General features: G+C 35.6%; 2 protein-coding genes and 2 long non-coding RNA genes across 9 annotated transcripts; 2 read left to right on the forward strand and 2 right to left on the reverse strand.

Annotated features, from left to right (window-relative positions):
* Window positions 1-16,836: 16,836 nt before the first annotated feature.
* On the forward strand, window positions 16,837-26,212 carry LOC145214721 (uncharacterized). 3 transcript variants are annotated; one of them, XM_080083309.1, is made up of 7 exons: window positions 16,837-16,991; window positions 17,935-18,119; window positions 23,200-23,385; window positions 23,620-23,750; window positions 24,049-24,138; window positions 24,469-24,691; window positions 24,830-25,504. In XM_080083309.1, exons 2-6 carry the CDS (start codon window positions 17,975-17,977, stop codon window positions 24,502-24,504), a joined length of 588 nt encoding a protein of 195 aa, XP_079939435.1. In that variant the 5' UTR covers window positions 16,837-16,991; window positions 17,935-17,974; the 3' UTR covers window positions 24,505-24,691; window positions 24,830-25,504. The 3 variants fall into 3 exon arrangements, with proteins under 3 accessions (XP_079939435.1, XP_079939433.1, XP_079939434.1); XM_080083307.1 differs by lacking the exons at window positions 16,837-16,991; window positions 17,935-18,119 and adding an exon at window positions 21,730-22,102 and having other exon boundaries at window positions 24,830-26,212; XM_080083308.1 differs by lacking the exons at window positions 16,837-16,991; window positions 17,935-18,119 and adding an exon at window positions 21,730-22,102 and having other exon boundaries at window positions 24,469-24,570; window positions 24,830-26,212.
* A 445-nt stretch (window positions 26,213-26,657) lies between these two features.
* LOC145214723 (uncharacterized) lies at window positions 26,658-27,502 on the reverse strand. Its single transcript, XR_013857105.1, has 2 exons — window positions 27,187-27,502; window positions 26,658-27,035 (listed from the first exon to the last, which is right to left on the reverse strand). It is a non-coding gene; the product is annotated as an uncharacterized LOC145214723 (long non-coding RNA).
* Window positions 27,503-29,790: 2,288 nt separating this feature from the next.
* On the reverse strand, window positions 29,791-36,331 carry LOC145213943 (uncharacterized). The gene is made up of 10 exons (XM_080082355.1): window positions 35,275-36,331; window positions 34,854-35,009; window positions 32,947-33,066; window positions 32,447-32,602; window positions 32,153-32,257; window positions 31,747-31,863; window positions 31,183-31,268; window positions 30,980-31,079; window positions 30,293-30,389; window positions 29,791-29,945 (listed from the first exon to the last, which is right to left on the reverse strand). Exons 1-10 carry the CDS (start codon window positions 35,339-35,341, stop codon window positions 29,834-29,836), a joined length of 1,116 nt encoding a protein of 371 aa, XP_079938481.1. The 5' UTR covers window positions 35,342-36,331; the 3' UTR covers window positions 29,791-29,833.
* A 24,907-nt stretch (window positions 36,332-61,238) lies between these two features.
* On the forward strand, window positions 61,239-68,942 carry LOC145213820 (uncharacterized). 4 transcript variants are annotated; one of them, XR_013856893.1, is made up of 7 exons: window positions 61,239-61,680; window positions 63,720-63,853; window positions 64,358-64,437; window positions 65,527-65,660; window positions 65,907-66,071; window positions 67,034-67,081; window positions 67,424-68,942. It is a non-coding gene; the product is annotated as an uncharacterized LOC145213820 (long non-coding RNA). The 4 variants fall into 4 exon arrangements; XR_013856894.1 differs by lacking the exon at window positions 63,720-63,853; XR_013856895.1 differs by lacking the exons at window positions 63,720-63,853; window positions 64,358-64,437.
* Window positions 68,943-72,089: the final 3,147 nt, after the last annotated feature.

Here is a 72,089-nt window from a genome sequence, read left to right on the forward strand (position 1 = left end):
CATCTCATCAGGTGAACTTCTTTGTCCTTTGTTTCAATGTTTGAAAACTTTTCCTTAGCATGGCACCACCGCGCTCGAAATTAGCAAATGCAAATTTAGCCTTTAATTGACGTGACAAATTTAGAGTTTGGTTAGGTCGCCAATTGTGTACCTATCAGGAGCAGGTTGAATAAACCTTTCTTTTTGTGTCATTTAGCCCCACCTAAACTAGCCTACACCTGCTTTACATTGGACAAATTGCGAATTAGTTTTGGTTTAAAAGTTTAAATCAATGACTTTTAGCCTAAGATACGTGTTTGATACAGAGAAACATTGTGTCGCGCTTGTAACACTTAACACATTAATCACTATAGTGCTATACTGCGAGACTTCGCTCGAAACCAGAGGTGCACTGCAAATCTATAATTCATATTGCATAAATAGCCACATATTCATTTTTTTGGAATCATAGTTTACAAACTGTTTGCAGTAATTACAAAATCCCGAAAGCGTTCTTTGCTAGATTGTTAAACGACGTAATGACATAGCGAACTACAACATTTAAAAACTTATACCAAGTACCACAGAAACACATCTGCCATCTTCTTGTACTGTACTTCTATTACCACTTAGTCCCATTTCTTGGCTTTCATTTCCTTCAACAGGCATCATTCTTACGAACGACTTCATTACAAACGAAATGTAATATCACGTACGGTATGCTACACGCTTCAATATTTAAGTTATTGTTAGAAAACAATACATAACAATTTCATGTTTAAATTGAGGAAAGTGTGATTTATTACACGAATAAATTATTTGTTGATTTGACTTAACTAGAGCGGGTGACCAAGTAAGCGTTAAACCCCCGTAACCTTCACGAAGTGGTGTATGTTATACATGCTGACCTTAACTACTGATGTAGGGCTTACCGCTTTCGTCACAATAGGTTTAAGTCGGTTCTGAACAATTTTAGCCCAATCTGGCCAAACCGAAAAACAACTAAACTTAAGGAATTTGTGACAAGAATTGTATGTTTTAATTAAATTGATTATGATACAACAAAACGCGTTTTATTCCACTTTTGGCGGCTCATGACGCAAAATATTTTGTGAATTTGTGCGTGCTCGCGTTCCACGTTTCAGTAAACTCAATTTACACACATTTTCACGGACAACCTGAATTAAACCCCTATATGTTGCAAGTTCCCACCTAATGTAGCCTAACGTTGACAAAGAAAGGTACAAAGATCTGTAGATTCGTAAACATGTCCGTGTCCATGTTGCAATTTAAGTTTGTATTTTCTGTTGATTAATAATTGTTTTGATTGGTGTTGAGTTATGATTGTTCAGTAAAACTGACCGAACAGGCATATTTTACTGCATTATTGATGATTTTGTTATCCAGCATTTTTACGAGCCTCATTTTTTACGATTTTTCTCACGTGAGTGTCACGTACGCAGGGTTGTCGCTTGTTTAATGTTAAACATGCCCAGGTTGTTACGACGGTTTTATCGTCCTACCTTAAACATTGCGCCAGGCCAACATGATTCACTTGGTAAAAATGTCCAAGTACAGTCATGTCGTTTTCGTTTGTTTGTAATAATAATGCGTTTGTTGTTTGAAACAAAATTTTGTTACGTTTTCAGCAAACAAAGCGGTACACTTTGGTGAGGTATAGATTTGTAAAGTGGGCGAGAACGTTTTAAATATTGTGTTTAAAAGTTTGTCATAATGTACAGAATAGAGCATTGTGGTAAAATATTGCTTAGTATATGACAAAATTTGGGCAAGAGTAATATGTTTACAGAAAAGATCAGAAAAAAACGCATACTATAACTAACGCAGTCCAAAATGCAAAAAAAGTTTTGCATGGTAGTTGTTTTGAGTTGAGTTTATGTCGCTTCGTGATAGACACAACTGCACAATACTTTTTTTTTAAATCGAAACCATGTTTTAGAACAATCAGGATTTTTTTACGTTAAAGCAGTGTTATCAAAGTTTGTTAACGTTTTCAAGATCTGTTCGTGGTAAAACTTGTTTGTTACCCGTCTCGTGTTTCTACCATTGTTCACCTTAAGCCAATAGCGTCCGGTTTTATAATCACGTGACAGTTTGTTAGGATAAAAGCAGGCACGTGATATCGCCAGACCGATGAAATCGCTATTTTTTATTACGCGATATCTTTAGATAAATGACGCTCTTTTTGAATTGTTCACTTTATGCTTTGTGTAATTGTGTTTATGGCCGTTGCATGGTGACACGTCATTATATTGCATTTTTAGGCTGTTTGTAGCTCTTCCGTGACTAACATAAACTATTTTGCAGGTATTCCATCCTCAACAGACATGCCCTTTAGCGTTTGATTCAGAGAGGAGTTTGCTCTTACTAAATGTGCAAAGCGTTTTCAATCAGACTGATTCTGACTCGAAAGCCGTTTTATTTGAAAGCTTTCACCCGACCAAGACTAAAGGATATAATCACTCTTTATCAATCTAAATGCAATAAAGCGCCACAACACAGAAAGTTTCGCATTTCTCGAGTTTCGATTGGAGCAAACAAATTAATTTTAAAAAAAAAAACGCTTATAATGTTGCGAATTTTAAGTGTTATTATTTGATACTGCTGGTGATTATAATACTTCAAAAAGTTGTTGTTAAAGGTTAGTGAAGTTTTACTCAATTTAAAACTATTTCACTTTAGACTCAATATAGGGAACCGATCGTGTTTCAATCCAGTACCTGAGTTCATTTTGAAATATTTTAGTAAACCTTCATTTAGATTTCTAATATATTTCATGCAATGTCGCACGTTGTACGCTAATTACAAAAATACGGCTAAGTCACAAGTCAAAAGTTATGGATAATAAAATGAGATAAAGCTCTGCAGGATTTTTCGTGCTGAGAAATCTATAAAAAAAAGTTTTCTATTTTTTTACAAAATGGCATCCAAATGCTACATACTCGGATTTTCAACGTACCTAAATATAAGAAAATTCAAAACATTTTAATGTACTCATGACCATTTTGTTTCAGGGATTGACGTCCAGTTTTCAGTTTACCCCGAAACAAACCAAGCCAGTGGATCGTCTTGAACAGTTACTGCTAAGATTTCAAACGTTCCAGCAGGTTTATATATTGCAACAGCGTACCTAAACAACATCACGTTTCATAATGTAAATAAAAACACACTTCCAAAACTTCCATCGGTGTTAAACTAGCATATCACCCTCAAACAATCAACAAGTAATAACATTTCAGGCACTTTCAATATGGTTCAAGCTTTCTTTCTATTTCACTACATTGTTCACGTACCTGATTTTTAGGCCCTCGGGTTTGCTGAACTACAAAGTGGTTTTGCGAAGTGTTACAACGAATCAGTACCTGGCATGTATATAGGGTAAGCAAAATCTGCTTCATTTAGAAACCTTGTGCATTTTTGGCATCCCATAGAAATGAAGCAAACAACGGATATTGTGTTTATTTTTAAAAGCAATAAATCATATAGGTTACTCTGGTTTGAAATTAAAAATGAAGCAATTAAAGTTGAATCAGAAATGATTTGGAACAAAAAATTAACTAATAATAGATTAAAAAATTTTTATTTTCCAACTGTCATGAAATTCGAAAACATTTTGTTGGGTGCAGATGTTCTTTAAATGGCGCAGACACAACAACATTGCAGATTATTGAAATTTCTATTTCACATTTCAAACCTGAATATCGATCTGTAAAGTGGGAAATTGACACAAATGTCTATATCACCGAGCTGAATGTTTCTGGTAAATATTTCTGAAAACAAGGCCATTGAAAGCTTTGGTCTGTGTTACTTTATTGTGACAAACAAAATGATCTTTGTGAATTTGGATATTGGTTTAAACTGTTTTTCTTTCTCGTTTTCCTTTTATATTATTTTAAAAGATTTCACACATCAATTTAGCCGCCCAACTAACCATGTTTGAACAATTTTAATCAAAACAAACCGCTTAATTGGCCGACTTAAATACCACCTTTTTATTAAGAACTACAAACTCAAAATAGATTTATGAATTTTTTAGTTATTTATGCGACGCTTTGTGCTTACTGTAACTAAAGACCTCTCTTCTTATATCCGAAAAATGACGTATGGCTAAAAATGCTGAATGCGTTAGATCGCACAAATTATAGTCAACTGGCCAAAACTTGCCTACATTTGCGTCGCATAATTCTTACATGGTTAAAAGCCTCGCTTCTCCACATTTGTTCACTTTTGGTTAACACAAATGTTTGTTTTTGCCAGATTGTGGCAACTTGGACATTTCTGGGGTTAAACAAGACGTTCCATCGAACAAGGGTTATCTATCTAAGCACGAATTTACATGCAAACCACGTTATTACGGAATACCTCAGATGTCTGTTTGTCTACAGAATGCTACGTGGGATACAAAACCTTTCTGCCTCAACACAATTCAAACCACAGGTAACATACTCCAGACAATAACAAAACCCTTTTCAGTTTTGGTTCGCGTTTTTTTTTCAGGACATTAAACTTTTTAGTCAGCATTGATTCTTTTATTGCAGTAAATTACGATATTACGATAAATTACGATTTTATTACGATAAATTACGATTATTACGGTATTGATGTGCATCAAATAACCAACAAATGGGCGTCCATTCACATGGAAAATCGGTATCTATACCAAGTCGTGCGAAAAAGCACCCTATTATATATTGTCCTGATTGTCCTTTATTATTATCCGCAGATTATACCCCATACGATTTCGTTTTTACGGCAAGCATCCTCATTTTATTCATCCTGGGTCTAACATATGTAATTAATTTGCCTCGTGTATTGCAAAACGATTTTACAATCATTTATTTTTAAACCAAAATAGTACAATATTAGTACAAAATTGTTTTGTTGCATCTTTTGTTTCCAAACAACAGAACATCAAAAGCACTAATAAAAACGATAATCATATAAAAGGTGATTCTGCCAAAACTTTAAACAATAGATGCTTCGCTTCCCGAAGTGCATACATCTCCGAATACACCTGTTGCACTCGATTCGGAGACGCACACTGCCAAGTTTACTGAAACAAAACCTGGTACTGAGACATTGCGTAAGTTGTTGTGGATGTCACAACAAATTGTTTATTGAACCGACAAAGCCCAACTAACTAATATCACGTACGGTATGCTACACGCTTCAATATTTAAGTTATTGTTAGAAAACAATACATAACAATTTTATGTTTAAATTGAGGAAAGTGTGATTTATTACAATTATTTGTTGATTTGACTTAACTAGAGCGGGTGACCAAGTAAGCGTTAAACCCCCGTAACCTTCACGAAGTGGTGTATGTTATACATGCTGACCTTAACTACTGATGTAGGGCTTACCGCTTTCGTCATAATAGGTTTAAGTCGGTTCTGAACAATTTTAGCCCAATCTGGCCAAACCGAAAAACAACTAAACTTAAGGAATTTGTGACAAGAATTGTATGTTTTAATTAAATTGATTATGATACAACAAAACGCGTTTTATTCCACTTTTGGCGGCTCATGACGCAAAATATTTTGTGAATTTGTGCGTGCTCGCGTTCCACGTTTAAGTAAACTCAATTTACACATATTTTCACGCACAACCTCAATTAAACCCCTATAAGTTGCAAGTGCCCACCTAATGTAGCCTAACGTTGACAAAGAAAGGTACAAAGATCTGTAGATTCGTAAACATGTCCGTGTCCATGTTGCAATTTAAGTTTGTATTTTCTGTTGATTAATAATTGTTTTGATTGGTGTTGAGTTATGATTGTTCAGTAAAACTGACGTAACAAGCATATTTTACTGTATTGTTGATGATTTTGTTATCCAACATTTTCACGAGCCTCATCTTTTACGATTTTTTCACGCATAAACGCATCTTTCATGCCAATTTTGTTACCAACAGTTTATTTCACTTTCCTGTGGCGGCCGGGTTTGTCATAATGTACAGAATAGAGCATTGTGGTAAAATATTGCTTAGTATATGACAAAATTTGGGCAAGAGTAATATGTTTACAGAAAAGATCAGAAAAAAACGCATACTATAACTAACGCAGTCCAAAATGCAAAAAAAGTTTTGCATGGTAGTTGTTTTGAGTTGAGTTTATGTCGCTTCGTGATAGACACAACTGCACAATACTTTTTTTTAAAATCGAAACCATGTTTTAGAACAGTGGTTCTCAAAGTATGGGTCGCGACCCAAACATGGGTCGCGCAGGGTCAAAAAATGGGTCGCGCTATGGTGGTTCAATTCTGTCCAAACGAACTATTACTGCATTAAGTAAACACAAACGAATTTACTTAATGTTGTAGTAGTAAAGCCCCTCACTCGACCACGTTGCACAGTAAAATGAACTAATCATTGCAACATACTGACAATAGCGTTCTGATTTTTGCTGTTACGCACATGGCGATTGTTACGTCATAGAACGGGAAATAAAAGTTAATCATGCAAAACTGAACGCGGAGATGTACCAGTTAGCGTTTGAGGATGAGTAAGTATTCGTACACAGAAACATTTTTAGATTTGGGGTTCACTTCTATCAATGATCATGGTGCTGCAAAGCCACAATTTGTGTTGTGTTATGTAGTATTGTCGAATCGAACTCGTTAAACCTGCAGCCATTTTTAAATGGGCAGACTCATATGCGGCGAAAACGTGGCCTCGAAATTGTTACATTTTTTGATGTTTGAGGCTTGGGTCGTGAGATGTTCATAAAACTCAGATTTGGGTCGCGGTCAAAAAAGTTTGAGAACCACTGTTTTAGAACAATCAGGATTTTTTTACGTTAAAGCAGTGTTATCAAAGTTTGTTAACGTTTTCAAGATCTGTTCGTGGTAAAACTTGTTTGTTACCCGTCTCGTGTCTCTACCATTGTTCACCTTAAGCCAATAGCGTCCGGTTTTATAATCACGTGACAGTTTGTTAGGATAAAAGCAGGCACGTAATATCGCCAGACCGATGAAATCGCTATTTTTTATTACGCGATATCTTTAGATAAATGACGCTCTTTTTGAATTGTTCACTTTATGCTTTGTGTAATTGTGTTTATGGCCGTTGCATGGTGACACGTCATTATATTGCATTTTTAGGCTGTTTGTAGCTCTTCCGTGACTAACATAAACTATTTTGCAGGTATTCCATCCTCAACAGACATGCCCTTTAGCGTTTGATTCAGAGAGGAGTTTGCTCTTACTAAATGTGCAAAGCGTTTTCAATCAAACTGATTCTGACTCGAAAGCCGTTTTATTTGAAAGCTTTCACCCGACCAAGACTAAAGGATATAATCACTCTTTATCAATCTAAATGCAATAAAGTGCCACAACACAGAAAGTTTCGTATTTCTCGAGTTTACATTGGAGCAAACAAATTACGCTTATAATGTTCGCTTATAACGAATTTTTAAAAAGTGTTATTATTTGATACTGCTGGTGATTATAATACTTCAAAAAGTTGTTGTTAAAGGTTAGTGAAGTTTTACTCAATTTAAAACTATTTCACTTTAGACTCAATATAGGGAACCGATCGTGTTTCAATCCAGTACCTGAGTTCATTTTGAAATATTTTAGTAAACCTTCATTTAGATTTCTAATATATTTCATGCAATGTCGCACGTTGTACGCTAATTACAAAAATACGGCTAAGTCACAAGTCAAAAGTTATGGCTAATAAAATGAGATAAAGCTCTGCAGGATTTTTCGTGCTGAGAAATCTATAAAACAAAAGTTTTCTATTTTTTTACAAAATGGCATCCAAATGCTACATACTCGGATTTTCAACGTACCTAAATATAAGAAAATTTAAAACATTTTAATGTACTCATGACCATTTTGTTTCAGGGATTGACGTCCAGTTTTCAGTTTACCCCGAAACAAACCAAGCCAGTGGATCGTCTTGAACAGTTACTGCTAAGATTTCAAACGTTCCAGCAGGTTTATATATTGCAACAGCGTACCTAAACAACATCACGTTTCATAATGTAAGTAAAACACACTTCCAAAACTTCCATCGGTGTTAAACTAGCATATCACCCTCAAACAATCAACAAGTGATAACATTTCAGGCACTTTCAATATGGTTCAAGCTTTCTTTCTATTTCACTACATTGTTCACGTACCTGATTTTTAGGCCCTCGGGTTTGCTGAACTACAAAGTGGTTTTGCGAAGTGTTACAACGAATCTGTACCTGGCATGTATATAGGGTAAGCAAAATCTGCTTCATTTAGAAACCTTGTGCATTTTTGGCATCCCATAGAAATGAAGCAAACAACGGATATTGTGTTTATTTTTAAAAGCAATAAATCATATAGGTTACTCTGGTTTGAAATTAAAAATGAAGCAATTAAAGTTGAATCAGAAATGATTTGGAACAAAAAATTAACTAATAATAGATTAAAATTTTTTTATTTTCCAACTGTCATGAAATTCGAAAACATTTTGTTGGGTGCAGATGTTCTTTAAATGGCGCAGACACAACAACATTGCAGATTATTGAAATTTCTATTTCACATTTTAAACCTGAATATCGATCTGTAAAGTGGGAAATTGACACAAATGTCTATATCACCGACCTGAATGTTTCTGGTAAATATTTCTGAAAACAAGGCCATTGAAAGCTTTGGATTGTGTTACTTTATTGTGACAAACAAAATGATCTTTGTGAATTTGGATATTGGTTTAAACTGTTTTTCTTTCTCGTTTTCCTTTTATATTATTTTAAAAGATTTTACACATCAATTTAGCCGCCCAACTAACCATGTTTGAACAATTTTAATCAAAACAAACCGCTTAATTGGCCGGCTTAAATACCACCTTTTTATTAAGAACTACAAACTCAAAATAGATTTATGAATTTTTTAGTTATTTATGCGACGCTTTGTGCTTACTGTAACTAAAGACCTCTCTTCTTATATCCGAAAAATGACGTATGGCTAAAAATGATGAATGCGTTAGATCGCACAAATTATAGTCAACTGGCCAAAACTTGCCTACATTTGCGTCGCATAATTCTTACATGGTTAAAAGCCTCGCTTCTCCACATTTGTTCACTTTTGGTTAACACAAATGTTTGTTTTTGCCAGATTGTGGCAACTTGGACATTTCTGGGGTTAAACAAGACGTTCCATCGAACAAGGGTTATCTATCTAAGCACGAATTTACATGCAAACCACGTTATTACGGAATACCTCAGATGTCTGTTTGTCTACAGAATGCTACGTGGGATACAAAACCTTTCTGCCTCAACACAATTCAAACCACAGGTAACATACTCCAGACAATAACAAAACCCTTTTCAGTTTTGGTTCGCGTTTTTTTTTCAGGACATTAAACTTTTTAGTCAGCATTGATTCTTTTATTGCAGTAAATTACGATATTACGATAAATTACGATTTTATTACGATAAATTACAATTATTACGGTATTGATGTGCATCAAATAACCAAAAAATGGGCGTCCATTCACATGGAAAATCGTTATCTATACCAAGTCGTGCGAAAAAGCACCCTATTATATATTGTCCTGATTGTCGTTTATTATTATCCGCAGATTATACCCCCTACGATTTCGTTTTTACGGCAAGCATCCTCATTTTATTCATCCTGCGTCTAACATGTGTAATTAATTTGCCTCGTTTATTGCAAAACGATTTTACAATCATTTATTTTTAAACCAAAATAGTACAATATTAGTACAAAATTGTTTTGTTGCATCTTTTGTTTCCAAACAACAGAACATCAAAAGCACTAATAAAAACGATAATCATATAAAAGGTGATTCTGCCAAAACTTTAAACAATATGTTGCAGATGCTTCGCTTCCCGAAGTGCATACATCTCCGAATACACCTGTTGCACTCGATTCGGAGACGCACACTGCCAAGTTTACTGAAACAAAACCTGGTACTGAGACATTGCGTAAGTTGTTGTGGATGTCACAACAAATTGTTTATTGAACCGCCAAAGCCCAACTAACTAGAAAATGAAACTAAAAACCAAAGTATTTTTAACAGTTATACTAACAAACAAACAAACAGTACCTATCTCCAAATTGTGTGCAAAACAGTATTGTGATTTAGTTAGTAAAATTAATGTAACATTTGGCATATAATCTACTTTAACCTGGCTCTTTATTCCAAATATATATTGCTTTTTCCCAGGTTCGTTTAAATTTTTTGTGGATTTTATACTTGGAATTGCTCTTATCGTTCTAATGCTTCTTGTGCTGATCGGTGGTTGTTGCATAAAAAAATACCGTCCGAGAGGTAAGCCTATCACCACACAAAAAATACAAACGTATCAACTGTGCAATATAGTTCAATAGATACGTGTTTATAAAAACTGTCCATGTTAGCTTGCAAAAATGACGTAATAATTGTTTTTGTAATGTGCATAATAACTGGAAAGTTTTGGTAAATTACTTCTGCCCTCTTTAACAAACTTTTATCACCGCGAAAAACTAAACGCGATAATAACTGATAATTGTTTGACTCAAATTGTTTTTATTACTTTCTTCCCACAACATTAACCGTTCAAAATTATGCATTTCCCGTTAGTGTTGATTTACTCTAACACAGGGGTGTCCAACTCGAAAACACCGCCGTGCCAATTTTGGTTTTGAAATATGCTCGCGTGCCAACGTTTGGTATGGGCTCAATCCGAAAACTTTGTCAATATGTAAAACCCTTTTATTTATTAAAAAATATGTCGTCCAATGCGAGTAAACTAGTGTATGATACTCCAGAAACCTTTCATTCCGTTTATGCGACACAAGATAGAAATAGTTTGCAACGGGGCTGAAAAAACGACCAATTTAATTAGTGGCGGTTGTGTAACCTTGACTGATATCTTTACTAAATTTAGAATAAAGGCGAAGAAGAATCAATAGAAAAAAAATAAATTGCCTGACAAATCCTGCTGTTTACCACCTGAATGTGCAAAACCTTGCGTGCCATTTTCAAATGCTCTGCGTGCCACTTTTGGCACGCGTGCCACGTGTTGGACACCCCTGCTCTAACACATATGGATAAGTACGGGCTATCAAATGAGTGTTTTCCAAATTCGGGTAAATTTGTATGTTGTACAACAGCCATTCATATATTTGTGGCATCGCGAGGCAGTCGTTTTTTGTTACAACGTATATGTGCCAGTACTATCAATTAAAAAAACGCTTATTAGGACAAATATTTGCACGCAACCACTCACATTACTCGTAGCATTGCTAGGTGTCCTCTCTTATACTAGATTGTCTTTAATTTCAAATTAATCTCTTTATATTATTCTAACAAACTTAACTACCTCGAATAACCTAGAATCTTACACAGCGACACCCCAGAGAGATAAATCGCCCGAATATGAAGACGACTCAACGACCCTACGTAAGACAGTTAAAACGTTTTGTTTGTTTTTTAAAGGTTGCATCAGACAACATTAAGTTTAGATTAGATTACAAGCAACTTTGTTTGTTTAACTAAACTTTCATTTTTTTCATCTGGTTCCATTAGCGTTTTGCAATCACACATATTTGTTTGGTTTAGTTGGACTCTGTTAAACTAAACTGTTAGCTCTAAGTGGCAATAGCACCTATGCCCCACAAAAAACTTATGGCAAGGTTAGTTTGAGGTTTTGTAGTGATGTTTGGATATAGCTGGTCATGCAAGGTTGGTAAAATAAAAAATCACCGCTGAGTCCCAAAAGGTCGAAACAGCTAGTCATGTCTGCAGTTTGTTTAAAATGTCTTACTCAAGTAGCGGATCACTCTGTCGATTTTCGGACCTTTAAGCCGTTGGATGTGGACTTCGACGGTCGTTTGATTACGTCTACGTACACTATCATTTGTTTGTTAGTTACTTGATCATTGTTATGTAAAAAGGTTTTTTAAACTGGCGTCCGCATTGCGATTTCTAGGTGGACAGCGAGGAGCATCCTACCGAAATCTTGTGTGAGGTTGATTGTGACCATTAAAACTGTACCACTACGCAATTAACGAAGCGGCGATTGCCATACGAAGTAATTCTGCAAAACTAGATAAAATGCATCCTGTATGTCGTGGTACCATTATACTTTTGCAAGGAGTAAATTAACGTTTAGTGCCTAATTCAATCTTGTGTTTTGCTGTTGTCAACGTTTGGCCCGGCCAAAAGTGTCATATTGTACCGCGTGTCTCCCCATTAGCTATATCCGAAAAGGGCTATAATATGCATGATGTACACATGTTGCTGTAGCATTACTGACAGAAGTGTTTAAAACTTTTTATTTTTTTAACTTTTTTGAATCTGGACCTATGACAAAACTATTTAAGTAACTCGACTTATATGCAACCACGAAATCTTTTTGTGTGAACGCGTGACCAATCTTGTTGTACTATGTGTTTCTTGATTTGGGACAGTCACGCATGTTTTTTCTCTTAAATTATTGATTTGTGGCACGTTATTACAGGAAGCATTGGAAAAGTGCGAATGTAATACTTAATAGGGATAGAATGTACGTTGCACTATGTACATAAAACATAAAAATACTATGTTCGTGTACTAACATGCACCTTCTTGGAACGTGACAACGATATTTAAATTTATCTCCAATTGTTACCCCAAAACGGTGTTTCAACTACTGCCTACTGAATTGTTGTTTGTTTGTTTTCTTCAAGCCAAATCATTAAAAAGTGCTAAAAACATGTTTTCGCCGAAACCATTAGCATACAATATTAGATAACAACTGTTGTTAGTTCAGACTGGACCAGAAATACTTTACCCCGCGATGATAGATTCTAATAGGCATTGCAGCAAACGAGCTTCAAAAAGTGACTCACAACTAAGCCGTCAAATTTTGTTCGTCTGTGTTAAAACTTCACACAACAAAATATTTTAATGATATGAAGTTATTTTCACGGAACTCAAAGGCAAAAGCCCGCACCCGAACCAAAACATTTTTTTAAGTCCGAATTATACCTAAAAGACTTATCCAAATAGAATAACTTACACAAGTTTGTCCCAGTGTGAAGCCTGGTTTATTTAACCTGAACCCTAAAAGTCCAGCCTGAATTACAGCTCTCAATGGTCTTAATCGAAGCGTTTTTTATGTAAGACTAAGCTAATCAATTCAAACCATTTTAAACAAAGAACTGTGTAGTATTTATGATTTCGCAAAATCCCAACTAGTCCAACAAATTATTCGATAAATTTGTGCCCGAACACCCTACAAAAAACATTTTTTATGCGTTGTGACGCCTATAAACATTTTCTGTTTGTGGCATCTTAACGTCCGTCGGTTCTAGCCATTGCCGTTGCTTCGTGATAACTTGCCGTTTTTATTGCAGCATTATTTTGGATCAGTTGTTTTGCAGGTTTTGATGTGTTGACATCATACCTATTCCTCCATGAAGTCTGTTTGTGATTTTTGCTTGTGCAACTTGATCATGTGATGTGTAGTCTGAGTCGGACTTGAATCATGCCTGTTTTATTCAATCTGAAGCCCAAACCCGAGCCGAAGAGGTCATACTTGCAAGTCTGATTGTTTCTGAAAGTAACAAAATTGCGTCCCTAAATGGCAAATCCTTGTCAGGTCAAAACTAACGCTGCTTTTTCAAGCGTGTGTGCCCACCGACGATGGTTTTGCTATTCAAACCATGACGACGTCGAGCAAACATGGCTTGTACAGGTCGTAGCTGTTTTCACCTTATCTACAAAGCAAGGTTACACTTGCATTCTTTCATAAGCTGGTTAATGCGAGATTTGACTGACAGCTTTATGGTAATTAACGGTACCAGTATTGCTGTCTTTACGCAGTTCAACTACTTATATTGCAACAAATTACTGAGTTCTAAAAATTCTAACAAAAAAATCAAGAACTTGACCAAATACAATCGTATATTAGCTAACCGTGTTACAAAAGTAAATGCCGTCCTGGGGCTAAACTTTTGGGCAATTAACTTTATGCGACAATTTAAGTTTGCTAACATTACCAATTTGCGCATAAATCAAAACTTAAACTACTTTAGTCCTAATGTTGGATAGGGTCATGGGCGTCCGCAGCGGGGGGCAAAAGCAGACACGTGCCCCCCCCCCCCCCCCCCCCCCCCCTGGAAAAAAGAAAAACACAAACGGTCGGAGAATCCGCAACTTAAAACAAAACACAATAAACATTCACACAGTGTGATACAAAAACTATTCCTGGAACGTAAATGGAAGACGTCGTGGGTCCCCACCTCTTTATTACAACTGTAACTGTAACAGAACAGAATAAGGTTTTACAACAAATTAGATGAATCGAACATTATTACTTAACAATAGTTCGGTAACAAGCATATTATTACGTCATTGTTGGATGTGTCAAACAGGCATTATGTGATATCTTCACTGTATTTGTTGTTACATCTGATAAGGTTGGTCAATGTAAATCCTACTTCCGTTAAAAAGTATTTGCCAACCTACCACATACTTCAGTGATATTTAATACTGTGTTTATTGTATTATTTTGCTACTTTGGGATTGGCAAGAATGAGTAGCACAGTCAGATGATTTTTGTTCTGAAATACCGTTTATCGAACGGCGATGTGAAGATAGTTTTGCCCTCCCCTGTATTTTTTCCTGCGGACGCCCATGGATAGGGTAGCACCCCAATTGGATTAAATCCGCGATGCGATGTATATTTTAGCGCTATTAAAGTGAAACTAGTTCGTTTCATGTTTTATGCTAACGCCAGTAAATGTTATGAAATTATTGATTGTAAACAACAAATGTATGCTTCAGTGCAAACTGTCGTGTTTATTGTAACATGGTTTCGTACCCTTTTTCACATTAGCTAATTTCAAATAAATGTCAAAAGGTAATGGTTAACCGGCTTCTTTGCTCCCAGTTACGTCCCCATTATACGTGACTTTCGTTATATGCTGAGCAAACACTTCAGCAATTTCGCCAAATATGTAAAAATGCAGAAACAGGAATCGGCAACCTCTCGTAGGCGAGGAATATTTTGATAGCACGCCAATAGATTTGCGTGTTTATGCTAAGGTACTTCTTATAATAATTCAAACTGTAACATTTCTTTTTTCTGTTCGGTAACATGCAAAAGTGATCACCAGTGAGATCAGGTGACACAATCCACTATTAGGCACAAAAATGTTGGCACGCTAAGTCATTACCATTTGGAAATAACAAATACATTGGGACGCGTCGCCTTAAAGGTTGCCGATCCCTGGGCTATTTAGCAATCATGGGGAGCTGCGTATAACTTTCCGTTAACTTTTTGGTGATTAAACTTAATTTGTGTACTGTTACTAAAATTTACAAGCGCAAAACAAAGAACTATGTGCTGAAAATGAAACAAACAGGGGTTACCAAATATATATTTTATATAGTTTACCTTCTGTCCGATAAATCGTTTTATTAATTTGAAGAAAATTGTCACTCAGCCCAACATTTGGCACAGCAGTTTTGTGCATCTGGTAATGTGTCAATGTACCATGATTAAAGATTAAGGAGGCGTGAGCAAAAATCTCGAACACCACTTTCGCGCTTTGTCGACCTCAATTGGGGCAGTATTTCCAAAACAATGTATGGGCTGATAAAAACAACAAAAACAGAGAGTTCATGATCTTATCTTTGCAGGTGAACTTTGTTTAAAGCAGCGTGGTCCAACTGCAGGCCCGCAGGCCAATTGTAGCCCGCGAGATAATTTTGTTTTGTATTTGTTTTCACGGGGTTCGAACCCAGGACACTCCCGGGGATAAATCCCGATCAAGGTTTTTATGTCTGTACTGTGTATGGGTCAGGCGCGCAAGACCATTCGGCCAAGTTCCTGACCTGTTTTGTATTTTTTTTTCACGGGGTTCGAACCCAGGACACTCCCGGGGACGAATCCCGATTAAGGTTTTTTTTTTTTTTTTATGTCTGTATGTGGGTCAGGCGCGCCAGACCATTCGGCCAAGTTCTCTCGGCTCTTTAGAGCTAAGATCAAGTGTAGGACCTGTTTTGTATTGAACGGCTACTAATTGGATTTTTGTTTTTACGGCACCTACTGGATAGAAAACTACAGAACATAAAAAATATCTATTGATGCAGTGTACAGTCACCCTGGTGTTTGTGCAAGAAAAACGTTTTACCTGCAAAATATCGTTGTAAGTTAACGATTTTTAATGGCCTGCAACAAATTAAAGTTGGACCACAATGGTTTAAAGCAGGGGTCACCAAACTACGGCCCGCGACCACATTTTTTGGTTTGCCAAATTGTTATAGATAACTTCGTAACATTCAAATATTAATCTACTTCTTACAAAAGTTTTCCTGGTGCGATATGTACAATTGATATTACCTAGTTTCATAGGATAACAACACCCAAGATTGATCTAAAGCCGGTTTGTTACGTCACAAACACGACTAAAAGTGTTAATTGTGTGCAAACAATAGCCTTATTTTGTTACTTGTGACGTAATATACCAGCATTGCTCGGAAGATGAGATCAACTGTACAATTTTACAGTCGCATTACCAGATTTTAAATACGATTGTACAAAGACCATCTCTTGGCGCCTTTACAAAAATCGCCTCGAGGACTAAGTTTAGAAAGACGGCGCTGGGGCATTAAACTATGCGGCCCGCGAAAACCATTATTAAACTTATCCGGCCCGCAGTGAAAAAAGTTTGGTGACCCCTGGTCTAAAGCAACAATTTGATGTTAGTCGTGTAGTTTTAAAACGAAAAACTATGTAGCGAGTAGTATTATTGTTCATTGATTTTTAATCCTGGTATTATGTTAATCTTTCGCATTACACCAAATTGGTTAGTTAAAATGTCACGATGTAAATTTTATGTTACATTCTTATAATTTATGTTGTTGAGATAGGCCGCGCATGTATAGTAATGGTCTGGAGTGTTTGAAATTGTAGCAATAAGAGTTCCAGATGATCCTCTGGTCTGGTGTGGTTCAAAAGAAGATGTAAAGTTGACATCCACCCCTGCAACATACATTACCTATACTTAGTACCATTCCTGGTAAGTTTAAACAATTTGGCGTACCAGCTTAGGTGACAGCATATTGTTTATAGTACTAAAACAACCGAAACAAGAACTGATTGTGGCTTCATATAAGTAATGGGCTGGATCGAGTTTCAAAGTGGGGCCCGACTGTAAAAGTACTTTAAAAACAACAAATACAAACTTAAATCCGAAACAAGCAAAAAAGAGAACAACATGGCGTAATTTAAACATAAAGATAAGCAATAAATTTGAAGCACATAACATTTAAGAGGCCTTCAAAGTGTCTTGGTCTTTTTATGACAATCCCAAAAATTGGGTTCGAACCGCGTAAAAAAGTATATATTTCGTTTTAGTCGAGCCGGTGCTATAACAAACAGTGCATGCAAATATTTCTTGTAAGCAACATTATAAATTAACGGTTGTTGCGGCTATACTTTCGCAAAAGTACATCGATTTTTAATGGTTAACCCAGTGGTTCCCAAACTATGCGCCGTGGCACACCAGTGACATGTCATTAGGTGTGCCGCACAAAATATTGAAATTAAAATCAATCAAGTAGGGCAGGAACTTGGCCGAATGGTCTGGCACGCCTGACCCACATACAGACATAAAAAACCTTGATCGGGATTCGTCCCCGGGGGTGTCCTGGGTTCGAACCCCGTGAAAAAAAAAAACGGGGTTCGAACCCAGGACACCCCCCTTTAAACTGAAATAAAAAATTCAAATATATTTGTTATTCAAATGTTCGAAGTGCGCCAAATAATTTTTGTTTTTTTTAAATGCGCCTTATAAGAAAAAAGTTTGGGAACCACTGGGTTAACCCAGGCATTATTTTTCCAAGACTATTGTTGAACTACGACTTTCTTTTTGGTATTTAGTATTTTTATGACGTCACTTTTCATCAAAAACGCAATTAAGTTGAGTGCATTCATGTTCAAAAACATTTTTGGTGCTTCAGTTTTTTAGGTTTAAAGCAATGAAACCAATGTCACAACACAATGGGTACGCCAGCTGTTGAACCGCACACCTCTGCTCGTAAAAAAGCAGACAATATTTATATCTTACCTGCAGCAAGATTGACTCCCAGAAAAAGTCCAATCAAAGCGCTTCTAAGGTGGTGCTCACGGATCGGAAGCATGATAGGTAAAGTACTGCAGTATCCTATGAAAATATATGTGAAATCCCAAAAACGATTCAAGACTTAGACGTTAAAACATATTGACCGCTGGGACAATAAAGGCAATAAAGTTAACACGTGGGAAGTTGTTTCGTGTATTGACGTCACACATGAGTGCAATTACCACGAATGACTTTATAGAATGATTATGTTCTATTGCGTGAACGCTTTATCACGTCATTGTCACACTAGCAGTCATATGTTATTAAACTGCTTTATATCGTTTGTACCGTTACGTTATCATCAGCTTTTCACTGCAGCGTTGTAAGCGGCTCGAACCACTTAAATGGCGGCCGGAACCCAAAAGTACAAACTCCTAACCTGGCCTGAATCTGTTTTGTCAAAAACATTAGCACAGGCCCAAAGTTAATCAAACTCTGCAAACATGACGTGTGTGAAGCTAGGCCCGAATCAAGCCTGTTTTCTTGAAACTCAAGGCCGCAATCGAACCGAAGTCCGGCCCAACTAACTCTAACAAAGGGCAATTGGCTTTTGGTCTTCTTCGGACAGGTTGGAATGTTGACGGATCAACTTGGTCAAACGCGAGGAGCGGCTCAATTGTACACTGTAACAACTACAGATCCTAAAGTTTCATAATTGTCTTTTCCTATTGCTTCGATATACAACTAAAATTGTACACGGGCCCAAACTATAAAGCAAAATTACGTCACAACGATAGCCGATAAGGAAATCAGGCTTAAATCAAGCCCATTTAATGGAAACTTGCCAAAAGACTGGAAAATTTACCAATTTGTCTATGCCACGTCACGATTGGCCTAAAAGAAAATTCAAAGTAACGGACGACAATTGGAACGGCAATAGGTTAATACTAATAAAAATAAAATACATAAAAAAATGTGAAAAACCTTTAAGAACTTTTACCAGTGCATTAAGTCACTTCCAAATCTGAAATTAACTTTTATTCCATAGTCCCTAACTTTGCGTAAAATAACTACATTTCTGCTTGTTGGCATCAAATATATTTCAATGCCATTTTAATTGCTGGTTACTAGATACATTTTACCTCACATTATCCGAAAACTTTGCGATATAGTTTGGTGTAATGAGATGTCAACACAACTGAAAGTCACCTGCAGATTATTGAAAAGGGATAACGCTTCATTAAAACAAACTGACGCAGTGATATTGCCTCACTTAATGACCAACATAAAACGCTTGTACACGCAGGTTAATAATTAAAAACAGAATCCGGCGAAAACACTGAAGGCAAAAAAAACCGCAAGTTGAACAAACAACATAGGGACCATGGAAGCAAACAAGGGCTCTTTTTTACTACACGTTGCTAACTTTTACATTTGCCGTAAACTTGATATGCATATACACTTTAGGTGAATAACGAGATTTGCTGAAAAATGGTCGATACAAATTTTCTTTTTGTCGAACAGGGGTTCTTGTCAACGTAAATAACAACAAACTTACCCTTATTAACAAACACGTAAAGTCGCGCCAACGACAGGGGCGTAAAATGGATGCAGCCTTGTGCCATGAGAATTTATCTTGTATGTTGGTTAAGCCCAAATGGACGATAATTAGATGGGGTTTTAGCGTATTAGTAAACTATTTCTGCAATTGATTGAATAGCCTGCACGTATATTAATTTGTTTTGAGTTAAGTGCTTCTGTTACAGTATATATAGTATATATAGAGAGATTTAAGGGTTTTAACGATATGTTGGTACATGTGACAGAAAGCAAGAGATGTTTGATAGTAACGATTAACAATCAAGGTCGAAGATTGATAATTTAAAAATGATGGCTTGAAACCTTTGAGCAATCACGTGACATATTTATAATATCGTCTTCATGATTTTTGGACTTTTGTGTGACGTAATTACACGAAATGTTAATTTTTTACATTATACGAGATTATTCTGTTGGTAAAAATTGATTAAACAGGTATATAGAATTTTTTACTACGATTTTGTAATAAGCATGTTAATAATACTGGTGTAAAGCCATCCGAGATTTCAGCCACATGCGTCATATAGCGTTTTAAACAACCATGTGAAATGACCTTGTGAAGCGTCCACAAATACTGAATTTAGCCCATGTTTTGAATACTCATTTGCATGTTTATTGTTACAGCACTGCACTGGTGTTTTGTGACACCTAGATTTAAAAAGGGCAGAAATGTGCTACATTTAAAGCATCGAACTATAAAAAGGGGGCACAACGATTAAGTCTTCCTTGCTTTAGGATTTTATTTGTTAATAAATTTTCTCGGCTAGTCGTTCTACAAAACCACTTCGGTCAAACCTTCATGCGGAAATGTAGACAGTTTAAGAATAAATGCATTGCTGGAAAACTGTGTTTGTGCTGGTTGGATTTTTCGCCTATGACAATTTAGTGACAGGTAAATAATAACATGTACATGTTTTGTTTTAATTCTAACTGCAACAAGCTACTAACTATTTGCAACAATTTTATTGTTAAAGAAATCGACACAGTGTTAAAATCATCGAATAAAGTTGCCTTTTATCCTTTTAGAAATCGTTTGGTAAGTGTAGCCGCAACTATTTTTTAAGTTTACTGTAAGTAAGAATTTTAACAATTGATCAATACCCAATATGTTGTCAGCGCACGTAAATTACAAACCAGTCATAAAAATAGGCCGACAAAAGAATTAATAGTTCCGACGAGAGAATTGTTGTACGTATGGCGAATGTGGTTAGTGTGATAGGTGTCACTATTTTTACATCATTAGTATGTCATGAAATCCCTTGATTTTTACATCCGTTGATACATTTTGTAGCATCAGCACGGAGCAGTTTTCTGCGATTGTGTGGATACAGTTGTGGTTCTAACTTGACCAAATGGTCCGGCGCGCTTAACCTATACATAAACATACATAAAAAAACTTGATCGCGATTCTTTCGTGGCAGCGTCCTGGGTTCGAACTCCATGAAATAAATGTTTAAACCAGTGGGTTTGTAGCGAACCTGAAGCTTGCTGGATCTGATCCTTAATTGAACTTCGTCCGTGCACAATTATATCCGTAGTCACTTTGTATTAGTACAAGAGTTGAGTTATGTTATAGTGGTAATATGATATCGCTCGAAACAACATGTAAATATACGTACACTTGTCAACGACAAACAGTCAACAAAAGGTGACAACATATGGTTTACAGCTGTGTGGAATTAAATGCTTGAGGTGTTGATTGATTTACTTGTCAAATACGTTTGTTCAGATCACAATCACACATGTTAAACAACTTAAATTAAGTAGGAAACAATCCTTTTTCAACACGTTACAGCTTCCAACTATATCGGCGCTGGTTAATGAATCATTATTTTTCAGATACCTGTACCCGCCTGTACTATTGGTAACATATTTTTGGTTGTTTTTCAATTGCATTGTATTACCATTAGACAGCATGTGACAACCATCAAGCAAATCATGTCACCTATTTCTGGGCAAATTAAATGCGCGTGTGCGCTAATGTTAATAGGATGTGTCTTTCTGTGCACTGCGCAAATCCAACAAAGTTTTTTCGCAACTGGAATGCAAATACATTGGCTCAGTCTCGGACAAAGTTTAGTGTTAAATCGAAGTGTATTGTCTTTCACCGATGTTTTGTTATCAGAGCAATTATAGGAGATACAAACACAAAATTTCAATTGTTTTTTTTGCAGATGCTTGGACAATTCAGGCCTTAGACGATCTTCAAAATGGTGGAAATGTATCAATAAACTTTCGTGCAACATTAACTTTTTCCACCACGAATAACATCAACTTTTGTTTATGGCGGGTAAACAACTACCATGCATCTTTTGAGGAAAATCATGCAGACGTTACATGTATTAAAAATAGCAGTCACGTGACATCAACACTTTTAACCCAACCTATTCAGGAAACAATCAATGTATCCGTAACTTGTGATCAACCATTACAAGGTTCAAATGAAAACCTGATACTGTATGCTCAAAGTAAGTGTTTTAAAGGTTTTACCATTCAGGATGTAGGCCAGTGATTCTTAACCGGGGTTCGATCGAACCCCGGCGTTGCCGAATCATGGGTTTGACGAAGGTCTTTTTGAAGTACAATACAAAAATATCAAAACACTTGAAGGTTAAACTTATAGGCAGGTGTGTTTTAAACTGCACTAAACAGTTTTTGTGGTACTAAAAAGAGTATTACCAGCCTAGTATCCATATGCTTCAGACTTTTTGTGCGCCTATTGTGTGAAATCAATGCGAACAAAACAGGTACCACAAGCATCACAATATAGATTATGACATCATAAACACTTAAGACTGATCTCCTCGCTGTGTAGCTCAATCTGTGCACCAAGGTAGAAATTAATCTGGATTTTTTTGGGCGCTATTAGACGATAAATACATGATATAAACGTATTTTAAAACAAAAATAAGAAGGTAAATCGCGGCCGTTGGTGAAATTAGAATGTGCAATGCGGCCGTCCCAGCAAAATGGTTGTGCACCCATGCACTAAGGTTTAATTTTCTTATTTTGACGTAACAAAGAGAATTGTTCGTAAGCAGAAAAACAACGAAATTTTGTTGGCAGCAAAAACTTTTTACTTCATCTTTTTTATGTTTGTGTACAGATGCTAAAATTAGAATGCTTTATTTTAGTAAAAACTAAAAATTGCCGGAATTAAAGCAATCATGAAACAAGTTGCTTTTATGATTATGTCAGAATTAAACAAAATGGCAGACAGTAACTGTGGCCACTACGTTTGAACAAAAACTAATTATGACCCACCAAACAAAATGGGTTAAAAACCTATAGGATGTAACTTTGGGGTTCGACCAAAGGCTGAAGAAATCATAGGGGTTCGGTCGTTATAAAAAGGTTAAGAACCACTGATGTAGGCTATATTAGTAAAACATATATATGTGATAATTACATACCACCTTTATTGCTAACTATTTATGTTAGCTATATGTAGTGCAACACTAAAGACATCAACAAATGTACCACAGTTGTTGCTTGTCACCCAATTTATTTGAAGTGAAATTGGTGAATAAATTAACTCTAAAACCTTTTTCAATATTTTTTAAAGCCTGCCCAACAAATTTACACATAGAATTGAGAAGTGGGGAAAAATTTGGACAGTACAATTCTGTTGGATGGTTTCGATGCCCACACAATGGCACACTGGTGTATGAATCTGGAATAATAAGATCACAACCAACAGTTTGCTTGCCTAATGCCACATGGGATGGATCGAATGGTCTCTGTGTCAAAGGTAAGTGTTTCTATCCTCATATCTGGAATTTTTATACGAAAAAAACTCATTTTTATCAATTAAGTAAACAAATAGAAAACATGTCGCTTTCAGCTTTGGGGGATAGGAAATCACTACACAGTTGGAAAAACAAAGAACATCTGTTTATGTTGGTTTATATCAAGAAATTCCTGTTCACCATATGGTGTTGTACCACAAAAATTAATGAATTACAGATTTTTTTCATATTTTTAGTCATTCTGTCAGGACTGCCACTCTTCAATCTAACAAAACACACGCCCCAGCTTGCAAACTTTACATGCCATTTAGAAGGAAATCAAAGTACTATTTCTGGAAGCGAACTCCAATTGCAAATTGGTTCACAGGTAGTTTAACAGTTTAATTAACATCTAAGTAGTTTAATTAACATCTAAAAATCAGATGTGCACTTACAAAAATTCAAAAATAAATGAGAGACTGTCCGGGTCAAGATTACTGTTGACCTCATCTCTGAGGCAAAAAGTAAATCATTTGAATTTTAAACTTTTAGCTCATTGTATAACAATAAATGCAGAGTGTAACCTTAAAATATAAATGTTACTGTGGTTTATGTAAATTTATGTTCAAGGAAATGTTGTCCAAATGTCATACACTATTGATTGCAATAAATTCTTCAACTTGCAGAATGTCAATGAGAATTTTACAGTAAAGCCTATAGATGATGGAAAACTTGTCAAATGCAAGTTAATTTTACCAAATGCAACAAAGTATTTTGTGAGTATTGTACAGTGTGTAGCATATGTACAATACTATTCTAAGTATGTACCAGTTTGTGATAGTTAAAAATATACATGTAAAAAAAACTGTAAATGTGAAAACTTTAAAGCATTTCACCACTAAATGTGTGTAATGAATTTTGAAGGAGAATCTTGTAGAACATACTGAGCAAGATAAAGTTGTAGCTGAAAAGAAAAATAAACTGCTCTCCACAGATGAAATAATGTTAAAAATTGGACCGCATAGCTATATAATCAATAAAAAGGCTTTCTAACTGCAGCTAAATTATTGGGTCATTTACTACAAAGTGCATTTTAAAACTTTCAGATCAACCATACATTGAAAATGCAACCTGTGAAGTAAATATAGCATGTAAAATCAAAGTATTTGCCAAGCCAAAACCTTTCAGCTCTGTGTTATTTTTATCAGGTTAGTTTATATTTTGTAAAGTATTATTGCAAAAACGGTTATGTTCAATATTTTTGAGAACAACTTCAAAAAAATTAACTGTTCTGAAACAAATCCACCAGAATATGTTGTGCATATCCAGGTAATGTTTTAAAATATTTTTTTTTAATAAATGGCAAATTCATTTTATTGTGTTGTGCCATTGTACAATAAAAAAACACAGCAAGTTCACTGATCAACTTTGATTATGTTTAGAAAATATTTATTGTTATACTTTTAGGATCTCTTGCCTGGAAACTACACACTGCAGTTATCAAATGGGGTTATTGGGCCAAAAAATGTTATGATTTACATTCCTGTTTTTGATAGTAAGAAAGTTTTGTTTTACACAACTTTAATTCAGGTTTTGTTTGCACTAAAAATGTAATAGCATAAAAAAGTGTTAACTTTATACATGTTTTCCGTTTTGTTACTGCAGTGACACAATGAAAATGTTTATTTGATTTCCATTTAGTCAGTATGTATCTTAATATTGCTCTGTGTAAGATAAACCATATTGTTTAATACTTTAATTTCTAGTTGAAATAAATTAATCATTGTCATAAATCAAATAAAATGAACTGTTTCTTTACATAGGTAGCGAAATTTTATTTGCTTGTTATTTTTTGTCACTGTCACTTATTGTTTTCGTTCTTTTTCGTTGTGGCACCGTTTTTGTGTTATGGCACCCTCGCTGCTTCCCCTTAGGAGTGATTAGTTGTGAAAGCGTTGATTGCGCCGGAATGTGCCTTCCTGTTCCGCATGCTTTAAATAGGGCGTCACTAGTCGAAGAGATGGCTTTTTCTCTGGGTGCCGTGAAACGTGGTGATATTGGTGTTGGTGGTGGGTTGCCACGTGCCCGGTGTAACTTTGTTTTTACATTGTTTTAAATATAAGTCGCGCCCATAAGCTAAACCAGTGTGAGGGAGTATAATTGGCTTTAGTGGTGAGCCGTTATTGCAGGGTTCTGGACCGGTTACGAATTAAGTAAGCAGGCTTGGTGCATAAGATCGATTTGTCAGGCCTGCCGAAATAATTCGGTAACACATATCATGAAGTTTTTACAGCGACTGAGTCATTGATTCCTGGTATGAAGTGGGGATTCATCACATGGAATATTGTGCTCATATCCTTGTTCTGCATTGTAATGTCTTTTGTGATTGTGATAATTGTGTATACAGCAAGAAAATGAAATAACATGGGTTTGAATGTCAAAGAATAGAGAAGGGTTTTCAAGGTGCTATCACTTATTGGTTTATACATTAACAAGCCTAACCAATAAAAATACTTATGGCATAACTACACTTTTAAAAGTAAAATATGTGAAACATAATGTATGTAATTCCAAATCTGCTACAAAGCTGTTTTTTGTGTGCAATTATTAAAATGTGTTTACATCATTATTGAAACAGCATCAAAATTCAATCACATTTTAATAATTTATGCATAACTGCTTCTTAGCTGTAAATAGTCTGTATGACACTAGACTACAATTGACTTTTCTCAGTACTTGCTTTTATCGTTTTCTGGACATAATGTATTGGATATGATTTTTCAAAATTGTTGTGACTACAATACATGGTGTATTTTCATTATGCACCCCAGAAAGGAAACGGTTTTAGAAGTGTGTCTTCCAGTAAAAAAAATGTTTTATATGCTTGTAGTAAAACTGAGTTCAAATGAAACACGTAAATGCATCATATTATAGCTGAGTTATTTTCAGAAAAAAGTTTAATGTTTAAAACCTGGTGGGAGATGTGCTTTGATTGCCATTTACTATGGATCAACATTACCCGGAAGTACTGGGTGGTACTTTCGACATGGCAATCAGGAAACGGTGTAAACAGGCAACATGCTTTCTCATGTTCATGCCACAAGCAAACATGGGTGGGGTATTGGCTCTGTCACATTTACTTGGTTATACATATATTTAGGATGACAACCATAAAGTCATTTGTCATATCGCTACTGGCAGTTGTGGCGCCACACAGGATGATAACACTGTGTACAATATTGTGAAACTCATTAGCATGGAAGTTTTGTGACCCAGTCAAGCAAACACAAAAGAAAAAAGTCCAAAATTTAATTAAATTTGGCGTCCATGATACTGTACAGAAAACAAATAGAAAATAAACTTTACCAGACAGTAAAAAAGGTTTTATAACGCTAATATGGATGAATGTTGTCAAGCAATACACAGTAAGTACAACACATACCATTGTAACTTTACAAATCACATTTAATTTTGGAATTTGTTGTAGTCCACTGCATAAGGGTCGGAATATGTTACTTCATACTACACAGCTTCATCACTATACTTTACATTTTATTCAACAAAACGTTTTTGAAAGAGTCCCAATTTGACCTCTGTACAACATCAACACATTTTGGCCTCCTTAATTTTATCATCATCATCTGTTTTACTTTACACAGCAGTGTGGCAACAACTGCAAACGTTCAAAAGAATAGTTGTTTGGTGGTTGTTTATCCAAAGCTTGTAATGGAGTTATATTACTACCATAACAAGCTCAAGCTTTATACGGTATTATAGTATTTAGATTTACAGTTCAAATGTGAGAAAAACCAGCCAATACTCACATGCATGTCATACAAGTGTACCTAAAAATAGGTATAACATCTTTCAGTTACAAGGTGTTAAAAGTTATGCAGAATACATTATGTCAAACAGCCTGAAAACCAAACAGGTATATTTGTGACTGCTGATGATTTTCAGGGCAGTGCGTCTACAAGGTATAATGGATTAATAGCCATTTTAGTACAGTTGATAGTTCATTGCACAAACGCTAACCTAACAACACTCCCATCATTTAAATACCTGAAGGTATTGGTTTGCAGTCTTGTACAATCATACTGACTGTAAAATGTAATATGTCAAATTACTATTTCAACTCTGGTTGGGGTATTTAAAAAAGTTAATATATTTAGCATATGCGGGACATAACAAAAATGCTACCAAAATGTTGATGTTACTTTACTTATGAAGCGCATATTTAAATGGACAAAAAACATCATAGTGTTTTGCACAGTAAAGCACGGACGTGATTTCTCCAGAACTGCTGAGTCATGTAAACAAGCCTGCAACATGAGTAGTCGTTTTTTCAAAATATAGACTTGAACGAAACGTTTATTTCCGCTTGCAGTAAACACTGCGATTTAATTTAGGATGTTTTGTAGTTAAAATATTAAGTTTTACCAATCCTTACAATACTGAATATTGTTTATCGGTGTATGATAAAAACTAACCATGCGTAGACAAGGAATTGCTATGCGCATGCGCTGAACGATTGCGGACTACAAAGGTTTCGGTTACATAATCATGATAGTCGATCGAAATTGGATAGTTTATTACTTATAGATTTCAAGGTGACTGTAGTGTTTGACTTTTTGCCTCTAAACGAAACGAAAAACAGTACATAATGACCGGGTGGCTGTGGTTAGAATATTTGAGATGATTTTGAAAAGACCGTTTGTCGATTTTCCACTAAACTAATCGAGTTTTGTTAATATCACAGTGCTAGTTTAGTGGCCTACTTTTACTAATGGATTTCAACCTGAATTTTTCCACCTGGTTATTGGTTTCAACCTGTAAATTTGCCGTCGTTTTGTTGATTTTCTAGATTTAATTCTATTTTGCTTTTTATTATTCTTGTAATTCCAATCGCAACAAAACAACTCTATGCAAAAGGCAGTTACACATCACATTGTAAAAATGCCACGGCAGAATTGTAACGCCACGGCAGAATTTGTAAATCCTTGTGTGCCATGTTTAGACGATAAATGTGGCCACAATTCCATAACGGGTTGTGCGGTTAATTGCTTTACTGTATTAACCTAACTTATATATTTTACATCCTGTTTGTATTTGTTCGGAAACTGAAGATGCCGAAAAACTTTGACGAAACATATATTGAAAATTCTGTGTGATTTGGCTTAGGTTTTGTTTCATACATTCCAATTTACGACACAAGTTTTATCGTTTACAGTACAGTCCAAATAGAGTATGAGTAAATGACATCTATCGTGGAAGTTTTAAAAATGCCAACAATTTTTTCTACACAACAATGTGGGAACCTGAAAAAATATTTTACATGTAAAATACCCATTACGTTTCAGAATACCTCGTGGACATACAGTACTTTTAACAATACTGTAGAAACCGGCTAATTCTGTTTGGCCTAAGGTTTTGTGTACTACGTTTTGGATTATTAGATTATAGGAGTTTACGACACAAGTTTATTCGTTTGCAGAACAATCCAAATAAGACCACGACATTTATCACGAAAACTAAAACAAAAAGATTACCATCAATATTTTAGCACAACATTGTTGGAACTGAGCTATAAAAAAACTTCGTGGACATTAAGCACTTTTAACATGTAGGGTCGTTAACAACAATGGATGCTAGCAGTTTATAACTTGTGAGCTTTTTATGACAAAATTAATTAATAATGGCATCTATTCTAATTCAGCACTTTCATATTTTTCAAAATGTACGACAGGTGTTTCCTGAAGTGAACAATGCTTTGACAACAACACACAGAAAAAACATATCTTTTTTGCCTTTTACAATATGGTTTTAACGAAATAGCAGACAGGTCAAAACACAGACTGTTTTTAGTTGTTGGTACATCAACGCAATGGGCACTTTATTTTCATGGCTGTGTGCAGATTTGCTGTTCTCTTGAGTTGTGGGGCCCATCGAACATTTGGAATATCCCTACTCTGGATTCGTGGACCGTTAAGGTTAGCAAATCCACATTTATTAAACCACCAGCCACCGCCTCGAACTTGAGCACAATTTTGTACTGTCCTGTGGATCACAAACACCTTTTATATAATCTGAGAACTTTAGGAACGTCGTAGAAACAAACATCAACTGTTAGATTTTGAGTATATAGTTTGATGTGACCCTGTAGGACAGCGGTTCCCAAACTTTTTCATTTTTTTTGAAAAAAGGGTCCTTTTGCCATTATTTCCCGCCTTCAGGTTCCATCGCTTTGAAAGTCTTATTACACCGCCCTTTTTTAAAACATTAGCATGATCTTATCTGGACCCACTGCGTTTTTCAACTGAGGCTTGGAGGTTGTATTTGTTCAAATTTTAGTCATTCAAAATACACTTTCTTTGTGAAAAAGCGCATGATTTTAACCTAATCGTAAATAATTAAGAAAAAAAGCAAGAACAAAAAACACTCGAATAACATCAGTGCATGCCAAGCTTGCTCTTATTGGAGTTCAATGAGAAAATCTGTCGTTGCGTCCCCAGCTGTTGATGACGTGTCATAGTTGGCGATATGCAGCTTGTATTTGGTTCCCTCAGGTCCAACCGAAAATGATCTGAAATTGAGATATTTTGAAGAGAATTTTGAAATCTGTCATCGCTTTATCGCAAAAACAAATATACAATCTGCTAAAGAAATCCGCAATGTAAAAGGCTTGTGAATGTTAGGCATTCACCAGCTACAGTCGGTCGAAGCATTTCACCAGCAATCTAGCGACCGTTTGTCGCTGTGGTAAAGTGCCATTTCCAACTGATCAGTAAGAATTTTTTTTGTGGTTCGCTAAAACCTCATTCTAGCAAGCGATTACAATGCGTTTTTATCTAGTTCCGTGACACTTCATACTATTGCAAAGACGCACTAAGCAATACTTCACTGCTTGATAAAAACAATTCGTATGTGTACCTGTACAAAGCAAATGTGTGAATTCCAGATGTGTTGAACAGCTCTATCCGAAGCAAACAGTTGCCTTTTTTTGTAAGTTGGTGCACCTTCTCAAGACCTGGAAAATGTGTATCGTATGAAATTGAAAGTAAGTTGCACCCTAATTCGTTTGGCCACAAGATGTCCGTTATAAAAATCCTATCCAGTTTAAAAGTTTTTGAAATACTCGATAGTGTGACAGAACTTGGTTGTACTGTTGAAAAAAAACAAGGCTCTCGTACTATCAAAAGCATAAAGCATGTTTATGTGCAGCTGCTTTGCCCATTTCTCGTTTTCACATGCCAGAAGTGTCGAGTACGGCGGCATACCTTGTTAGCAGCGACATGATAATTTCAAATTATGTTGCACTTTCAAATAGTGCAATAAAAACAGACTCTTGTCCAAAAATCACACGAACTACAGGTCAAATGTAATGGTAATGAAGTTTATGTAAACTTTAGGTTACATACTTTATTTTACCGCACTTGTAAGCATATTTCGGTACAAAACGAAAAGTGGTGAACAAGATCGTTAAATCTATATATTTGTAATTTTTTGGGTATATATTCTGAATAAAGTTTGGGGTAGCCTGAAATTGTTAAAGTTGATCATCATTGAAAACTTTGAGCGTCCCTGTAACAAGCAATAATACGAAACTTTTGAACTTACCCCACCAAAATTCTCCAGACAGATTTCCAAATCCTGTTTTGTACTTTTCCCAACCGAGGTTAAAATCAATGCTGTCATCACCAATCCTTCTTTGCATTACCTGCGCACAAATTACATAACGAACAAACGAACGGTGGACTGTATTGGACATAATTACATCTTCAGTATTTAGTCATAACAGTTTATTATAGGTTTCCTCTTACCGCCCATCCCTTGTCGCAAACTGTGTTAGTTCCGTCTGGGGAAACTACCCGAGTGCGGCATTCGTCCAACCAGCATAACTGCTTTTCTGAAAATGAAAATAATTTGATACTGCATGACCACTTACAGTTTGAAATACGTTGTTTTTTGAATAAACTTTAACTTTGGTTACTACTTATAAAACTGTGCTTTTACAGAAAGCGTCCTGAACCAACGTTCACTCAATACAGATGATTCAAGTTACGGATAATCATAACTTAGTAAACTTAAGCTTTTAGTGCACCTAAATCAATCCGTGTTTTTCGTTGTGCAATGTATTGTAAATAATATCGAGTTCGCGAAATTAATGGCATCCTCAGTTCTAGACAAGAAATCAAAACGACTTTGGTTACTACCTGAGCTAATTTAAATGCAAACAAATAGGCATTAAAAATTGGGAACATTTTCCAGCAGACAAAATATGAAAATCATGTCGTATTATATCCATAAAGAAAGCAACACAGATTTGCGAAACTGCTTTGTATAGGTTACAGAAGAAATTTTCGGTCAAAGCTGGCTAATTGTACCTTGGCAATATCGACCAGCGAACCCTTTTGGACAAAGACAGAAGTATTCAGTTATTCCGTCAACGCAAGTCGAGTTGTTTACACACCGATTGTTGTAATCACACTCGTTGAGATCACCTAATTACAAAACAATTTTACCCAATAGCCCAAAAATGAAGATCGTGTAACGTTTGCTGAGTTAGACGTCAACTGTACAATGTCATATCATACATCCTATCCAACACTATTGTCTACCATATAACATGTATCTATTCGAGAAGAAAACGGATTTTAACTTTGATCGACAACATTTGTGTAAAATATGGGCTTAGGTTAAATCATTATCGAGTTAAAACAAAAAAACAATTGACTCTATCCCATTAGTGCGTTAGTTTTGTGTCTCAAACACACCAAATGTTGTACATACGGTTAAAAGTAAAGGTATAGGAAGTAGTCCAGCAATTCTTGTCGTTTGCAGCAGCTGTTTCTCCTAAATCAGTGCGTTTGTAGAAAGTAACGAAGTTACTCTTTCCTGAAATAAATACAACGAAATTATTAAGAATATGATTTGTAATCAACATAGCTATATATCCGTTGCTCTATCCACCGTAAATGACGCTTGAAGTATACACATAGTTTTGGTATCAAATACACGCTTTAATCTACATCAGAAATTGATTTGGCGATTATTCTATGTTAGGCTGTTGTAAACAATAGTTACCATCTATTTCTCCGGCCAGCAACGCTGCAGAACACACTGAAGAGTTTTGATGGTAAAATCCCGTTCCACAAGGGAAAACAGCAGGTGCTTTGCATTTCTTTGGGCACTGGACTTTAGTTATTGCAAATTTAGCGTTCCCGTCAGTCATGCACGTCACTAGAAATGATGTCACGAATTAGAATGACATTAATTACGTTTGTGTTGCGGTAGTATACTTGGTTTATTTCATTTATTTCGATTATACTAAAAATCCTTTTTGCCAGTTTTCCGGCTAATTTTTGTATTGATTTGTGAAAGTGTTACCATCACATGGTCATACATAAACATATATATTTGCGCACTCATTATCAGACAAATTTTGTGTAGAGAAAAGCAATAAATCCAGAATTAAATTTACATTTGAGGGTAAAATTTCATAACAGTTGCATCATCTGTTTCAAAAACTTTTTGATACCATAATTTAGGGTTCATAAACTCGCTTTCTACATATTGCAACATACTTCTGAACGCGTATGAAACGTTGGCTGCCGAGCAAGTTGAACTACTAACACCGTATTGAATGTCCCCCTTATATCGAAGCTTTCCAGATGTTTTGAAGACTTCAACCAAACCTCCGGAATCTGAAAAGCAACATATCAAAGTACGTATAGGAAATTACCAAAGATTCCGACAAAACAAAAAATGCTTTTTTGGGCCACTCTTAAGTCAATTTTTGTCGTATTGTATTGTTAGTTTAAGTACACCTTGAAGCAACAAAAAAAAAAAACAGTACACAGCAGCGAAACGCTGATGGTGGTTTTGTTTTAAGTAAAGCAGAGGTCGGCAGCATTTTTTGCACTGCGGACCGCTTTTGAAAGTGAAATTTTATTACGGACTGGCCTTAAAAAATACGAATATTCACCAATAAAAAAGCGCGGTTAGTTTATTATCCCCAGGATGCACGAAGAAAATGATTTAAAGCATTTATACCCTAAAAAGTACACGGCCCAAGAACGAATTCCTTGCGGACCGGCGGTTGCTGATCACTGAAGTAAAAAAACTGGCTGGTAACAATATATTTAAATTCTAGCATGATGTACGAAAGACGTCTTTCAAAGGTTGTGACAATTGCAACAAATGCTTTAGTGATCGAAACGCTTTTAACTTTTTTACAATAATGTAGTAAAAGCTTTATCATTTAAAGATGCATATATTTCGCCTTAACAAGATCATCGGTGCCTTATTGATATATAATCTTACAGTCAAAATGGTTCCTTGAAGTTCAAAATGGATCCTTGAAGTTCATGCAACGTGCTGGGAGATTCAAGTTTCAGGTTTAAAGTACAAGTATTACCTTTTAAAAAAGGATTCCCATGAGGGTGTTTTAAAACCGCGGTCGTTTTTATGATTATGGGCTTAAATGGGCGTTAGTTGATCTTAGCGATCCTTGTATCGTGGGAAAAATCGTTTCTCGATAGAAGTAAGTTGTTCGTCTTTAGCATAATAAGGATAACAGTTTTGCATGTAGATTTGGCATGTTGCACTTTGTGTTTGATATGTCACTACTATTGGCTACCGGCCCCGATGGAAATGAAAGAATAAATTTAAACATGATTTAGTATCGTGTGTTGCGTTTCTTGGTTCTGCTTTTGCTTTTTATTTTATAGGAAGACAACAAGACATGAATCATGTACACAGAGAACCAAAATGAAGATACTTCAACATCGAACTAACAAAAGTTAAGTTAACCTGTTTTTTTCGTGGCATTGTCGAATAATTTAAGACGAATAGTTAACGACGAAATTTTGTAGTAACAAACGAACGGTGAACTGCATTGGATATAATGAAATCTTTAGGATATACTCATAACAGTTAAATCCTCATTTATTTTAAATGACTAAATTAACTGCCAAAACACTTCCATCGATAATTTTAACTGCAAATGAGTCCAAAGTTAACCATTAATGGCGACTAGGGATTTGTCGTGTGTTCTTCCTTCCGGCGCTTGAAACTATCCGGCAGGGTTTCTTTCGGTGGTTTATTTTTCTGTCGAACTCCACCCTCTGTCCCTAACACGAGTGGTTAGATTCTAGGGCCCCCGCGACTGGTCGCAACATCGTTACCCCCCAGTCGTGTGATGCTCACCCTGGGCCAAACTCACTTTCTTGTGAGCACCCGACACATAACGCTTCATAACACGGTGCAGCTGCAGCGCGTTGTACAATTATCTACCAATTGTGCCCGACATTTTTTTGCGCTTCATAACGTTTTAACGTTGCGCAGCTGTATTTCCGGCTTGGTGATTGTTTTAGTGCAATTGTGTTACTACGTTGTCTTTTACTACGACAACCAAAAATCGTTTCTTTTCACCAAGATTTTCACCAAAAATCGTTTCTCGAGTCACATCGCTACAGCTATTTTAACTTACTATCAATGCGTTGATCGTGAATTGCTGCAAGGCAAACAGGACCACGGGCATAAACCCCACTTCCACAGAGATCAGAGTGTTCCTTCCAACAGTCAGCTGGACAAACCATCTTGGTTATCGAATGCTTCAAGTCCTTGAACTTCGTGTCACATGTCACTTTAATAGATTATATGATTGTTACCACAATATTGTCGAAGTACATGGTTTTTAAACTTGTCTTTTTTGTTCAAACGAAGCTATACAGTAAAGTCGATCCACGTATATATACGCTATAGGGTGAAAGGTAAACTTTTTTATGAACTTTACTCTTATTTGCTCAGGTCAACAAACGTATTCAACTTGTAGTTAAATGCTTGTTTGATTTGGGCACAGTAATAAAAGCAAAGACATATTTACTACTTTGACAGGACCGTCAACCTACCTTCCAAACTTAACGCGCAGTGCACACACAATAGTATGACAATGAAATAAATCTTGTTCAAACTCATGTTGGAATAGGCTAAACAGAAGAACACGTATAATTTTGAACTCTATAATTTTCGAATATCTTAGATGTCTGTATGATACAAAAGTGTCCCTCATAAACGAAAGTGTAAAAAAATCTCGCTTTCATTGTAGTATAATGACCAAGTTGTAGAACTTTTGCAATCAATATAATGGAGAGACGGTTCATTAAAACCAGCCTCACAACTTTGAGATGGAATAAGGGGTTCGCCCTGGGGGGCACTTTTTTGGGATAAAACCCCTTTTTAAGTTTCGACCATCATAATATGCAACCTTACTCCGCCTCTATGGCCACACAAATTCTACATGCAAGCTGACTTAAAAGGTGGTTTGGAAAAGATTGGCAACTAATTATTGCTTGTTAAATGGTGAAACACTTATTACGCATCGACAAACTAAACCATCCATATGCTTTCCTAAAATTAATTGATAATCAGTTTAAAGCAACATGAACACAAATTCGATTACTGTAGTTCCTTAGGGCCGCAGCCCAGTGCCGGTCTTTCAGGAGTTCGTTACTAGGCAGTATACTTTCTCATCGAATCAAAGTTTAAATAAATTGGATGGACTAAATCAATTTTCGTTGCTAAACATCTTTCGATTTTAAAAGCCGGTCTACCATAACATTTTAGTTTTAACACGAACTGCAGTACAAAAAATGTTACCGACCACTGAGAGCAAAAACGACACCTATAACCGAACATTCGCGCAAGCACAATGCTGTTATTGGCATGATACCGTGGTGCAGCAAAAATGGAAAACACACAACACTTCCGCTTATTTATTAACGTTACACAAGTAGCCAGTACAATAAGGTGGTCTCTTCCTTGGAATTTTGCACTAATATTTGACCGTTACTGGGACTATGCAGGTACAACCTTGTTAAAACATGTAATTTTCACTGAACCGACTGCTGTAATATGTTTTGCTTTTTATATGACTGTACCTGGCTAGCCCAATAAATATAGTTAATACTGTCCACCTGCACGTAAAATTGCAATCATCTTGTTTTTAATTTAATAGAAATTATAAAATTACATTATTAAAACGATAAAAACACGTTTCAATACCTAGCATTTAATGACAAAAATAGTACTTTGCATTTAAGTACAGGCAAAAAGCTTTCTGATTATTGCGTGCTAACTTACCATTCCTCTACGAGTTTCGTTCAAAGACATTACGATCATTTTGAGTCGTAAAAAGTAGAAAGAAAACAAATTGGTTATTTTTTCCCTCAGGCGAGTTTGTCCATTCCCTTTTGCTATGAAATGTTCATATGATTCGAAAAAGGTTCACAGCTCTTAGACGTAGTCAAATAAATGTCCCACCTGTTTCATTTAACTGCATATAGGCTAGCTTCAGCGGTTACAATTCTAGCCTCAAAAGTGTACACTGTTTTTCGTGTTTTTGAATTCATTCAACATATTTTCAAACAATATCCAAATTAAATGTTCGGATTTATTAGTGCAACATGGAATTGTGGAGTGTTAATTGTTGTGCTGCCCATTTAACCGACAAGTCCCCCAAAATCGGTGAATTAAATTTATATGTTCAAATTGTATTTGAAGTTTTGACGTTAGTGTCTGTTGATTTGTTGTATGTGTGTGATGTGGTTTTATCTTCGAGTGACTGTGGTTTGTGTATTGCGACATCACATTGAAAATAGAATTTACGTGTCATCTGGCCCATCGACACCTTATTATGAATACCATGTTGCAATGTTTTTCCGCATATTTACATTTTCCCTACAATAAATTTATTAGAATCCGGCTATGCTAAAGGCTAAAACTTTATCAACCTAAAGTTAACTGACGCTTTCATTTATTAGACGCGATGATCATAGCCTACATTACTATAATACACGAAGTTTTAATTTGCAATGCGTCAGTATATGGCAACATGCTGCCATGGGAGCGACTGAGCAATTCGCAAATGTATTACTTGCAATAAAATGTCGGTGAGTTCCGTCATTTAACCTTTAACGTAATTACTTGCAGATTAGTTGAGGGACTTTGTCTGTGACAGCTCTTTAGTGTTACTAGTGACACCAGTGTTTTGGGTGGTTGGACGGATTGCACCTTGCAGGCTAATATCTGATAATAACATTTTGCTCTGTTCTCGGATACTGACAAATATAATGTTTCATCTCTTCATAAAAATATTGAAAAATGGAAAGCACGAAAATAAGTTATTTATTCAGTTTACATCTGAGGGAAAACCCCACATTTTTGCTCGGTAATTTCTCTAAAAATTAGGACAAGTCACAAATGTAGTTCTCGTGGCAAAACTATATCTAGAGTTTTGTCATAAAAAATTAAAATCGTATCGTTTTTTGTTTGTTTTTGAGATATCGACATTGTGCGTTAGTTTAATTCTGATGTATAGTATACTCAAACTATGGTTGGACATGCAAATATAAAGTTTGTTCCATAGTTTCTTCAAAGGTTTTTGTTGATTCCTTGAGCAGCATAAGGACGTAAAATGACTTGCCTGAAACTCTCCTCAGATATATAGTCAAGACTCAGCAACATGATTAAAGCTGATTGGGAGACCCCACCAACGACTCCACGGGGAGCTTTGGGCCTAGGGAGTACGATTCCAGCGGGGGCCGCATCTTCAGAGGCGGGAGCAATTACGATTCTAACAAACAAATTTGCAGCGAGAAAGAGAAATTGTACACCAACATAATATGTATTTTTGCATATACACAATTGTATACCTCATCAATGAATGCTGTGAATTTCATAAAATTCGATTGTTCGGAACAGTGTTTTATTTTGGAAAGGTGTTGGTAGGGCGTTATGACGGGCGGCGGCTCGTGGCTTTGGAGATAGCCGTCGATAAGGTCTGAAGTTTGAAGTCCCATAACTTTTGTTAAACAAAAAGGTAGTTAATGAAATTTTGCACAAACATAATTGTATACCTCATCAATAAATACTGTGAATTTCATAAAATTCGATTGTTCGGAACAGTGTTTTATTTTAGAAAGTTGTTGGCAGGTCGTTATGACGGGCGGCGGCTCGTGGCTTTGGAGATAGCCGTCGATAAGGTCTGAAGTTTGAAGTCCCATAACTTTTGTTAAACAAAAAGGTTAGTTAATGAAATTTTGCACCGTGTTTTATTTAACATTTTAAACAGGTCAATTGTCCATATTTCTCTGCCATCTCTTAGATTTTCTAAACAATATATTTTAATTTTTGCAATTTTTTGGGTATTGCTTCATAATTTGATGTTATATCTAGTACTTCTGCAATTTTCAGATCTTTTCATCTTGTTTTGGTAATGTTATGACCGTTTTTAAAATCGGCACTTTTATCCGACTGCCTGCAACCATGCGGCTGGCGAAAGTGCACCACCGTCATTTCGCCGAAATGAGAATTCGAGTTTTTTTGTGGAAATGTATGTGATTTATCCGTTTACCATATACATGTTTCAAATAGTTTTTTTTTGTTTTTTTCGACAATCAGGCGGCAGTCCGATTACTGAAAATTTAACAAAATGTTTATTTGGAAAAAAGCGTTTTTTTTTGTTCGGGACAAATTTATTTAAGTTTAAAACCTTATGGCCATGCTTTTTAGCTGAATTTATTTTATCTTTAACTTTTAAGTTGCTAATCAGGAACACTAAAGTAAAACTTATTTGTATTACGAATTCTACCTTAAAGTTTGCAACTTTAACTAGGACTTTCCAACCACGCCCAGGAGGCAGTCCTTGCGGTGGTCGTTCGGTTTTTTGTTAACCCAGGACCTTTGCCAATAGCCGTATTTTACCTGGGCCTAGAGTTTATTAAGTTTTGTATGGAGATCTGCATTTTTTTATTTCGTAGTTGACTGTTGGTTTTTTTCAAAAGTATTACAGGATAAGGAGAAATTAGCAGTAGCAACGTCGTACGACGTTTCATCGCGGGTAGCCTGGTAGTAAATTATAGCCTCACGGTTTACAACTATATCCAAAAATTCGAGCAAATTGTAATTTGTTTTGTTAACAACGGAATTCAACAAGCTTTGTTTCAAAATAAAATTTGGTTTTAATTCTAATCCCACTCTTGAAGAACTAACAATTTGGCCGTCTGAAAATTGGCGGTTCCTAATTTTTTCTCGGCACAGGAAATGTTTTACGTATTGCCACAAATTAAAGGTTTCAATTGTCGAAATATTGCTTTTCTCAAATGAAAAATTTTGATAATACTTTTTTAGGTCGCATTTTAATAAGGTCAAATAAAGGCAGTATCTATACCCAGCAGTTACACATTGGGCGTTGGTCCAGTTCATACTCATATCACGTAGCAAGTGTTCTGTTACAGTATGATAAATTTCTCTGTCCTTGTTGTTTAAATCCAGTTCAGTTATTTTATCAATTACATTATCTGAAGTAGCGTGGTACAACGGATAATTTTCAAAAACAATTTTTTCAGAAATTTGAGCGTTAGCGTGTTGTAAGTTAAGTTTTCTTTTTTTTCTTTTTATTGTGATAGGGATTTGGCTTGTACTTAGCATATTCTGGGGAATTTGAGATAATTTAGTATAAAACAAAATGTATGCACCACTCTGTATTCGGTGTTCAACATTGTCCCAATTAACATGTTTGATTTTTTTGTCATTGTATTCTAAAATTCCTTGTTCCGCAAATGAGTAGGCCATGTAATGCCCGGAACTGGATTGCGCTCCAACGTGAACAATTGCACATTTTAAAACAAACACAGCATCTCCTAGAGTTAATCGCAAATCCGGTAAAATCGTTTTAGTGCATTTTCCGTTAATACTGGATCGTGGCAATACGATCGGCAAAACGTCGGAAGTTGAATCGAGTTTCAAACTTTTATCAAACTGTTTTTTGCTGCCGCAAGTGGAGCAGTTTGCCAAAACGATTTCATTGCAACATTTATCGAAATACTTGCTTAATTTACTGCCAGCAGCTAAGTTTTGGTATATAGGAACAAACCAAAAGTTTTGCTCCGGTTCCATACAGGACTGAACGCTTTTGCAAGTTTTGCAGGTGATGGTTGACCGAAATTGATGTCTTGGATTAAGGCCACAGTTTTCTAGCAGACTACCATTTTGATATAACATTAAAAATTCGCCAGCATCATGTTGATTATTAAAGTTCCATTTAAGATTATTACAGATATCTTTAATCAAATGGCGATGAACCTCAACGTCGTACGATTTGTTACTCAATGAATGTAAAAATTTAGCAACGGGGTCAGAAACAGCCGTACGAGGTGATTTAACAGTTTTTTGCCCCATGAGGAATTTTAGTGATTGGAAAACAGCGTTTGACTAGCATGTGTTACCAAAGTTTTGCAAACCGACAGGTTGGTCATTTTGTTCCTCTAAATGTCGTTTTATTGCAAAATTACACTGTGGTGAATTTTCGACTAGGGCGTATGCAATCCACTGACGGAAAAACTTAGGGTCAAATTTCCCAAGGGGTTGTTTTGATACGGTCGAAATAATATGGTCTACTCCATAACAGACGCAAACTCCGCAACTTAGCTGGTCGGTTTGTTGTATTAAAGCGTCCGGGAAAAACTTTATCTTGGAGCCTGGGTCAGTAATTTTATTTAAAAATGGCACAAGATAGGACTGTATTATCTTAACGAGCTCGTTTTGGGTATCTTTACCAGAATCGAATAATTTTAGTTCCTTTTTATCTTTACAAAACCATATGAACATGAAATGATTTTTCCATAAGACAGGCATAAATAAATTATTTTTAATTTGACCGTCTATTGGCCGAGATATGGGCTGCATAACTCCATGTAAGTTTTTAAATGGCTTGTTTTTTAAAATTTGTTCAGTAACGCCGCAATCCAGCATCCCGAACTCAGATTCCAAAAAAGTGTTACCAATATTAACCGATCGGTGGATATACGAATCTACGACATTACTAGTAAGCCACCCGAACGTGTCCTTAGTGTGAACATGTGACAGAAGTGCGTCGCGTGTGGAGTTTTTTGGTTCGGTGCACAGTGAACACAAATCTAACCAAGTTAGTGAACTGCGGTTGGGCGTTATTAAAGCCTGATTTAAAATTGATGCGTCAGTAAATGTGACATGGTGCCAAATATAATTTGCCAAGGATTTCACCATATTTACGACAGATGGCGTTGACGTAACAAATGAAAAATGTGCCAGTGTTGGGGTCCTGGTTAGAGTATTGTTACCTTTATTTCTAATATTCTGAAATCGAATTCGTTTTGCCAATTGTGGGGAGGAATAAAAGCTTTTCGAGTTTCGTTTACGTTTTTTAAACTGCGCCAAAACAAGAGGTGTGGATTTTTCGTCTGTTTTAGTTTTTGACGCGTTTATATTTAAATGCATCAAACTGTCAGCAAATTGTTTTTCCTGGACTTTTATCGCTTTGTGGTATAAATGGACAAAGTCGTCTATTCGTGCCACCCTTTTTCCGTCGATATAATTTTGTTTCATGTCCCCGAAATGCTGTTCTATAATTCCTTGTGTGTTATTGTTTGTCAAAATGGTCTGAAATTTTACATCGCCTAATTTGTCACATTTTTTGGAATAATTTTGGTACAGTTCATGCTGCTCAGGTGACGTGTCGTCGGTAACATGGCGAGATAAATCCCCTAGCAATAAATGAGATGTACAACAAATTCTGCTTATTACCCGTTCAAGTAATATTTTGAAAAAAGTTTGATTGTGGTACAAATTTTGTTCCAGATTTGCTGACAGTTGTATGTTGTATTCGTCCGAAACAATGATTTTTTTTAACATTTTGTCGTAACGATGAAAAAATGGGGATTTTTTTTCTTGCAAAGCATCATCACTTTTTCCAGTAAAAAAATAATCTGCATCATCACCCGCGTCCAATTCAAAGGTGTCATTGTCAACGTTTACACTTAGAGAGTTGTCGAGTTTATGTTTCAAAGTAAAAAGTAAGTTTATCCAGTATAGTGCCGACTGAGCTAATTTCTTATCGGACCAGTGTTTCAGGCAAAGGATTTTGGCTGCTTTCATGGCATGACTGTAACAATTATGCACTATTGTTAGTTTTAAATCATCTTTAAGTGGCAACCCAACTAATATGCGATAACATCGATTATAATATTCAAGGCGCGATTCTCTACATAGGGCTTTAAGAACCCCATTCCACATGGCCATGGATCCATCAATAATTATAAAAGCCGGTTTTCTAGATACTTTACAAATTTTTACAACGTTTATTATTAAAAACGACTCGAGAAAATGGCTGATGCTGTTGCTGTCATGACAAGTGGTAACGTTTGTTGCCACCGGAAGTGCCACTTCCCCTTTAGTAGGGTTTCTTACTAAAAGTGTATACACCTGAAAATCGGAGTATCCATTTTGACTACGGAGGCAACTTCCGGTAGCATCAAAGTACACGATATCTTTCAAACAAAGATCGAAATAGAGTTTTACTTGTGGATTTGAATACAATGTTACAGATGGGGGGTGAATGCATATTAGGCGAACAAAAGCTCGTTTTTTTAACTGGAGAAAGTGCAACAAATTTACAAACCATAGTTTGGAATAGTGGAACATAGATTTACCTTCGCTTTTTATGTTGCGAAGCACGGATTGGGAGGGTAAATAAGTATGTGCACCTAACCAACGTTCCGCTTCTGTTAAATCGTCAAATAATTTTCTTTGTAATTTATTTGCAGACTGAAATTGAAGTCGGCGTTTAAGTTTGTCCCGCCTTTTACCAGATACCCGCCGTCTCCGTTTACAACCCTTTTGGTGGTTTCGCATGCCTCTTACCGTTACTTGGCCTTCAACTCGATCCACGAACGAAATCAAATCCACACATATTTTTATTTCACAGTTGCAGCATCTCCCGTGGGCACAATACAGTTTGATTGCTCCTTCGAGGTAGCTGCCGGAATTTGGCTTGATAGTGTTGACATTTTGGGGATCTCGCAAATAATGACTTTCAATATTCGGTACGCAATTATCATATACTTGGCGTAATTTTTTTAAGATAATGTCTTTATACGCATTGCTTCCAAATTTATTTGAAGTGCGATTTTTCGTAATGCTTTTCCAAATGTCAAGGCCGATGTGAATTTTTTCTTTCAGGTTTACGTAAACATTGTGCATTACAGCAGTAGTTTGCTTTTTTACTTTACCAAGCTCGTTCAAAACATTTGTCGAAATCCATTGCTCATCAGACGAACTATTTTGAGTTTTTTTTTCCATTTGTCGATCTATACTAGAGTCGCTTATATTATCCGAAAAATCACAAACGTTCGGGTGAGCTGACTCGGCGTCCGTATCAGGTGAGAGGCTAATGTTATCCTCGGAAGAATAGTTAGAACATGGCGGATGAGTTTTAACAATATTTGTGACAACGGGAAGTTTTAAATTAGGGGATGCTGAGTTGCTGTTACCGATTTCTGCGCCAGTGGGGGCATGACGGTACACGTGTTTTGGGTCGGCATTTACAATCGAACTATTACAAACAAAATGAAGCTTGTTCCATTGCTCGTTGCTAAATTTTTGGGGGGTGACATTTTTAAACACACACCGTGGATGAAACCATTGTAAACATGATTCACATTCTACCATTTGTTCTCCGCACCAAACAGTTTTGCAAACACAATATGTTTTTTGGCGTGGCGTCCCTTTATCGTGTGAAACCTCGGAATTTGACCGTATATCACCTGGGTTTAATTTTAAATATGACCCTTGAACGCATTTTCTAAATGCCAGGTTTGTAACCCATTTATATCGAATCATTTTTAACGTTTGCTTGGTAATTGGAAAATGGCATTTTTATAGATAAGCAGTTATCGCATTTTTAGGTAAAGAAGAGTGATTAGGGTATCTAGTTAGTTGCTTTGCCAAAGCATCAATACACTATTTGTTATAATCTTCGTTTCTTTGAATGCCATTAGTATTTTCATTTTTACAGAACGTTTTAATGATTCTAATATTTTCCCTTTCAAACGCAAAAAGCTTGTTTACACGGTCAGAATGAGATTGATTTCTCCAAAATAAGTTTGCTTTTAAAAAGTCTTGAGCAGATCTATCGTCAAACTCCGAGATATCATTTTTTCCAAAGAATAGGGCAATCGCTTTTGCCAAACGATCTATTACGTTTTTGTGTGCCCCGCCAATTTTAATGACAGATTTGTTGTAAACTACACACGCACAATGCAAAGCTTTAACATTTTGCATAAAATTGTTTATTTGAAGCCGTTCTTTTTTTTGAGGGGAGAATACAAATGGTGATTTCATCCACGACCATGTTTCGCGTGTAAGAAAACAGTCCGTGAGAAAAAAATCAAAAAACAAACTCATACACAAACCGTCGGCGACTTCTGGGAAGAACACGCACAAGAAGCCTAGGTAGATTGTGAAGACACACATGAAGAAAGGGAGGAACAGCTGAGTCCTGTGGATTACTGAAAACCCACGGCTAGTATTCTTTCCTCTCGTTTGTATGCCTCGCACCACCTCCGTCGGAGCCGTCCCTTTGACCGACGAAGCCTTCGTCGGAGCCGTAACTTTACCCGACGAAGCCGTCGTCGGAGCCGTCCGTTTGGCCAACGAAGCCTTCGTCGGAGCCGTCACTTTAACCGACGAAGCCTTCGTCGGAGCCGTCACTTTAACCGACGAAGCCACCACCTTCGTCGGAGCCGTCCCTTTGACCGACGAAGCCTTCGTCGGAGCCGTCCCTTTGGCCGACAAAGCCTTCGTCGGAGCCGTCCCTTTGACCGACGAAGCCACCACCTTCGTCGGAGCCGTCACTTTAACCGACGAAGCCACCACCTTCGTCGGAGCCGTCCCTTTGACCGACGAAGCCACCACCTTCATCGGAGCCGTCCCTTTGACCGGCGAAGCCTTCGTCGGAGCCGTCGCTTTAAACGACGAAGCCACCACCTTCGTCGGAGCCGTCCCTTTGGCCGACGAAGCCTTCGTCGGAGCCGTCACTTTAACCGACGAAGCCTTCGTCGGAGCCGTCACTTTAACCGACGAAGCCACCACCTTCGTCGGAGTCGTCCCTTTGACCGACGAAGCCACCACCTTCGTCGGAGCCGTCACTTTAAACGACGAAGCCACCACCTTCGTCGGAGCCGTCCCTTTGGCCGACGAAGCCTTCGTCGGAGCCGTCCCTTTGACCGACGAAGCCACCACCTTCGTCGGAGCCGTCACTTTAACCGACGAAGCCACCACCTTCGTCGGAGCCGTCCCTTTGACCGACGAAGCCTTCGTCGGAGCCGTCCCTTTGGCCGACGAAGCCACCACCTTCATCGGAGCCGTCCCTTTGACCGGCGAAGCCTTCGTCGGAGCCGTCGCTTTAAACGACGAAGCCACCACCTTCGTCGGAGCCGTCCCTTTGGCCGACGAAGCCTTCGTCGGAGCCGTCACTTTAACCGACGAAGCCATCACCTTCGTCGGAGCCGTCCCTTTGTCCGACGAAGCCTTCGTCGGAGCCGTCCCTTTGGCCGACGAAGCCATCACCTTCGTCGGAGCCGTCCCTTTGACCGACGAAGCCACCACCTTCATCGGAGCCGTCCCTTTGACCGGCGAAGCCTTCGTCGGAGCCGTCACTTTAACCGACGAAGCCACCACCTTCGTCGGAGCCGTCCCTTTGACCGACGAAGCCTTCGTAGACCCCTTAAGCAAATGGAGCACATTGAAGTGCCAGGGGTGGTACGTTGTAGACATATTCGTCCGATTTTTATTGCAGAAATGGATAGTACCCTACTATATGTTCTTAAAACACTTGTCAATTTTTTTCCCTCGGGGCCGGAACATAATTTCGTTGTTTGTCAAACTTTCGAAAAACGTCCACTTTGATAGACCCCCTTAAGCAAATGGAGCACATTGAAGTGCTTGCGGTGGTACGTTGTAGACATATTCGTCCGATTTTTATTGCAGAAATGGATAGTACCCTTCTATATGTTCTTAAAACAATTGTCAAATTTTTTCCCTCGGGGCCGGAACATAATTTCGTTGTTCGTCAAACTTTCGAAAAACGTCCACTTTGATAGACCCCCTTAAGCAAATGGAGCACATTGAAGTGCCAGGGGTGGTACGTTGTAGACATATTCGTCCGATTTTTATTGCAGAAATGGATAGTACTCTTCTATATGTTCTTAAAACACTTGTCAAATTTTTTCCCTCGGGGCCGGAACATAATTTCGTTGTTCGTCAAACTTTCGAAAAACGTCCACTTTGATAGACCCCCTTAAGCAAATGGAGCACATTGAAGTGCTAGGGGTGGTACGTTGTAGACATATTCGTCCGATTTTTATTGCAGAAATGGATAGTACCCTACTATATGTTCTTAAAACACTCGTCAGTATCTTTCCCTCGGGGCCGGAACATACTTTCGTTGTTCGTCAAACTTTCGAAAAACGTCCACTTTGATAGACCCCCTTAAGCAAATGGAGCACATTGAAGTGCCAGGGGTGGTACGTTGTAGACATATTCGTCCGATTTTTATTGCAGAAATGGATAGTACCCTTCTATATGTTCTTAAAACACTCGTCAGTATCTTTCCCTCGGGGCCGGAACATAATTTCGTTGTTCGTCAAACTTTCGAAAAACGTCCACTTTGATAGACCCCCTTAAGCAAATGGAGCACATTGAAGTGCCAGGGGTGGTACGTTGTAGACATATTCGTCCGATTTTTATTGCAGAAATGGATAGTACCCTACTATATGTTCTTAAAAACACTTGTCAAATTCTTTCCCTCGGGGCCGGAACATAATTTCGTTGTTCGTCAAACTTTCGAAAAACGTCCACTTTGATAGACCCCCTTGAGCAAATGGAGCACATTGAAGTGCTAGGGGTGGTACGTTGTAGACATATTCGTCCGATTTTTATTGCAGAAATGGATAGTACCCTACTATATGTTCTTAAAACACTCGTCAGTATCTTTCCCTCGGGGCCGGAACATACTTTCGTTGTTCGTCAAACTTTCGAAAAACGTCCACTTTGATAGACCCCCTTAAGCAAATGGAGCACATTGAAGTGCCAGGGGTGGTACGTTGTAGACATATTCGTCCGATTTTTATTGCAGAAATGGATAGTACCCTACTATATGTTCTTAAAACACTCGTCAGTATCTTTCCCTCGGGGCCGGAACATAATTTCGTTGTTCGTCAAACTTTCGAAAAACGTCCACTTTGATAGACCCCCTTGAGCAAATGGAGCACATTGAAGTGCTAGGGGTGGTACGTTGTAGACATATTCGTCCGATTTTTATTGCAGAAATGGATAGTACCCTACTATATTTTCTTAAAACACTCGTCAGTATCTTTCCCTCGGGGCCGGAACATAATTTCGTTGTTCGTCAAACTTTCGAAAAACGTCCACTTTGATAGACCCCCTTAAGCAAATGGAGCACATTGAAGTGCCAGGGGTGGTACGTTGTAGACATATTCGTCCGATTTTTATTGCAGAAATGGATAGTACCCTACTATATGTTCTTAAAACACTTGTCAATTTTTTTCCCTCGGGGCCGGAACATAATTTCGTTGTTCGTCAAACTTTCGAAAAACGTCCACTTTGATAGACCCCCTTAAGCAAATGGAGCACATTGAAGTGCCAGGGGTGGTACGTTGTAGACATATTCGTCCGATTTTTATTGCAGAAATGGATAGTACTCTTCTATATGTTCTTAAAACACTTGTCAAATTTTTTCCCTCGGGGCCGGAACATAATTTCGTTGTTCGTCAAACTTTCGAAAAACGTCCACTTTGATAGACCCCCTTAAGCAAATGGAGCACATTGAAGTGCTAGGGGTGGTACGTTGTAGACATATTCGTCCGATTTTTATTGCAGAAATGGATAGTACCCTACTATATGTTCTTAAAACACTCGTCAGTATCTTTCCCTCGGGGCCGGAACATACTTTCGTTGTTCGTCAAACTTTCGAAAAACGTCCACTTTGATAGACCCCCTTAAGCAAATGGAGCACATTGAAGTGCCAGGGGTGGTACGTTGTAGACATATTCGTCCGATTTTTATTGCAGAAATGGATAGTACTCTACTATATGTTCTTAAAACACTTGTCAATTTTTTTCCCTCGGGGCCGGAACATAATTTCGTTGTTCGTCAAACTTTCGAAAAACGTCCACTTTGATAGACCCCCTTAAGCAAATGGAGCACATTGAAGTGCCAGGGGTGGTACGTTGTAGACATATTCGTCCGATTTTTATTGCAGAAATGGATAGTACCCTACTATATGTTCTTAAAACACTTGTCAAAGTTTTTCCCTCGGGGCCGGAACATAATTTCGTTGTTTGTCAAACTTTCGAAAAACGTCCACTTTGATAGACCACCTTAAGCAAATTTGGTCATGTTTACCCACCTAGGGGGGGACCATGTAGACATATTCGTCCGAATTTTATTGAAGAAATTGATAGTATACAAGTAGACCTTTTGTAAACAATTGTCAAAATCGTGCCTTCGGGGCCGGAATATAGTTTCGTTGTTCTTGAACTTGTCTAATAACGTTAACTTGCGATATAATTGACCTTGCTTATTTGTAAACATTTTTATCGTAAATCAATAGTTTTTGAATGAATTTTGTTTGAAATATTGTTTGTTACCGAAAATGAAACGAATTTGTGATTTGCCTTCTCATAATCGATGATTTGCTGAGAATGGCAGAATTCAACCGTTATGCGGTAAACTGCGTAAGAAAAAAAAATTTCGTCTAAAACCATTTTGAGTTCTATTTCGGCGAAATGACATTTGTGAAAGTGCGGCGGGGGAACCTTTGGTCAAATATACTGCTGAGTGGCAGGGCTGCCACTCCTTGGGATTTTTCCCAAGATCTTGGGATTTCAGTGCTGAACTTGGGATCTTGGGAAAAACTTTTTAAACCTTGGGATTTTTTTAAACTATCCGTTTAATACGTTTAAGATTCAATTAATACTATTGTTGCGAACAAAATTATCCTTTTGCAAAATCATCTTTTTATGTAACGATTTGCGTATCAGTGCTTCACCAATTTTGTGTTCGAAGCCGTGTAAGTTGATTGAAATGCCCTGTCAAAACCAGTGAGTCAGGCGGCCAATACTACAGGTTTTTCGATGTGTCATGTGCCAGTAAAAAATGTACACAAAAAATATTTTTTCTTTTGTATTTTTCTGGAATTTCTTTTCAAAGATACGTGATGGCTGGGACCTGGTGTAACTATAAAGATTATGTTGCCTGCACCAGCTAGGATTTAAACTGTGTATTTGCCATTTTTTGGTTATCTTGGGATTTGTGGACAAACCTTGGGATTTTTGGTGAGGGAACCTTGGGATATCTTAAAATTCTCAGTGGCAGCCCTGCTGAGTAGTGACTGGTGAGTCTAGTTTGCTCTCTGCGCTGACCGCTGAGCGAGTCTGTCTTGTTTGATATACTGGACGATCTGTAGTTTTGGTGCAACCACGTGCTTTAAAATAGTTTTAAATATTGGATAGGTTCCAGATGTTTACCTTAATTTTATCTCCAGGGCATGAATCTGTTAGGAACCATAATTAGTATTTGTGTTTTACCAGAAATGTTGAAGCTGGCACTTACTGGTTGGATTTTCCGGTTAGTTTCATAGTGAAAGGTATGTATCTTACATTTGGGTTGTTATTTTTTGTTAAATGCTAAATATGTTTTGATTGGTTTAAAGTTTGTTATTTATAAATATAGTTCTAACCAGCAGAATGATTTGAGAATTTTATTTGACTAAAACTGATTGTTTTTTGTGAACTTACGTTCCTTGTATTTTCTGGTACAAATTTTAAAGTTGTGTGCTGTATTAAACTCTATAGCACAAAATTTACACACACTTTGATAATATTTGTGGAGTTTATGTTGAATGAACATAATTATATCTCTATATTTTTGCAGTAGTTGGTTGTTAAAATATGGTTTATGGGCCGGAGGCAGCACACAAAGTCTCTTTTTTCAGTTCTCCAAAGTATACTTTGATTTTATACTTCAAATCTAAAATCTCTATTTCTGCATATTTCTGTAATGTTAACATTTTATCTATTACTAAGCGATTCCAACAAATTTAAAGCTTTAATAAAACTAAAATACTGCCAGCGCATCAAAAACTTTATGGACTCTAGGTGACCCCGTTAGACTGACAACCATTTTTTTAACTGCATACCTAACATGTAAAATTGGATTTCTATATGTAATTTCTCATAGTCCAAATTAATTTTTTTAGAAACATTTGGCCAAACTGCATCAATCGTGAGGCTTTCTTCTTCTCCCAAGCAAGCTATTGCGTCAAACCGAACTGTTACAGCAAATGTCATTTTTCTGCCAAGAACAAATGTTCTTATTTTGGTTGATGGGGTATGGTTTGCAAATAGAAATGTGTGGTTCTTTCTATTTTTTGTCAAATGTTTTATACAGTCAACTTTTCAATGACAGCAAAATATATTTATTATTGACCCCTTTCCCTGAATCCATAAGTTTCATAGTTTGTTAGTTGGTGCTTTGTTAAGTGTTGTGAATCTTTTTGTAACTGAAACTGAACATCTATAAACATTAAAATTAAATCTGTGTGACTCCTAAAAGACATTGTAATAGATTCATTGTTATCTGACTAACTGGATAGCTAGAATATCCATATATATTTGTTAACGGGATAGTAGAATTAATTCATATCTGGACTAACCATAAGTCTTAGCTTGATCAGCCCAGTGGTCACCTTTAAGGCCCTAAATAAGTGTCTTTAGGGTATTTTTCCCACACTAAACCCTTCATTCCCACAAGACAGGATAAGACTAATGATTGATGTAAAATCAGGAATGACCTTTGCTTTGTGTATGACCATGCATGCGACTGGACAATGCTTTTTATGCTGTGATTTGGCTGTTGCATATTTAAACCCTTGTATCAATGATATATGTTTGGTACATTTGTTAAATGATATGTTTGGTACATTTGTTGTGTATTTGTTTGTTAACTATAGTAAGCCCATGAGTTTTTGGTTCAGGTACAGGAAAAAAAGTATTTATACATTTTTTACATTGAGATAAAGCATCTCTTTTACCATTGATAATAAATGTCATAATAACCATATTTTACCCAGAGAAGTTTAAATTATCAATTTTGTTAACAATTGCTACTGTTAATTCAGGATCTCGAAATCTGGTTAATTATGGGTCCCCTTCCCTGAAGGGGACACATATTGTTTTTGTCCGTATTTTTTTTTTCTTTTTTCTGTCTAACGCTGGTTTGTAACGCTTGTTTGGTCAAGAATGAGTGCTTCAAATTTATTTAAATTTGGACACATGTTAGTTATTAATCTAAACTTGATCCTCCAGAAGTTTAACCCCGATTGACCCAGCGGTTCACCCACAGGTCCCCGAAACATAAATGTGTCTAACGCTCGTTTGGTCAAGAAAGACACTGTAGTCGAAGTCCCACGAGAGTAACTCATTGGTTTACGATAGCAGGAGGGCTCAGCTTGATGTCGGACAGACGTTTCACGACACGTCGTTTCGGTGATTAGAAATCAGCTGTTTTGCACAGCAATGCTATTTCGTTTTATTAAGTTATCACTCACATTTTCAGTTTTGGCAAAGGTTTCACACCTATGACGTGATTTAAACCTAATAAGCGTGCTTCGGTTTCGTATATGTCAAGCAAAACTTTGTTAATAAAAATAAAGATGAAAAAATAAACTTGACATTTTTGAAAGATAAATGTTTTTTTAAATGCTCGTTGTCAGGTTGGCCGCCGCATGACCACGGGTTACTTAAGGTCAACTAGTAGGTATCACTAACACAGTTCAGTACTTTCTTTCGTCATAATGTAGCGTTTTTTTGCAATCGATTTAGGAATCAATACTCGAGGCATGTATAAATTAGGTTAAACGGTGTTGTTGTAAACCAAGGACAGCGTGCTATTGAAAACGGTGTCAAAAGGTCAAACAGTCGTTTGGCGTGTGCACCCTGAGAGGTTACTACAGGTCAATGGTACTCGTTTTGCGAAACAAAGTTAAATGAAAAACAATTTGTTATGTATACACTTGTAGCAAATTGCTTTTTAATTTAAAGTGTCTGTAACACAACTGTTGCAGCTTTCTAGAAAAAAATGTGTTTGAAACCTGACCTTGGACCACAATGTCTTGGTCAAAGCAAGAGAATCAATTGAAATTATTTTTTTTTGTTCTTTTTTAAAGTTTTTGTAATTATATGACAATAATAGTGCAAAAAGAATACGAACAAAATTTTTTTATTGTTGGGTTAATGCATTCTAAAAATTTGTCCTTAAAAATCTAAAAATCACCGCAACATTTGTTTACTGTAAATCCGCACAAAAACGCGTGTGGGGACCCATTCGTTTTTGTTTACAAAAACAATCATATGTGTAGATCAAATGATGTGTATAGTAAATTGGTAAATATCGTATAGAATATATAAAATGGCAGTATATCAGAAAGCCACCATTCTAGTTCTATCTAAAGGTCTGGTAAATTTAGCTTGTGGTGACAAAAATGGCTTGTGCAAAAGTTTTAGAAAGCAGTTTTTAAAATCCTGTTTTCAGCCCTGAGTTTTGTGGAAGACATTGGTTATATTGGTTATAGAACAGCCCAGTTGTTAATACTTTAATTGCAAAAACCAGCTCTTTATTTGTTCACTTTGCTTGATACAAACCTATATCTATAGTATGAGAAAAAGTAAATTGAAGGTTAACAGTTTGTTTCGTGTTTTTTTGTTCAAAAAAAATCATGTTACAAAGTTATGAGCATAACATTTGTTTGTAGGTTTTCTTTGCAACTGCTGCATCTACTCCAGTCTTATGTGAGTGCCGGGCTTCTCGGTGTCTTCTGTCAAGGTTGGTGTTCATACTTGTCATAATAGGTCTAAAGTAGAGCTGTACTGAATATTTGGTTTGCCGAATTTATTCGTTTGAATTGGTCGTTTTTGCTAAGATTTGGTTTCGGGCAAATAATTTGTTGCGATTCGGCTGAAACCGAATCTTTGAACGCACATTTAAAGCATAAACAGGTCTGTTTTTGCTCAGTAAGGTACCATGCAATCTTTTAACTACCTCATAATCAAAATCGCTCATTTTTTTTATTTTTTAAAACATTATCGTTTTTCCTACAGTAGACAAAAAATCAGTAATTTATTGGCAGGTTAGCAATTATGCTTGAAGCTATTTTAAACCCCACAGAACTGAAATAAGGACGAAACACAACTATTCTACACTAATTGCCTGGCCTGGTAGATAGACTTTTATTTTCATGACAAATGAATACTGTATGACTGCGCGTCACTTCATGAATGATTCGGTGGATTTGTCCAAATTTATTCAGCAAAACAGCCGAACATATTTGGTTTCGGCTGAATCAAAATTTTGTCGATTGGGTTCATCACTATTCTAAACTGCCTAAAATTATGTTATTTATTAATCCCACTACTATATGGCTTAAATTTTATTGTAAATTTGGTTGTTGCTTCTGTTGATACAGTTTGTCTGACCCTTTCACAGGCGATTGGAATAGTCATGTACATGTGCCATATATTTTGTTTGACATGATTTTTCCAGTGATTATCTTGTTAGCTCTTCAAAACGGGTCAACAAATAAAAACAGTTGTAGGGTACTTGATGCACCAAAATTTCTAACAGCCTGATGGCCGAACATGTTATTAAGTTGATATTTTGTTTTTAACCCAAACTTTTCCAAAAATCAGCTGAAAACAAACTTTTTTAAGGGGTTAAGAACTAAAAGCCTAAACTTTCAATGCCGCCAATCAAAAAAAACATATATAACCTAATTTGCATCTACAAGCTTTGAGTGTCATGCCTTAAGATCATTTGCATTACCGCACTAGATTCAGTTGAAAACTTACATAATAAAGAAAGTTTTAGGTTTAACTTTGGGGCTCAGTTTGCAAGCATCTGTTTAAGTTTTGTAACACTGCAAAATCTTGGTTGAGCCAGGGAGTCTCCCATAAACCTTCTAAACAAGAATTATTTAAAACAGCTGTACTTGTGCAAAGTGCAATAGAGGTTTTTGACATTGTTGGTTACTGTAATTCATTTTGTCTCTTTTTTAACAGTTAACAGTCAGACATTGACAATAAATATTTTTAAAGTTGTACAGACACAAGCCCGACCAATGTCACATGGACAGTTTCGTTGTTCAACATAACATTGGATGATAAAATGCTGGAAATTAAAAATGCTTTCACCCTCCGGCCGTTGGCCTCAACAACATTGAATCCTTTATGTGAGTAAATTGTGTTCATTGTTTTTTGACCTATTTCTCAAATGTCTGCTAGCTTCCTTACCTGAGTCTTATTAATAAACATTGATTGTGGTGTAGGTGGTTTGAAAATGTCTGATTGCATAATTATAATGGGTCCCCTTCCCTGAAGTGGAGGCATCTTGATTTCACTCATTTTTTTTTCTTTTTTTTCTGGTGAAGTTTGTCCATGCACCTTTGGTATAAACTCTTTGTTGGATTTGGATGAAACTTTCACAGGTAGTAGATATGGTCATTTAGATGTGACTTCTGCTTTGTTTGACTTGATAATCCCAGTATTTACCCCGCTAGCCCCCAAAGTGTAAAAGGTTTTTGTATGTTGCTGCGCACCACAAACAAAAGATTTCTGTGGTGTAATAGTGTAATAAAGGCAACAGAACATATGGTACTTGTGTCTGTGCAATACTTGGTGGCTGTTTCTGCACATGCCATTCATAGGGGTTTTAACTGCCTTATGACGTCAGAAGTATTAACAAATGTTCCTAATAACACCTCTGGTGGTCACAATTTTAAACATCGGTCTAAAATTTTTTTACACGACTGTTAATTGGGTCATTGTGGTTTTACATTTTATACTTTTGGGTATTGAACCCCATCAGTTACCTCACTAACCCCCTAAAATGAGTGAGTTTTTTAAACAGTGTCAGATTTAAATGAAAATTGGACAGCTTATAGAATTTGTCATTTATAGCTGTTGTTGTGTTTAACCCTGAAGCCCCAATATTTATCCCTCTAACCCCCTAAAATTAGTGGGTTTATGAACAGTTGCGGAATTGTCTGAAATTTGAATAGACTTGTAGAATGTGCCATGTATAGATATTAGTTGTTGTGTTGTACCCTGTAGCCCCTCCATATACCCTATTACCTCTAAAATGGGTGAAATTGGTAAACAATTTTAAAATTGGACGAAATTTGATCATTTGGTAGATTAAGTCTTACCCAACAGCTTTAACATTTACCCCACTAACACCCTAAAATGGGCGAGTTTATTTAAACAGTGTCGCAATTACATGAAAATTGGACAGCTTGTAAAATGTTCTTTTTATAGGTTTCGATTGTCATGTTTTATTTTGCCACTATTTACCCCTTTGTTGTAGAAACAGAACATTAAATAGGACAAACTTCAAACAATGTTTGCGACGCACCAGGGTGTCACGACGTACAGTTTAAGAACTACTGCTGTAGCCTATCAATGTGTAAAAAACACTATTTGCATCTGGTATATCTTGGTCACATGGATATCAACTGATACAGGCATTGATGTTTTGTGGAAGTATCACAATCCATCAAATCTAACATTGTACTTACGTATTTATTGGCAACATGTGGAAGTCACTTCTAAAATTATTGTTGCTAGACCTCTAGTTTGTAACTTTTTTGTCAAATTTATTTTATTGTTTGTGAATATTATTTTTGCAATAGATTGTTCTTCACCAAACAACTCTCAAGAGATTTAACTTTAAGTCAAACCCCATGTGGATTTGGGTGTGCCGGAAATTTTTTTTGTGCAACACCTGCATACACTGGTGGTGCTGTTGGAGTTTGTCTGGCGGATGCAACATGGAGTGTACAACCTACATCAACTATATGCAAAAGAAGTAGGTTGAGTTTACTATAGTTGGATCTGAATACTGTAGTATCTTTGTCTGTTCCTTTTATACGAAGACATTTCTTCACATTTTGCTAATAAACAAGCAAACTTACATCACAGCATACAATAGTGTAAGTCGGTGTGGGCCAAGACTGAGAGGATAGAGGTCCACACTAAGGTTTCATGAGTACTTGGTGGGCTGCAAAAAGGGGATTTGTGTTGTTTTGTGTTTAGTAACACTGAATTTGCTGTTGTAATGGATTCCATGTTTTGAGACCCAAATATTATTAAAAACATGAATGTGTGTATATCAGCATTAGGTTACCTCACAACCGACACATATTGTTGTGCAATTTGGTAATGAGCAACTTATTCGGCGGTGACCATGCAATCCAGTAATGCTATTTTTGGCTGGACAAGTGTAAAAAGCATGTGTTGTGTTTAACAATTGCACTATGTGGAAACATCCATTGGTTGCTTCATTCAAGAAGTATAATATATATTTTTTTTAAATTTAAGGATTATTTTATTTTACCCTTTTTCTCCCTGCTACAAACCTTTTGCTGCACTAAGACTGACAGGCCTATTTTTGCTTTTTGGTGTGAATCATATTTTAAGACACAATACAAAAGTGTTTACAATATTTTTCCGTTCACCTTTTCTGCGAGCGAAAAGGCGATCTTCTTGTTTGCATCTTCGTATTTGTTGATTTTTAAGTTAATTTTTGTGCTTCAGTTTCAAATTAATATTTGGTGTTTAGTCGGTTGGTTGTATATAACCTGACTAACTGAGTTTTTTAATTTAAGTAAGTGTTTAAACTTTTTAATTCATAATTTAAAGTTATTTCTGTTTCAGTTGCAACAACAACCCATCAGCTTTCAACCACTAGTGGTGGAAGTTCGGGTGAGCAATTGTGAAAGTAAAATTGAACAAAACATTTGTTGCAATAAAAAAAAATACCTGAAAATAAATATTAAATTAGACACAAGATAAATATATTCATACCGGGACTCCTGTCCTGGGTTGGAATACCACCGCAGCCTAGATTTTTATAGCCTACACCTTGCCATATTGTGGTGAATGCTTGGTGCCTGGCTGATTCTGTATTACGCCTTCAACAACCCTGGTGTACTATAATTTAAATTAGACCCGTAATAATTATAATGTGGACCAAGTATACATGTTTATGCATGTTGTTTAAAACCTCGAGATTGGTAGAATTGATTTCTTTTGGTTCATAGGTTCAACAACTCTAATTTTAAACCACAAGTAAAGTTCAAGCAAATATAATAACTAAATAACTAACAAATAATATATTTATAGCTAAAATGCATTATAGCATGTATTATAAGCATGTTTTCAATGGCACATTATATGAATGGAAACAATTACTCCTATAATTTTCACTTAATTTGTCTAATTCCTGCATTTCTTGTTTAAGTCATCAGGTTTTGTGGAATCGACCACTTTTACATTTCGACAACTACTATTGTCATCGTCAGGTTATAAGAAATAAAAGCGACAGAAGGCACACAACAGGGTGCCCCACAAAGGTAAAAAAAAGGCGACACGAAGTTACAATGTAAAAGCAATTAAACGGAGATAAAATAAGAATGCAAGCGGGAATTATGCAAACGAGTGTACCTGAGGCAAAGCACGACCGCTAGATATTAGATGAGTAAAGTGGTGTTGATTCCTGGTCTTTGTTTAATTCCGGGTTATATTGTTGTATGTATGACCACTGTTGATCATGATTATCACTTTCTATTTCATCAACTTAAATCTTTAGTCATTCTTTATGGAAAAAGATTTGTGGTAATAAATTTTGCACTAAAATTATACCTCTTTAAGTAATGTTATAATTGCCAATTATTGTCTAATCTTTACCGAACTGTTTAACTGGACAAACGAAGGTTTTGTTTGTTTTAATATATTGCGCTACAATTTACATTGCAAATAATTATTATACACTAAATTTTAACATGATTTTTTTGATTATTTAATGGTAGATGCTCATGCTTCCACTGTACTACTTTATTGATTTGCTGGATATTGGTTTTAGTATAATAACTGTGTTCTACATATTAATATTATTAAATATTATTCATTACAAGCTTTGATTTTATTTGATACTTTTTTATCAATTCATTATTTGCATTTAGAACTTTTGTGCATCTAAACCTGTGTTTTTTGACCTATTGACCAGTGCAGAAAGTTTAACTTATCATGACACAAATTATATTTGGTTTTACTGCCATTTTTATTTTAGAAAAGTGCACAATCAGCCATTTTTGTTGCGAATTTGACACTTTTGCACCTCACTGTTGTTTTAAAGTTCATTTTTTTCTCATTACAAGTGCAATAAAAAGCATGTTTTTCAGTAGCACTGTATTATACGTAACTTAAGCTAAATAATATGGTTCTAATCAACTTCGGTAGAATAATATATGTTTTATTTTTGTATTTATCTCTAAGTTTATTTAGTTTCTGCAGATATTTAAACAAGCTTTTTGATGACTTTCAAAAACACAAACTTGTATCTAAATCAAACTCATAATGATGTCATACAATGCTCCCTTCCCTCATCACACATGTTTCTTGCGAACTCGAAAACTAATACCTTTATGTAAAGTGTTTTACATGTTGTGTCATCTCATTGTGTGTCTATGACTCATCACAGCCAACACTCTTCAGTCAAGTTGAATATTGTATATTTACTGTTTCCCAAAAACTGTTGTCATTTTGTGTTTTAAACTTGTATGTATGGTTTATCTTTAGCAAATCTGACGTTTTAAAGTTAAATTTGTGACATATTTCCCGTTGATCCCAGTTACTGTCAAACTTTAAAACCTAATTTTACACATTTTGATAGGTACTATTGCATGTTTAGTGTGACTACTTATTTATTGTTCATGTGGTTTTCATTGGTACAAGGTAAAATGATTTATTGCCATTGTAAGCATTTTTGCACGACATTACTGTGCATACTCGCCACTCCAAGTGCCATTTCCTGTACCTTGTCATTTACTGATTCTGGTGTTTCCTGTCATTTGCAAAAGCCATTTACTAAAAAAATATTATGTTGGCATCATACTTACTCTCATTTTATGAAAGTAACAAAATTTTACTATTTTGCACAAGTTTTTTTTTTGTTTTTTTTGGAATTTTTTATTTAATCAACATATAAGCTATACATTATCTACATTACTATGTTTGTGCATTGTATACAACACAGTTTCCTGAAAATCTTGTATTGGCATCATAATTACTCTGATTATATAAAGTATCTGAGTATAAGTTTATCTTTTAAAAAATCAAGTTTTCTGCCAATTAACTGTTTGCCAAATGATTTCAAGATACCAATGGGCTACAAACAAATCTAGCAAGTTACTGTGCTATTATTGCTATGGCTAACGTTTCTGGTGTTGTTGTGTTTTCATTTTAAGTCGTAAACTGGTGGTACTAAAAGCCGCATGTTAACCCACGTGACCGCACGTACTTAAAATACTGCATGGTATGTGAAATGTGAAAATACAGGCCTCCAAAAAGGGTAAACTAGATCAGGTTCCATTTTTTTAAATTACGAAACCTCACCCAGCGAGAATACCTCAAACCGTCAGCGCTTTCAAAAGTCCACAAAATTATATTTTCGTAGAAGCATTACATGCGGTCACTTGCGGTATACCATGACAACGTATTTAGTACCACCGGTTGCAATTAATTCACGATGGCGACATCCAGATTGATGTAAAATACTGAACGTTTAAAGTTAGGAAACAAGTCCAAAATGAAAACATTTCTCAGAAATAAAACATTATCATTTTTACGTCGTTGATCCAATACAATACAGGGCATATCTAGCAAATAAGGATGTTTTGGCAACTTTATAGGATCTCTTTCATAGAACTCTAAATCCAGTGTTTAAAATAACGAGGTTCCACAGTCTTGGGTTAGGAATAGCATTTGTTAAATGTTTATTCGATTTGGAATCTAATCTAACTATCTATTCCAAAAAAGGGAGCGAGGTTTACCAATACCCAAGACGTTTATCGATACTACATTAAATTACCACGAGTCGTTCAAATACGAATTTTATCCATCCCTTTGCTACGTATAAAAATTAAAATAAATCATAGATGGGAAATCCCCTTACTGTATCCGAAGTTAATTTGCCGAAAGCAAATGGCCTTTCCATTTGTAACAAATTAACCGCATTTAAACAAAAAATCAATGCGAAAATATTTTTAGTAAAAATCAGAAATTTGTAATTACCTTTCAGCAAACAAAGTTTCTATTTAAAAGTAAAAAAGTGTGTGCGTCATGAAATTGACAATATGGTTCTGCGCATGCGCCACATTATAGCAGAAGGCATAAATACAATTTAAGGTTAAATACGACTTTTAAGTTAAACTAAATGGTTTAAAATTTAGTGCTAGATGTTTTTAAATGCCTTTACCATCACTTACCAACATTTTGCTTTAGTTAAAAAATATGTTTGGTGAAATACACCATTTACAATTTGTGCAAAACGAAATTTGGTTCCAAATGAGGCCAAAAAAATGTTTTGACATGTTTAATGCCGATTGTTTGGAATATGTAGCACCGCATCTTTTTCCACTGTCAGTGTATGGGATTGTATTTGCCCAATTCCGCCTAAAACAAGTTTGTTTGTGTCTACAAGGTTTGAGTTTTTTCTAATCCAACCAATTTTATGTTTAATCCACTGTATATTGCGTTTTTTAATTATATCTAGTTTTTTCGAAATGTTTGTGGTGCTTTGCTATAGTATCAATAATGTGAATTTAAAGTCATTTTGTGGTAATGGCCGCAAAATATTGCTTTGCAAATTTTTAAAATATGTATACACATAGGTGAAAAATGCTTTTTGTCATTGCTTGTTTCAATACATTTGGTTTAAACTATTTTTCTTTCTCATTTTATTTTGGGTAAAAATTATCGGTTTAACAATAGTACATCGTTGGGTGTTGTACCTTGCTCAAATATGTATAAGAAAAAAGTTAGAGGTCCAATTCAGCTTTTTTCACTCACCAGAACTATAACAGTTAAAACAGCAGTCTTTAAAATGACTAGCGTTCTTACCAACGTTTTTAAAATATAAATAGAGAAAAGTTGGTTTTTAGACTAGTTTTGGCAGTTTGTAAAAATCGTGTGTCAAAACTTTTGTTGAAATAATATGTCTAGAAAACCGTGTTTTATGTACAAATTTTAGTAGCATAAATCAGCTTGATCTGCCATAAACAATGCAATATTATTTGTATTTAGATATGCATTACATTGTTTATCATTATCAACAAATTTCATCTATGCATGCTTTGGAAAATTGTTTTGATTGAAATATTTTGTTCTGGGACAGGAAAAAATAACTTGAATTTATAAGTTAAACTTAGTTTTAACACTAAAATGATTAATTTGCATTTTCAGCAAACAAAAATGAGAAACAAGAGAACTTGAAAGAATGTGGTCAAAAGTTTTTGGCCAGAGATTACTGTGAGTGTTATGACACAACACATTTTGTGATTTATTGTGAGATTAAACAAGTTGGTTAAAAACACCTCACTAATTATGGGATTTAGATAGATACATTTTTACTTTTGGGAGGGCAGTCCCCTGGCTCCTAGCTACAAACAGCGAGAAACCAGCATAATGTTCAAAACTGATCTGATGCTAAAGTTTAGACCAAATGTTCTACAGTTTGTATCCATTTCAGTGCACAAACTTTTGTAACAAAACATTTTTCAGTTATTAATGCATATATTTTTGAATTGTTATTCATTGATGTGATTGTCATAGCATTAATTGTGCTCAATCAAACTTTCACATAAATTTTTGTTGTTCTGAACGCAAACATCAAGGCTTGATTTAAAGATATATTTTAGGGAACAAGAAATGTAAATTTAACAGAGCAGCATTGAATTTTAGGGCTCAAACACACTGTGTATCTTAATTTGTAATTTGTATGTATTCTTTCATTAAATTTTATATCTGTTCTTTTTACTACATAAGAATTTTTGTAAAACATTTTTCTATAAGTTTAAACTGAGATAGGTAGCAACCCTCCTGTGCTATAAGTACATATATTGACAAAGTTTAGAAAAGTCACTCATGTGCCTTTTTTCATTACCAGGCAATTATTGCAGACTTTTGTTTGATACAGTGGAACTTTTTTTATGATACTGACTTTTACAATTCTGAACAAGTAAGCTGAACAAAACATCCTAATTTGTTAAAACAACTTGTCTCATCCTTTCTACATACAACAATTAGTTTATTTATGATGTTTTAAATTGATGACCTAAAAGTTTGTGCATTAATTTTGTACACAACAAATTTTCAGACTGAATTATTATCAAAACAGCATAGTTGGCTGAAATGTTTTGGCCCACCAAAACTGAAAAAAATGTATACCAATTGTACTATAATTATTTATTTTACTCAATTTGTTTGTTCTTTCTTGTTTTTAATTTTTTCTTTCCAAATTTTGTCCAACATGTTTTGCTATCAAATGTTTTATGAATTTAGATCAAACACAGATGGTACATATAGTTATGTAGACGTGCACTCATTTGTCTTGATAACCCCAATATTTACCCACCGCTAGCCCCAAAATTGTTTGTAGAATTTGACATTTTTCGGTATTGATTGTTGTATTTAACCCTCTAGCCCCCTATGTTGCTGGGAGTCACAAAGAAAAAGTTTCTGTGGTGTAATAGTGTTACAAGGGTCTGGTGAGTTTTACTAACTTCCTGAGGGTTGTGTCCAAACCCCAAACACCCCTGTCTGAAAGTACTGATCACAGTTTTGTAAACCAAACTTACTAATAGTGACCTCTCGAAATGCATTGTTTTTTACTTCGCTTTTATGGGGACCCATGAGTTTCTGCCTGAAGAAACAAATTCGGTTATAAAAGATGGTGGATAATATGGGATCCATTTTCAATGAAGTAAAGGGAATATATTAATGTTTCAAAATGGGTTATAGTGTATGTGTGATGGCAAAAGGTGCTAAGCCACCCTTCAAATATTTTCATTAACTTTATGGCACTATACCAACAAAAGATTTAAAAGTTTCTACAAATGTATAGTGTGTCAATAGTTTTTTTTTTTTTTTAAAAGGATATTTTGCACTAATAAGCACACACTTGCAGAAGTTATACAAAATAGGTTAATGTATATCTATTTTGGAAATTGGAACATAGCCAAGGCAATAACTCTAGTTATGGGTCCCCTTTTTTCATAGACATTTTTTTGAAATAAACATGGCACTTGGTACAATAAACCATGTCATTTTGCCATACCTTTTATTTCACTTTATTGTCCCCATGTTTACTTTGTTGGCGTGACATTTGACAAACAATTGACACAAGTTGCATGCACCAAAAATCACTACCAATGAAAAATTTTTGTTTGTGCATATATTTTTGGGCTTTATGATTTAGGGACTTACATGGCACATTGCAATACAACTTTTTTGATGGAAATTTGAACCTGATAATCTTGCACATTTAAATAAGAAGGTTTAATGTTTAGGCAAATGCTTTGTCAGGGGAATTGCTTTGGAGCCTGGGAGTTCATTTACTACTGCTCTTGGGAGAAGATTTTCTGTGTCAATCAACTCACACACTACTTCAGCGTGCAACTTATTATTCTGGGCCTTCAATGAAGTACACAATATATGGTCAAATGGTCAACTTATCACCTGCGTCATTTGTTTTGAGTCCTCCTCCCTGCAGGGGACACATATTGACTTTACTCTGTGCTCTTTTCTTATTTTTTCTTCTCAAAGTTTGTTTTTATATTTTACTGGTCTGGGTGTAGAACCCTATCAGTTACCCCACTAGCCCTTTTAAATGAGTGAGTTTTTTAAAATAGTGTTAGATTTGAAAGAAATTAGTATAGCTTGTAGAATTTTCCATTTACAGCAGCTGATTATTATGACTAACCATATAGCCCAATATTTACCCCAATGGACCCCTAAGATTAGAAAACAGTGGCTGATGTGGGACTTAACATAAAATAAGTATAGTGTTTCAAAATATGTCATACTGTCTGTGCAAAGGCAAAATATGTTAAGCCACCCTTTTAGTTTTAGTTGAACTGAATTTTTCCATTGACAAGTATATAAGCCCAGCACACTATTACAAAGTAATAAAACAACTTTTATTCAGACAAATGTGATACGACACACGTTTAGTACCAATCAGACGGCCTATGATACAGCATACAACTCATCTCAAGTAGCTGTCAGGTGGGTACACCAAAGTAAAACAAGTATTTTTTGCTTTTTTTGGTTTTTGTGCACACTCTATTTATGCGACTGAGTATCTAGGTTTTTTCCAGGTGCACTTCTATTATTGAAGCACTGTGACCAAAAGCAGCCAATAATTCTGTTTATGGGTTCTTCTATAAAAGGGTCACATATTGTCTTGATCCCATTAGTATTCTTATTTTTTTGTGGTGTGTCTACACAGTTTAGCCAAGGAAGTCAAACTTATTTAACTTTATTGTAATCATGAGGGCACTTTTAAACAAAATCATGGGGTACTGTAATTTTTTTGCAATATTTAAGTACACTCATCATGCATGCATTTGTATAAGGTATAATATGTGTCACTAAACTGGTGAAAAGGACCCTTTGATTTCTAAATGCACATATTGTAAAACAAAGTTAAGTCCAACTTGTAATGACAATAAAGTTTTGTGTTATTTTTATTCTGTTTTTTTAACCACTCTTTTGTTGTTAGTTTGTTGCTTGCCAAGCATTTTATGGCAAGGTTTCAACAGAAAAATAGGAACAAAAATACATAAAAGCACTTTTACGTAACAACAAAAAATAGGAGCAAAATACATAAAAGCACTCTTGTCTAGCAGGGTAAAATTGTGTCGCATTCGGTTTGTATTAAATCACCTCATTTTCTGTCTGATGGTTACTTGGCAACTAATGAAAATTTGATAAAGTTAAATTTGCTTGTCAAACACAACATATGTTGGTTTATGTTTCTCCAGTTATAATATTGTTACTACAAGTCTATGCTACCAATTTACAGCACAGTGGGGCATTCTTACTTTTTGTAGCCTCAAGTACAGTTACTCTGTTACAATTAACTTGTCACTTAAGTCCTGCATTAATGACACTGTCTTTAAAGGTTTTGGTTTGCGTCCCATATGCTTGACTTGTCTGAAAAATAATGGCCACCTGTAATAATTTTTTTAAGTAACAAATGTTATTCTTTTTGTAGAATCTTAAATTTTTGTATTAGGAATTTCGAACAGAACTTACCTTGACCAATTACACACTTAACATACTTAAAAAAACTATTTTGTTTTAATTTTTTAGGGCAGAAGTTGTATCCCCTACTGTTACAAAAGTCTTTCTCACTATTCCAGCAGTTACAAACAGATTTCAGAGTTTGAACATCTCAGCACGCAACTCTGGCACGCTTGCATAAACAGGTCTTCTGAAAGTCAGTGGTAAGTAGCTGTGTTGAGTGAACTGTGCAGTATTGGAATAGTTGATATTTTGAAATTAATACAGGTTTCGTGACGTTGAAAAACAAGACATTGTTGTGTGTTGTTTGTGTCTTAATCCAAAATAATATGGATATTATCCTCAAAATCCAATACATTTTTTTCAATTGGGAATTGGACAATGTTACTTCATGATGTAGGGTTTTCTGTAATTAATTGCAGTCCCCACTGGTATTTTTACTCATTCAGAATGCCCCACTCTACCTTCACCTGTTAAATCAAACATAACAACTTCACCTTGTGGACTGGGTTGCAAAGGAATATTCTCATGTGCGATGGGCTATTCTGGAAGTGGACTGGGAACTTGTCAAAACAATGCAATGTGGTATATTGACACATCTATCTGTCATCAAAGTAAGGTGTTGTTATTTTTAATGAATTCTATAAGCCAAAAATTGACTTGATGCTTTATGCTGATGCCATGACACCAATCTGACATAACTTTGGTTGTCAAGCAGTTGCTTGGCCATTGTGAGCCAGTTTCCTCTGTGGTGTAATCGAACAGAATAAGTTAGGCATGGCATTAATCCTGCCAACTGTTGTGTCATTGGATGGTTACGCTAGCCAATATGGACGTCTCTTGTCACCACCTGCACTCATGGGACCTTACAGGTCGAGTGTGGTCAGTGTTATGTAACTTTGGTGCCCAACAATTGTAATCCAATGAGTTTACAGTTCAGGTACAAGTTATTATACATCAGTATTTGTAAATAAAAGCTGGTAATTTTCTCGGTAATAAAATGTTGTATAGTGCTGCGCTGCAGTGTTAATTATAGATTGATAATTTATGGTACATTTTTGCCTATTTTTCTGTGTGTTGAATTCCAACATTGCTTTGTGTGGTTCAGCAAGATAGCAAGTATGTTGATGATAAGATTGCCAATTTGATGTTCAAAGGCCAAAAAAGTGTGATTGTGTATAGTTGCAACCGTAAATTTTGAAAACACAACTCACAATAAACTGGTACAACAAGTGCAAATACTCCTGTCATCACCAGCACAAGTTTTGCTGCAAAAACAAGCGACATCACCATGAAATCCACCACTGGTGCTTGTAAACAGTAAAATCTTCTTGCTGGTGATGACGAATTGCAACATACTTCCAAACTTCATTTATCAGAAAAATAAAAGATTTTTTGATGTTTTCTGTCCACCTTTTTTGTGTGTAAAAAATGTGATCTTGTTGTTTGCTTCTTTATGATTGGTGTTTTTCAAACAAAAATTTGGGTTTTTAGCTGGTTAGAGTTAATAAACCTACTACCTTAAGTTGTCAACTGCGAGAAAAAAAATAGTAATATTAGGTTACTTATTTTGCAGTTACAACAACAATGCCTCAACCTTCAACTACTAGTGGTGGAATTTCAGGTGAGTTATTGTGAAAGTAAAATTAAATATAAAAGTGGAATTATTGTGATCCTAAATGTTTGAAAATAAATTTTAATTTGACACACAATAATAGTGCGTCCATAAATTTTGTTTTAAAACCAGTTATAACTGTTCTATGATGTAAAATTTGGTTTACCAAATCTAATCCAGAATAGAAGTAAAGTTTGAGCGAACCTAAAACAAAATAACTAAAACATTTTGTTATTCGGAAATGAGTCTAAAATGCAATGGAGGATGTACTATGGCATTTTTTTAAATGTTAACAATTATGATTTATGTTATTAGCTTTAGTTTATCTAATCCCAACCTCTTTTGTTACAGTCTCTGGATTTTTGTGGCATGGCCCACTGCTCACCATGCTTAGCTACTTCTATATCACCTTCTTTAATTAATTCGTTGTAAAATAGATTGTGTCTTGCACTAACAATTTAACAGTAACCAGGTTTTATGCTTTGGTTGCCAAATAATGTCAAATTTTTACTTGAACTAGTAAACCGTATAAAATGAGGATTTATATTGCAATTATGTATTATATAAACCCATGGCTATTTCTTGTTTAGTGGATCATGTTCATGCTTTAATTTTTCACTGTATTACTTTATATTAACTAGACAAATTTTTTGTACAACAACCTTGTCCTAAATATTATCTAATATGAGCTCTGTTTTCATTCAGTGCTTCTTTTACCAATTTGCTATTTGCACTTATAACTTATGTGCACTTATCTGAAGTCTGTGTTTTTTGCTAATTGATGTGAAGAATGATTAACATTGCCATGACACAAATTGTTTCTTGGTTTACTGCCATTTTTAGAAGCATTAATTTGTATTTACGATTACAAGTGCAATAAAAAGTATATTTTGCAGTCACACTGTGTTATGCATAATTGAGGTAAAATGATCTGTCATATAATTGTTGTTTTATCTCTTTATTTAATTCATATTTATATTTAAACTGGTCATTGTAGGACTTTGTAAAAACACTACACTAGTATTCAAATCAATCTTATAATGATCTCATATCAGGTATCCTGCCCCCTCATCACATGTGTTTATTGTGAACTTACAATCTAATAACTTTATGCAAAATGTTTTACATGTTTAGTCATCTCATTCTGTTCCAGCATATGACTAACTATGACTAACACTAAGTAGTCAAGCTAAATATTGTGCATGTACTGTTTGCCAATCACATTTGAACAAGTGTATAACCCCTTTTTGGTGTGTGTTCAAAACTGGTCTTATGTTTTAAATTTAAAGCTGTGATTATTTGTTTAGCCTAATTACTGTCAAATTTCAGTATCATTATTTTTTTCCATTTTGATGTTAAAATTGCATGTTTAGTGTAATATGCAAAAATTATTGATAGTTTATAAGGGCCAATAACAAGTTATAATGATATGTTGCCCATTGTAAGCATGTCATTGCTGTGCCTACTTGCCAACCAAAGTACAAATCTGTACCTTGTCATGTTACTCACTCTATTGTTTCCTGTCATTTATGAAAGCCTTTTACCATAACAATTTTATGTTGGCTTCATAATTATTCTCATTGTATAAATGTAACAAAGTAAAATTTTATCTTTTGAAAAATTTTTCTGCCAATTAGCAACTACACATCTTTGATTTTTTTCTTAAATTTTTTATTCAATGAACATATAAGCTATACATTATGTACACTAGTATGTTTGTGCATTGTATACAATGCAGATTTCCAATTTATTTTTAAACAAGAAACAGCACACTATGCAGATATATTAATCCTGAATGCAAATAAATGAAAAATCATAGTATCATGTTAGTCTATGTTATATTTAACAAGGTTCTAGGTATGTCATTACTATGTAAATGTATAACTCACTTAATAAATGTAAAATAGTTTGATAAGTAAAACAAACATATTAATGTGTATTAAAATGGTTATTTTATGTTTAGATTATAGCACACAATTTGAACATGGCTGAGAATCAATTGGATAAAATATTGCCTTGGATGGATTGAGTATTGATTCTTTTTTATGTTTGGTTAACTTCTCTGTCTGTAATAAAGTCTCAATAAACATGCCATAAGGTAGGGTTGCCATTCGTCCGGATTTTCCCTGACATGTCAGGGAATTTAGTGCTTAAATATGCGTCAGGGAGAAATGTCAAAATGTACCTAAAAATCCGGAATTCAAGAAAAAGTATTTGTATATATTATAAAATTAATGTACCAACAGAGAAAGTTTCTAGTAGATGGCCACAACCGCGTCTATACCATGAAACAATAAGAGGTAAACTGGCGGCGCGCAGATTAACGTACCTGTTACTGTTTGATGTGTGTGCGCGCGTAACAATACCTGTTTCCGCGTCTCAAGAAAACACAGCATTCGAAGCTATGTGAGAACGTGGGTACTTTCATTTAACTGTATACCTATTATGCAGGGAACTAACTCACAACTAAAAGTCGAATGCGTGAGACATCAGAACATTTTTACAGAGGCATTTTTCTTCAAATTTGAAAAGGTCCTTGTGACTCCCATCGTTTAATTTTTTTAGTTAAAAAAAAAAACTTAACTAAACAGAAGCCTGCGCAGAAAGTTAATTGACAGGGATCAGAGTATCGTATGTGACGTTTTCTCGTGTGGCCGTCCGTGTGACTTCCCAATATTCTAATTTATTCCGAAATAGAAGTGTTTGGATCGCAAAAATGGTAAACGCAGCGGTTCTCAGACTGGGGTCCGCGGTCCTTTAGGGCATTTTGCGGGGATCTCGAAAAGGTGGAAGTAATTCTATATCCTTATTTGGCGTCAATTTGTGCAACTGGATAAGTTGAAATCAAAGTGAAAGTGAGAATCGACCGTCTCCATTATTAAACAATAGGCTTTATTTCATGACAACTAACAAAAATGCAATTGTTCGCGCACAATTGTAATGTTTTTGTCCTGTCTGTGAGGTCAGATTTGGATCAACTTTCGTTTTGCTGAAACACACATTCAGACCTACGTCAACACATTTAGACTTAAAGTTTGAGAAAAACTGGGTTTATGCAACCGAGATAAATTTTGGCAGGGATTATGTTTCATGAAATATGGCAATCCTATCATAAGGAAAATATGCAAACACAACCAGTTTCTTCTGATTAATCTAAAAATAGTGAGTTTTATCATTTGCATTAAGCTCAGACAGTCACAAATTTGTTACCATTTCAATTTTCATTTCAGCTTTTCAACTCAATTTATTGATCAATAAACAACCACTTTTCAAAGTATTGATTCACAGAAAAATGAGAACATTGGTTTGTTTGCTTCAAGGGATAAGAAACAACAACAGCAGCAGCTAGTCCAACATTTGAAACAAATGTTGTTTGTGTCGTTTGAGCTTCATTAAGATGCAACCTTACATTTCTTTTTGCAAAATTCAAATATTTTGTTTGACAGTTTTTAGTAGTAAGAATCACTTTGCTAAACAATCACAATGACTCCAGGCAGATTGGTTTATGGTTGGATACACAGTTACCATGAATTCTAAGTTGCTTTGCATGTATATTTACGAAACGTTCGGAATTGACATTATGTATGTATGCGTTCAGTTTGAAACCTGAAAAGAGAAAATGAAAAAAATACCACAAAAGCAATATGTGTAGAAAAAAAAAGATTTTTTTTTAATTCTTTAGTCAAGTTTTCTGTCCTATGATCATAATTTCATTTTATAATTTCACTCATTAAAAAAACAATTTTTTTTGCCCATTAATTTTTTGAAAAATACCATAATACTACAAACAAATCTAGCAAGTTACTGCGCTATTATTGCCATGGCTAAAGTTTCTGGTGTTTTTTTTTATCAAGTCGAAACTGGGTGGTACTAAATACCGCATGATATTCCGCCAAAAATACTGCATGGTATGTGAGAATACAAGCACCAACAAGGGTAAATTAGATCAGTATTTACGGTTACATGCGGTATCGTTGGGTATTTAGTACCACCGGTCGCAAATCATGGTGGCGACATCCAGATTGTAGTAAAATAGTGAATGTTTAAAGTTGGGACACAAGTCTAAAATGATAACATTTCTCAGAAATAAAGACCTGATATTTTTCACGTCGTTGATACAATTGAGGACGTATCTAGCAAATAAGGAAGTTTTGTCAACTCTGTTCATAGGACTCAAGAGTTTTGTCAACTCTGTTCATGTTCATAGGAAGTCTTAATGCAGTTTTAAAATACCAAGGTTCCACTGGATTGGGTTAGGAATGGAATTAATTAAAATAATTATTCAATTAAAAAAACAATCAAACTATCCATTGGAGAGAAAGGGGGCGATGTTTACAAACATCCAAGTTGTTTATCGATCCTACATAAATTGAATGTATTTCAAGTTTTTTCATTCCTTCGCCAAGTAAAAAATAAAAATAAATGATAGATGGGAAATCCCCTCACTCTATCCGACGGTGATTTCCCGAAACAAAGCTGTTTTTATATTTTTACCGCATTCAAATAAAAGTTTAATGCAAAAATATATTTTACTAATCACCAGAAAGTTGTAATTGGCTCTTGACAATCTAAATTTGTATTAAAAAGGTAAAAATTGTTTACATCGTGAAATTAATAATACGGTTGTGCGCATGCGCTACATTATAGCAGAAGGCATTAATACAACTTAAAGTTAAGTGTGACTTTTAAGTTAAACTAAAGATCCAAAACACTTTGCTTTAGTTACTTTACCAACATTTTGCCTTTGTTAAGAAATATGTTTGGTAAAATAAACAGTTTACAATTTGTGCAAAACGAAATTTTGTTTTATTTTTAAAGATAAAAATGTTTTGACATGTTTTTTATCGATCGTATGAAATATGTAGCACTGCATCTTTTTTACTGGGGGTGTATTAGGTTCTATTTGCCCAATTCCGCCTAAACAGGCTTATTTCTGTCTACAAGGTTATTTGTCATCCAACCAATTTTATGTATAATTCTCTGTATTTTGCGTGTTTTAATTGCTCTCTAGTTTTGT

The sequence above is a fragment of the Phallusia mammillata genome, chromosome 2 (genome assembly GCF_965637545.1).
Source record: "Phallusia mammillata chromosome 2, kaPhaMamm4.hap1.1, whole genome shotgun sequence".
Lineage (NCBI taxonomy): Eukaryota > Metazoa > Chordata > Ascidiacea > Phlebobranchia > Ascidiidae > Phallusia > Phallusia mammillata.

What these genes read in the sequence shown, in the direction of transcription:
- LOC145214721 (XM_080083307.1), top strand. Translation starts at nt 21,745, where the DNA reads ATGTTTTGTTATCAGAGCAATTATAGGAGATACAAACACAAAATTTCA. An exon ending in GAATGGTCTCTGTGTCAAAG is followed by an intron (nt 23,386 to 23,619) that starts GTAAGTGTTTCT and finishes TCATATTTTTAG; the next exon opens with TCATTCTGTCAGGACTGCCA. An exon ending in CAAATGCAACAAAGTATTTT is followed by an intron (nt 24,139 to 24,468) that starts GTGAGTATTGTA and finishes TAAAACTTTCAG; the next exon opens with ATCAACCATACATTGAAAAT.
- LOC145213943 (XM_080082355.1), bottom strand. Translation starts at nt 35,341, where the DNA reads ATGAGTTTGAACAAGATTTATTTCATTGTCATACTATTGTGTGTGCAC. An exon ending in CTGCGCGTTAAGTTTGGAAG is followed by an intron (nt 35,010 to 35,274) that starts GTAGGTTGACGG and finishes AATCTATTAAAG; the next exon opens with TGACATGTGACACGAAGTTC. An exon ending in CGTTTCATACGCGTTCAGAA is followed by an intron (nt 32,603 to 32,946) that starts GTATGTTGCAAT and finishes CATCATTTCTAG; the next exon opens with TGACGTGCATGACTGACGGG.